Genomic DNA, 60,948 nt, shown 5'->3' with positions numbered 1-60,948 from the left:
TGAGATGATCAATTCTCCGTTTCTGCAAAGAAATGCTGCAAACAGCGTGGGTTATATGATTTCTTGCCTAATTTGATGCTGTTTGAGCAAAAGTTTGGGTAACTGTGTTGTTGTATTATTTATTTCTTGAAACTTCAACAACACAGTTACCCAAAGTTTTGCTCAAACAGCATCAAATTAGGCAAGAAATCATATAACCCACGCTGTTTGCAGCATTTCTTTGCAGAAACGGAGAATTGATCATCTCACCATACAAAAATCCAGCTCACTACTTTCAATCTAGTACTTCACTGATTGCTTCCTATTGTGATATTTCTGGGAATAGAACAGCTGAGGTAAAAAAGCATTAATTTCTTGTTCTTTATTTCATTAGCAATGTTCAAAACAATTAATTTGCAAAGCTAACTCCATATGGAATGACAACAGTTTTACGCTGATTATAAACAGTATCTAACAGTAAGTTTCTATCAAACGAATCAATCGATACATATTTTTCCCAAAAGTCCTCAACGATTTGCATCTTATGATTCTCATTGTAGTTTTCGATCTTGTACGGAGTGCTAATAACTTCATAGTGAACGTTTTTCTCGTTGCGAACGAATGCAAACCGATGATTTTTCACCTCGTCAGACAACACTCCCAGAGCTTTGATGGCCGCCTTGTTCTTCTCCGCCGAATTTGTGGAATGTTCCGCCGATGGGACGAATACCGTTTTCACCTTCTTCTCGTAGATCGCATATTCGGATCCATAGCAGTTGCCATCACGACGGAATGAATACGGGAACGCTGGGTTGAACCGAGCATACGTGTTGACCCAAACGGTCTGTGCTTCCACAGCATAAGCCGATTCCATAGCCAGGCATAGCTGTTCGGTCCATAGTGATACCGATCCACCGTTGCTCTTGTTCGCCAAACTGATCGCTTCCTTCGGTGTCCTGAACACGTTCAACACCACGACCGGGCTGGCTTGCACAGCATTGGGCTTGAGGAAAAAGTCCACACTCGAACCGTAGACTACAGCCGGCCCTGGCATGTTGCCTTCAGGGCGGATCACCCTCAGTCCCGTTGAGTTTGCTTTTTCGATGGCACTCACCATTGCATTTGCACATGGAACGTGGTCTGATAGGAATGGTTTAAGTTTGCTCTCCAGCAGGGTAATAAACTTCTCTTGCACCGTTTCTTGCACCAACACATTGCGGATCTCCCACGGGACCGAGCAGTTCACCCAAGCCTTCGCCAACACATCAGTCGCAGATTCTAGATCACCAGAATCGAACACAACCATCGTACAGAAAGCCACCTCGAAGCTACTTTGCGGAATATCCAACTTGTCAGCATCGAAGGAAAAGTTCTCGTATTCCAAAAGCTTTTCCACGAAGTAATTCTTCCTGTGATCACCCCGGAAGTACACACTAAATCCGACGCACGTAGATCGCATCGACGAGTGCAGATCCAGTAGAATTTCAAACAACGACTTGCGAGTGTCAATGATCACCCGATGGTTGCTCTGTGGGGTATCCGTCAAACCATCACTGTCCAGCTCCATGTAGTGCTTCATGAAGCTGATAGCCAGCTCAATCTGATACGTGGCATCGTCCACCGAAATGCTCTCGACGGAGGCCGCCAAAGCGCTCTTCTGCTGCAAAACGTACTCGTAGAACGTTCGGACACGCTGCTCCACCCGGTAGACGGCACTGCGGATGGGCTGGAAAGAGACGTTTAGAGGTGAGTTTGTTTGCCAAAAACAGTTACAACATTTAAGGACAAGGTATTTGGAGTACATAGCTCAAAATTTCTAGACCACCGTTTTTTAGAACCGTTCAACTTCTTCTTCTTCTTCTTGATTCTGGTGCTCTTAGCACAGAGCTAAAGAGCGGAAAAATGGCGCAGCGAACTAGCGCTATATTGCCAACGAGTTTTCGTTTATACTCCAATGGAGTTTACTTTCTGGTGAGTACACCACGAACACGACCGATCGTGTCGATCGCTGCAGTCGTACTGGAACCGTTCAACGGCTTTGGATGAAAATGCATCACGCTAATTGTTCAGTGGTTGTCAACAGCGTGATGCATTTTAATCCAAATCCGTTCAACGGTTCCAAAAAACGGTGCTCTAGAAATATTAAGCAATGTACTCCAAATACCTTGTCCCGCAACCAGATAAAACAAGCAGGTAAAACTAAATCATAAATAACATATATAAAATGTCAATGAACAATTCCCTTTACGAAGCTGTTTCTAAAAACTCGAAACTTTTTGAGCTGTCTACTCCAGATGGCGGAGGAAAAGTTAATCTGCTCCACCTACACACTCAAAACAGATTTGCGGGCTCGACAAAAACGCGCACAGCCGTCTGCTCAGTAAAACTATCAGCTGATATTCCAGCAAAAAGTGACATTTGTTAGCTGACTCTCAGCAAAACGATTGCCGAAGCTCAGCAATGAACTGTCAAAAATGCTGAGATCTCAGCAAAATTGTTGTTTGCTGATTACTCGGCTGTGCAAATCTCGGCAAAAGAATGGAAAAATGCTGATATCCCGGCAATCTGAATTAAGTGTGTACGTACTGAAGAGATCGTAGAGCTGTCTACATTTTTCATAGGTGTCCAAAACTAACCATCCTCCTTTCCTATCCCTCAGCAATCGCAAGGACGTGGCTAGTACAGTGCTCTATCATTGGAGGATTGCGTTAGTCTTGTCTAAGAGCCAGAGATTAGTCCCAAATCTCTGTGCTATGGTTCGGACGGGAAGGATGCAACCCTCATAACAGCGGTCTGGGACTGTACCACCTATGTACGAATTTGTGCGACTTGCCCAATACTAATGCTAATGCTAATATACAACTAATGTATATTCATATGTTCGTAGTAATCGCTAGAACCAGGAACGAATTGAAAAAGTCGATTCCCTTTCAACCAACTTCCACAGCACAGTGTATATAACGCCTGCAAGTTATGCAACCAAAGCGAACTGTGTCGCTTGACCTTCATATTCACCATGCAATCTATTACCTACACTGAAAGGCGGCTTGCAGTTGAAATTACTATTCTGAGGGTCAACTTAAATGCACAACGCCACTTGATTTGTGCAGACTGATTTTCGTTTCATCTCAACAGATTTATGTTTTCAATTCTACCATGGACCCGATTTACAATTAAAAAAAGTGTCTGTTGGCAGCCGGATTCGAACCAAGAACCTTGAGATCACCAGGCTCGCACGCTACCACTCGGCTATCGAACCGGTTGATAAGTAAGGAAACAAAACGCACACAAGAAGCGTTTGTTGGTCGATGATCACGTTTTGCCATGGTAAATTTGAAAACATTTGTGTTGTCGTCATTACCGCAAGCTGTCTATCAGTGTAACGAACACTATAAATAACCCCCTATCCATGGATCGCATCACCGACTCAACGGTCACTCTCAGATCTCCCATCCTTTCCGTCTAACAAATACCCCAATCCGTGCAGGTTGTGGGGACGCAGAGTGCCCTCGGTCTCTAGTAGCAACAACCATCAAACTCTAATATTCCTTTCCTTTTCCAACTGGCTGTAAGGACTTGGCCGGCGCTGGTATTGATCCAAAATGTAATGAGCTGCTTAAATTTCACTTTGAGAATAAGTGGAGTATCCCAGCCCTTATTCATTTGGATCCCAGTGCAATTGGTACCAGCTCAGATCAATCACGGAGAAGCAACCATTGACAGGTTTGGTCGTTAATCGTTGACAGTATTGCAGTCACTGTGTGATAATTAAGTAAGGTTAATCATAGTAGACTTGGCTTTTAGGACAGACAATATGAAAATTGTAAGTGACTGACACAAAATGAACAACCTTCAAACTGGAAAGAGTTGTTTCCTTCAATTTCAGAAATGGGATACCGCCAAAAGAAATTGTCGAGCAGACAGAGACATGCGGATGCAGAAGATTCGGAAAATTTCGGAACTGGTTTTTTCCTTTTGCGAATCAACAAAATACATCTGCAGCATATAAGTCTGGTGCTCAAATGACCGTGGAAGGTCGATCCTTGATTGGTGAAAACGTCTGTCGAATGTTGAAGGAGAAATGAATCAAGAAAGACACTCCACATTTTCTGGAGAAGGAGGGAATGAGAATTTTAAATTCAGAAGAATATCGTGATTTAAAACTTGTTTTGTTTGATACGATATTATCAGAATATGGCCCCTATTAATGACGTAGTATTATCAATGGATAACAAAAATAACTAAAACGGCCGCTAAGAAATGAATAAATAGCGCCACCGTAGCCTTGTTCGTTTGACGTAATTCGACTGCTGTCACTGTGTTACTGCCCATATACGGTGGCGCTTTTGTTTTGATGCGGTGAGTAGCTAAGTTGGCTCGAGTAGAAAAGTTGGCTTTAATGATCAATTCAGCAACAAATTTTGAAAACGACGTATAATCAACACTACACCATTGATTATACGTCGTTTTCAAAATTTGTTACTGAATTGTAATATTAAAATTTCATCAACAGTCATTTCTTACTTGGAGCCTACACGAAGAAAAATTGTATGAAAATCAGATATGATATCCTCATAGATATGAAGCATAACTATTAGCGTGGGACACAAAAATACATTTTACTCCTGTACACTTTTTGAGTTCCAATTTGGTCCCATATCAATTGTGCAAAATTTCAGCTCGATCGGAGAAACTATATTTTAGCGCCAGCCATTTTAAGTTTTCATACGATTTAGTATGGAAAAAATAACTATTTCAAAAACAAATCGCCCCTAACCCCTAAAAATAAATCGATGAATGATTTCTGTTGGAAATTTTACGGGGAATCAACCCTTCGAAGACTGCAAAGCGATCCAAGGCATGTGGAAAAAGTTATTGACTGAAAACCGAATGGCATGCAAACGCTGTTTAACATGTAAGGAATAACAATAAATAATAAAATCTCGTCATTTTATCGATCGGGTGAGGCTTAATAACTTTTTCCATGAACGTCACATCGGTTTGCGGTCTTCGGAGGTCTGATTCCTAGTGAAGTTTTCTACAGAAATCATTCATTAACTTATTTTTAGGGATCTAGGGGTGACTCCTAGCGATTTTTCTTTGCAGGAGTAAAATTTCCCCATAGTAAATCGAATGAAAAACTAAGAATGGCGGGCGCTAAAATATAGTTTTTTCCGATCGATCTGAAATTTTGCACAGTTGATTTGGGACCAAAGTGGAACTCAAAAAGTATACAGGAGCTTGAGTTTTTACACTTTTTGTATTTTCCCATATAAACCGTGTACCAGGCTAATAACTATACCATGATTCAACTAAAAGATTAATGATGGGCATTGAAGTGACAAAGAAAAGTAAATTTGGAGTCAAAGAGCAACTGCACGTAATATTTTTGTATGATTATTTATATGTTTGCTTTCCCTTCTGATTATATGGACTGCAGTAAAACAAATGTGGGAAATGTTCACGACATCCCAGAGCCACAGGCATCGGGACTCAAATTAAATTACATGGAGCAACGAATTAAGTAGTATTCGGCTACTCAGCTTTTTCCCTCGTTACCCGGGGAAAATGATGACATTGGAAAAATAAGGCATCCGATTGGAAAAATACTTTACTACATTAATTCTATCGGGTTTGGCAAGATGTCATTTGACATAGTCTTTTGGCTTAATGGTCAAATGGCATAATCTTGCATAATAGTCATTTGGCAAAATGGCCGTTTGGCATAAGAATAAGAATAAGAATAAGAATGGCATTCATCATTTTCATGTATGAATTACACCTATTATCGGTAGGTCACCATAAAAAGACTAATTAAAGTTAAAGCCAATTTAAATCAATTGCCTGACCATTATCCAGAATCAGCAAATCATAATTTTGTGAATATGTAAGTACAATACTCAGGTAGATTTAACAAATATGTTGTGAATATAAGGCTGACACAAATTTCGATTTTCTCTAATGTCACCCCCCCCCCCCTCCCCTCGGAAATTTTTTGTCAGAATTCGACATTTTGAGGGGGAATACAAATAAATTATTCAAGAAATTTAAAAATTTTAAAGTGAAATTCGAGTCGTCGAGAAAATTTCTTAACAAATCCGATGCGTTTGACGATTTTGCCTAATTGTTTGGGTAATTTTTCATCAAATAGGGTATTGGTTCCCTTATTAAGCATGTGGTTCCCATTTTCATCCTACGAAAAACAAAGGAATGAAGCACTGTTTGTTTTGTCTCTTATTTTTGTATTTTTTGTTAGAAGTGAGCACGCATGAAAACAAAAAGAACGGAATCAATCGGTGCCGTAATCGCTTGTTTTCGAATAGGATGAAATTGGGAGCGTGAGATTACTGATGGAACACAAACCCTACATTTATTTTTTATCATCCCCCCCCTTGACGAGTCAATGACCAAAGTGACAAAAGAAGAAAATGAGATTTGTTCCGGCCTAATCAATTTTAATAAAGCATATCAAACCTATTTCGTATTTTTGAAATCAAATCTTGTTATCATTGAGTTTTTGAAATAATAACAAAATTATATCTCAATTTGATATTAAATAAAAACAATTCGGGACGAAAACTTGTTTTGATTTCATTTTGTTATCAATAACAAATGAGTTGTCAATTTGTTATAGGTTTATTCTCATTCCCCAAGTAACACAACTTGTTACATTAATGTATATAATACAGGTTCCATACAAACGTACATGTTTTGTTCCAGAAGTGGGAAACGTATTTTTGTACACTTATATCACCGAAAAAAGCTCAAAAAATGGCGGCTTATAAAACATCTTTTAATGTTGTCAAAGATGTTTTTAATACATTCTTATAACATAAAATTAAGTATCGAATATGTTTTCACCCAACATCGAAAATACTTACTTTTCACTAGCAGATATCCGCAATTTATGAAACGCACACTGTGCAATTAAATGTGACAGCTGTTATATGCTCTTTTCTGGCCTAAAATAATTTTCAAACCATACATTCTATTTGTAATTTACCAACTCGATGTTTGGTTACTATGAAGAAATTGCATGTACCATCCGAATTTTATGGTGAAATTAATATATTTACTTGCCTATAATTCATTCGTTTTCCATCCGAATTAAAACAAGCAAAAAGGTAATTTTCATCTCTCTGGTTTGAGTGAAATTTTTGAACGAATTTTCAGATATGCATCATGGTGGTTTCTTGGCACAGTACCTTCAGGAGGTTTTGGGATGCTATTTTCAATTATCTTGAATAAATGTTGGGTTTTACGCTGTAGAATTTGTATTTGTTAGCACTAAATAAAATATATTATTCTAATACATTTTTAAACTGTTCTCAGATAAATAGTTATTGAAAAACATATGAAACATAAAAAACACAACGGTTGTGCATAAAATTCATAGTGTGAAATTTTTAGCGGTACTGTAGTTTATCTATCCTGACAGGAATTATTCATAACATGATAAATAAGTTTAAATTACATATGTTGTACTTCTCAATAACATGATGGTCGAATACTACTTCATTCTACTAAAATACGTTAAAAACCATCATTATAACATATTTCAACGTTTACGTACGCGTTTCAATTTCTGTTTTTCTATACGTGTTTCGAACATAAATAAAACAATAACAAAGTTGGAGTGAAGTTTCTGAAAATTTCATTGTTAAGTTTCGCGAGATACAAAATCATATCGAAACTGTGCTCCAAAAGTGATATTTAGTGTCCACGTAAGTACAAAAAGTGATCAATAACTGATATGAAGCCTGACATTAAAGTGAAGTGCATTGGCATTTTTCTTCCAAATCATTTGAGCACTCCCGCATTCGTCCGGCTTATTTAACAAAAAGCCTTTTCCCTGGAAATGCATAGCCTGAACGACTAAGAAATGTCGAGCCCTTCGCATTAACAAACGCAGAGCATCAAATATTGGAATTGGAAGTTATCATCATCAGCTTTGTATGTTTAAGTGCGAAAAACGTTACATAAAATAATGTTCAAGTATGAGAAGAAACAACGAACTCATAAACATGTTGTACATCAACGTACTTTATACATAGAAATAACGTATTTGTAACACACATGAGCCCCAAAGTTATATCTATGTACTGCTGATGTTTTATTTAACAACTTTAATTGAAGGGAAACGATGAAACACAAATACTGTTTTATCAACGTTATATTTACGTTCCTCATACTTGTAGTGCAGATGACAAGATTTTTCAGTAGTTTGTTATAGACAAACAATAATAAAACAAGATTTCAACACAAGTTGTGCAAATATACCATTATAATACTGTACTACAACATCTTTTTTAAATCCCATTTTAAAACTGGATGAAATTTTCTTCCTATTCAAGCTATTCGGGAGCCAGCGGGGATAATTTTGAACATTTCGAGAATGTTGCTAATCAAATGAAAAACCTTTTCAAGATCAACGACGAAGTGATGAAGTTGATGGTTATGAAACGTCTTACTGGCGTGGCGCAGATTTGGTCAGTGTCGCAGCAGCATTTGATGACGCTGAATCTTCAGGAACTTTTCAGAAGCATGAAGGAACTGCTTTCAGTCAAGACAAGTTCGTTGGAGCTCTATAAGTATTTGGAGAAAAGAAAATGGAACGTCCGTGAATAATTTAGTCAATACTGCGTTGAAAAGCAGATTCTTGCGTTGCCACTGCTTCTTGAAGAGTCCGAGCTGATTGATTATATTGTCGAAGGAATTCCAGACATACAATTAAGAAACCAAGCAAAGATTCGACAATTTTCAAAGAGTTGCAGATCTTAGAAGTGCCTTTGCCCTTATCAAGATACATCAAAATTCTTCCCGAACATCCGTCGTTTGCTACAACTGTCATCAGCCAGGACACATTGCTGCTAGATGTCATCAAGATACCAGCAGTATTCACGGAGAAATCAAACAAGTCCCAGAGGAAACCTGATTGGAACCGTTGACGATACGCAAGACCAATGGACTGAGCAGGACATAGGATCTGAAGGATTGGTAGATTTAAAAAATTAACAACAATGATCAATCTTTTAGAGTTTTGTTTGATACGGGCAGTCCTGTTTCTCTGATACACCTCAGGTTCACTATACCTGGACTAATTGAAAATCATGATGAACGAAAAATCTATAGGGGTATCGGAGGAAAACGATTGACAATTTTAGGTGTTTTTTGTACTACGTTTATGTTCAAAATGTTTTTCTCAAGGTTAACTTTTTGGTCATTCCTAATGAAACCATGTCCTCGTATGATGCTATTAGGCCGGAACAAATCTCAGTTTCTTCTTTTGTCACTTTGCTCTCTGACTCGTCGGGGGGGATGATAAATAATAAATGTATTTGATGAAAAATTACCCAAACAATTGGGCAAAATCGTCAAACTCATCGGATTTGTTAAGAAATTTTCTCGATGACTCTAATTTCACTTTAAAATTTTAAAATTTCTTTAATAATCTATTTGTGCTCCCTTCAAAATGTGGAATTCCAACAAAAAATTTCCGAGGGGGGGGGGGGGGATGACATATGAGAAAATCAAAATTTGTGTCAGCTTTGTCGGTAGGGATATAATAATGAAGCCTGGAGTTCAAACAACCATTGAAAGCAACCACATTAAGATTTCCAAAACTTCTTAGATTGGGGGCTGATGAAATGAAGCCCATTAACTTTGTTGATGAATCAAAAATGTTGCAGAAGGTCGGAAAAGTAAGTAACGATCAATTTGTAACATTTATGGATGTTTTTGAGAAGTATTATTTGTTTTCCGTCAAACCTTTGTATCCTGAAACTAAATTTGAGATGAAAATTAATTAAAAGTTCTGAAAAATCTAAAGTAGACGAAAAAATTAAAGGACTTTTACAAAATAACACCATATTGCCTCCACCGGCTTGGACCCCTACTCACGTTTTCAAAAGCACCAATCTTAAAAATTCGTAAACAAATGCGTTCGATTTGGAAAAGCTGCCTCTTTTTTCGAGTGAGCAAAGCCACGATTAACAAGTGCGGCTTAGTTCGATGCTTCGTTCGTTAGATTTGTGCTTCTAAAGTTTGTATGCAACAGTGCAATGGGATTTCTTGATGTTTCACCTTAAGCCTTCTTCGTGCGTTAGCTGACGCACATCATACTGGTGTACTGCACGCTTGGCGTGACTGTATGGGTCATGATGTCCTCAATGTACAGCTAGGGTTTACTATCCCAAAAAATTTCAAATGTCTGAACGCAATCTTAAACTTTTGGAGTATGTAAAATTCCTTCAGATCTTCAGATGGCTTCAAATTCTTATAATTATATACATGCATCTGGCCCTCGATCTAGCCCCTATGCAACCTTCGAGCACCTCCTGTGCCCCTTCAGAAGAAAAAAATCTCCAACAGAATAGTGTCTGTAATGTCGCTTCTTGTCGAGCTCAATAGCGTCAAAGTTAATATCCGAGGACATTAAAAATACGTATTTTCTCAGTTTGTAAGTGTAGCAGTTCCCAAAGAACACTGATCTGATAAGCAAAACTTTGTTCCAGTTAAAACCTTACGCTAAAAGAAAGATAAAACAAAGATGGTTTTCAATTTCTGGATGTCACAGAAACGACATATTTTTTGGAGACGATATTTTCTTTTTACTCGAACAAAATGGGAAATCTTCATATTTTCTTATTAATTTATTATTGATTATCTTTTAAAAGGTGTATAGATAAAATTTCGAAAATCTGTATTACTTACCGTAATTTCAATGGTGGAACTCATTTTTCTTCCTTCACAAAAGATGGACAGCTACACAACTAAAATATCCCTGAGACAGATTCTAAAAGCAAAAGAAAACGTTATAAAGCCACAAAACTCATCGCGTTCTTCCATCATCATCCAGCATAAGTCAAAGTTGCGATTAAAAATAATCGAAAATTGCCATTTACTTCGAGAATGCTGATAACCACCACGGAGCGGATGATCCCTACTTACATGTAATTGAACTTGGTCACAAATTTCGACACACAAGAACCGGCTTGAATGACGACGTAAACGAAAGTGATAGAAGCCCAGAGATATGGCAAACAGGCAGACCCCTCAGTCAAACAAAACACACGAACAGAATGCGCGTTTTTGCTTTCTAATCTGCTGTTGCTTGCATCTGCTGTTATACTCTATAGAAAACGTTGGTTGTACGCCTCGACTGGACTGCTACACTATCACCACGAAAGTTTGGTTTGGTAGCAATGCTGTGTATTAGATAGAAATTGGGCTTGTCGAGACTGGAGTTTTCAAATGTAGGAAAAGTACAGGTTTCATTTTGCTGTTCTTAAATCTGGATTCAATTCAATTCAATTCAATTCAATTCAGTTCAATTCAATTCAATTCCATTACATTAAATTAAATTAAATTAAATTAAATTAAATTAAATTAAATTCAATTCAATTCCATTCAATTTCATTCAATTGCATTCAATTGCATTCAATTGCATTCAATTGCATTCAATTGCATTCAATTGCATTCAATTGCATTCAATTGCATTCAATTGCATTCAATTGCATTCAATTGCATTCAATTGCATTCAATTGCATTCAATTGCATTCAATTGCATTCAATTGCATTCAATTGCATTCAATTGCATTCAATTGCATTCAATTGCATTCAATTGCATTCAATTGCATTCAATTGCATTCAATTGCATTCAATTGCATTCAATTGCATTCAATTCCATTCAATTCCATTCAATTGCATTCAATTGCATTCAATTGCATTCAATTGCATTCAATTGCATTCAATTGCATTCAATTGCATTCAATTGCATTCAATTGCATTCAATTGCATTCAATTGCATTCAATTGCATTCAATTCCATTCAATTCCATTCAATTCCATTCAATTCCATTAAATTCAATTAAATTCCATTAAATTCCATTCAATTCCATTCAATTCCATTCAATTCCATTCAATTCCATTCAATTCCATTCAATTCCATTCAATTCAATTCAATTCAATTCAATTCAAGGGCGTAGCCAGGAGGGGCTTGCCCCCCCCCCCCTCCCCTGACCGAGCAACTATGTTCTAACTTAACCGAAAAACTTGGATAATCAGAGCTGTTTTTGACTAGTAAAAAGAAAATTCTCCTGCATCCTCGTATTTTTTTAATGTATGCAGGAATTCCTTCGGAAATTCTTGGAGGAATATCTTCGAAAATTCCTGAGGGTATTCCTTCGGAAATACCTGGAGGCAGGGTTCCTGATTTCGACTTTTCATCTTCTTCCACATGCGAAGACAGTCAGCAGCGAACGGTTGTCGCTTTAATTTGCGTGCTTGTTTGTCAGCGACGACAGCAAACTCCGGCGAACGGTGGGAAGCCACACTTGGAAATTACTCATTCGTCCACATTCGCATCGCAAGCGATCGAGCGGTGATGCGATTCGTGAGTGATATTGTGCATACGAATTTTTGATGTTTCCAAAAAATGTTTATTATTTTCTTTGCTAGTCTAGCATTTCAACAACAATACAATAAAAATGCATTACATTACATGCAAAAATTCTCTTCTAGTTATGATAATAGCCGCTTCGATCGCTCACAAGCATTCTTCGCCATTCGCCATTCATTCATTCGCGTGCGATCCAAACTGCGACGAATGGCAACGAATATCCATGCCGACCAATTTGCGCATCGCTTCCCACTGGTGATGGGGTTGCATGTTTCATCATGACTATTGTTTTGCTGCATCTTTCTCGATTCGCTTCAGCAAAGAGGAGTGAATATGAATGGAGTGAGGCGAATATACCGATCCTTGCCTGGAGCAATTCTTTTGGAAATTCCTGAAGGAATTCCATCCAAAATTCCTGGAGGAATCCCTTCGCAAATTGCTGGAAGAATTCCATCGGAAATTTCTGAAAGAATTCTTTCGGAAATTCCGGGAGGAATTCCTTCGGAAATTCCATTAGGAATTCCTTCAAAAAATGCCATTAGGAATTCATTCAAAAAATTCCTGGAAGAATTCTTTCAGAAATTTCGGGAGGAATTCCTTCGGAAATTGCAGGACATATTCCTTTGGAGATTCCCGGAGGAACTCATTCGGAAATTCCAGGAGAAATTCCTTTAGGAATTCCTGGATAATTTCTTTCGGAAATTCCAGAAGGAATTCCATCGGAAATTGCTGGACGAATTCCATTTGAAATTCCTTCCAAAATTCTTGGAGGAATCCCTTCGCAAAATCCTGGAAGAATTCCTTCGGAAATTTCGGAAGAAATTCCATCGGAAATTCCTGAAGGACATCGTTCGGAAAATACTGGAGGAATTCCATCGAAAATTCCTTGGCGAGGTCCTTCGAAAAATCTTGGATGAATACTTTCGGAAATTTCAGGAGGAATTCCTTCGGAAATTGCAGGACGAGGAATTCTTTCGGAAATTCCGGGAGGAATTGCTTCGGAAATTCCTGAAGCAATTCCTTCAAAAAATCCTGGAGGAATTCCTTTAAAAAATCCAGAAGGAATTCCTTCCAAAATTCTTGGAGGAATCCCTTCGCAAATTCCTGGAAGAATTCCTTTGGGAATTCCTGAAGGAATTCCTTCGGAAATTCCTGAAAGAATTCATTCGGAAATTCCTGAAGGAATTCCTTCGGAAATTTCTGGAGGAGTTCCTTCGGAAATTCCTTGGGGAGTTCCATCGAAAAATCTTGGATGAATACCTCCGGAAATATCTGGAGGAATTCTTTCAGAAACTATAGAGGAATTCCTGAGAAAATCCTTGGAAGAATTCCTTAGGACATTCTTGGAAAAAAAATCATTCTAAACTTCTTAGAGGAATGCTTTTTTATGATTCCTGGAGGAATTCCTTCGGAAATTACTGGACGAATTCATTTGGAAATTCCAGGAGGAATGCCTGAATTTCCGATGTAATTCCACCAGGAATTTTGCCAAGGAATTACTTCAGGATTTTCCGAATGAATTCCTCCATGTATTTCCGAGAGAATTCCTCCAGGAATTTTCGAGGAAATTCTTCCAGGAATTTCCGAGGGAAATCCTCCAGGAACTTCCGGAGAAATTCCTCCAGGAAATTTCGGAAAAATTCCTCCACAAATTTCTGGAGGAATTACTCTGGGAATTTCCGGAGGAATTCCTCCAGAAATTTCCGAAGGAATTCTTTCAGAAATTTTCAAGGAAATTCCTCTTGAAATTTTCAAAGGATTTCCTCCTGGAATTTCCGAAGGAATTCCTTCATGAATGTCCGAAGAAATCCCTCCATGAATTTTCGAAGGATTTCTTCCATGAATTGCCGAACAAATTCCTCCAGGAATTTTGCCAAGGAATTCCTAAAAGATTTTCCGAAGGAATGCCTGCATGAATTTCCGAAGGAATTCCTCCAGAAATTTTCCGACGGAATTCCTCTACGAATTTCCGAAGAAATTCCTCGAGGAATTTGCGGAGGAATTCCTCCAAGAATTTCCGAAGAAATTCTCCTAGAAATTTTCAAAGGAATTCCTCTTGGAATTTTTAAAGGATGTCCTCCTGGAATTTCCGAAGGAATTCCTCCATGAATTTCCGAAGAAACTCCTCGAGGAATTTCCGGAGGAATTCCTCCAGGAAATACCGAAGGAATTCCTCCATGAATTTCCGAAGGAATTCCTCCAGGAATTTTGCGAAGGAAATCCTAAAGCATTTTCTGAAGGAGTTCCTCCATGAATTTCCGAAGGAATTGCTCCAGAAATTATCCGAAAGAATTCATTAATGAATTTCTGAAGAAATTCCTCCACGAATTTTCAAAGGAATTCCTCCAGGAATTTCCTGTGAAATTCCTCCATGAATTTCCGGAAATGCTCCAGGAATTTCCGAAGGAGATCCGCCAAGAATTTCCGAAGGAATTCCTTCATAAATTTCCGAAGGAATTCCTTCAGGAATTTCCGAAGGAAATCTTCCAGCAATTTCCGAAGGAATTCCTCCTGGAATTGCCGAGGCAATTCCAGCAGTAATTTCCGGTGGAATTCCTCCGGGGATTTTCAAAGGAATTTCACCTGGAATTTTCAAAGGATTTCTTGCCGGAAATTCCGAAGGAATTCTTTCATGAATGTCCGAAGGAATTCCTCCAGGAATTTTCGAAAGAATTTCTCCAGGAATTCCTTCACGAGTTTCCGAAGGAGTTCCTCCAGGACTTTTGCGAAGGAATCGCTCAAGGATTTTCTGAAGGAATTCCTCCATGAATTTCCGAAGGAATTCCTCCAGAAATTTCATGAAGGAATTTCTCCAGGTATTTCCGAAGGAATTACTCCAGGATTTTCCCGAAGAATTCCTCCAAGAATTTCCGAGGGAATTCCTCTAGGATTTTCTCGAAGAATTCCTCCATGAGTTTCCGGAGGAGTTTGTCCAGGAATTTCCGTAGGAATTCCTCCAAGAATTTTCAAAGGAATTTCTAAAGGATTTTCTCCTGAATTTCCAAAGAAACCCCTCCCAGAATTTCCAAAGAAATTTCTTATGGATTTGCCTTGAAATACCTCCAAAAATTTCCGAATGAATTCCTCCAAAAATTTTTGACGGTTGTCCTCAAAAAAATTCTTCAGGATTTTCTCACATAATCCCCAAACGTGTTTCTGAAGGAATGTTTGAAGTCTCAAGTTTTCGTAGGAGTTCCGCAATACATTTTTGAAGGAATTTTTTGAGGAATTTCCGAAGAAACTTCTCAAGGATTTTTCGCTGGAATTCCTTGGGGAATTTCGTAAAGATTTATATAAAAAAAACGAAAAAAATCCTCAACGAACTTATCAAACAATTTCTCACGAAGGTATTCCATAGACATTTCAGACAAATGTCAAAAAAATTTCCAAACGAACTCCTTTAACAATTTCCGAATTTTCCTTATCAAGGCATTTTTAAAGGAATTCTTCAAAGAATTTCCGAATGAATTCCTCTAGGAAATAAAAAATCACAAAAAGCATTTCTTCAGGAATTTCCGAAATAGTTTTTCAAGGAAGTTTTGAAAGATTTTTAAAGAAATTCCTTAAGGAAATCCAGAAGGGAAATATCATGAGACTTTTAGTGAAATTATTTCAATATTTTCGAAAGAATTGCTTCAGGAATTTGAGAAGGAATTCTCACAGAAATTTCCGGATGAATTCCTCCAAGAATTTTTGAAGGTATTATCCTCAAGGAATTTTCGGAAGAATTCCTCACGAAAACTCCGAAGGAGTTCCTCAAGTAGTATTCTAAATTTATTTCGAAGAAATTTCTCAAGGAATTCCGGAAGAATCTTCTAGAGGAAATCGTAGAAGAACTCTCGAAGGAATGTCTTATGGGATTTCTCAAGGAGCCTTAGAAATGAAGGAATTCCTCAAGAAATTTCTGAAGAATTTGGCAAGGAATTTCTGGTGGAATTCCTCAAGGATTTTCGAAATAAATTCCTGAAATTATTTTTTAATTGATTCCTTTAAAATTTTCCGAATGCATTCCTCTAGTAACTTCCAAAGATATTCCTCCAGGAATTTTCGAAGGAATTCCTTTAGAAATTTTCAAAGATTTTTTTTCGGTCATTCCGAAGGAGTTCATTAAAGAATTTTTCGAAGAAATTTCTCTAAAAATTTCTTAGGGTATTCCTCAAGGAAAGGAATCTTAGTCTGATTGGAATTTTTGAAAGAATTCCCGGAGAAATTCTTTAAGTATTTTCTGGAGCTTCTCAAACGGATTTCTGGTGGAATTAAGAATGATATTTGTAAAGAATTACTGGGGAAATTCTCAAAAGAATGCATGGTGAAATTCGTAATTAAACTTCCGGAGGAATTATTGAAGAAATTTCTGAAGGTATTCCCAACGGAATTACTGCAAGTTTTCCGAAGGTAATTTTCTGCGGTTATTTCTGCTGGAATATTTATCTACTTTAAAATAACCTGGAAAAATATTAAAGATATTTCTGGAGAATCTGCTGGATAAATTCAAATTCATGATGGCATTTGTTAAGAAATTCCTGAAGCAATATCTTGAGGAATTCCTCAGGATTATAATCATATATGATTCTTCCATTGAACCATTCCTGTTAATCACCCATATTTCATACTTCACTTTTATTTAATTTTTAATGATGAAGTATTTGAAGTCCTTGTTACTGCAAAGTGATTTTCAGTGTAAGGGTGCTCGCCCCCCTGGCCGAAAAGCTGGCTACGCCCTTGATTCAATTCAATAGACCACCTCACGGCGAAATTCTATCTCTTTTGCTCCTTCAGAGAATTTGAAAACAACAGGACCAGTACCTGTCAAATTTGACAGGTGTTGGTCCTGTTGTTTTCTAATTTCCCGTAGGAGAGAAAGAGAGCGATTTCTTGATGACGTCACCGTGCAATGGGCAATTCAATTCAATTCATTTCTCGTGTGCATTATGCAGTGGCGTACACTGTTAAACGTCAAGTAGTCCTTTTGAAGAGTGTTATATCGTGTTATTAATAAAAATTTATTCAAAATAACGATAGTGATAAAATCGAAACCTCACTGTACTTTTATGTTCTGTTCTGAACAAAATGGCGTGGTGGGCGGATGCTAGGATGGATGCGATGCGCTGCCGGCTTGCAACGCACGGGTGGGTGGTTCAATGGGTGGTCAAAGTCCGAACCGTAGCATAAACCACCACATAAAACTACAGTGCGAGAAATAAGTATAAAGACAGAGCCGTTTTCCATACAAAATAATCATGTTTAGGGATCAAAATCTCTTTTTCTAGCAATTCGATTGTTATGGAATTTTGTCTGCAACCTTAAAATAACTAGAACTTTGGCTAGAAATATAAATCATCATCCATAAAAACGTTTATATCGACTTTTCAGAATCAAATAAATATAAAGACACATTTTTATATGGAAATCAGTGTCTTTATATTTATTTGAATCTAAAAAGTTAATATAAACGTTTTTATGGATGATGATTGATATTTCTAGCCAAAATTCTAGATATTTTAAGGTTGCAGACAAAATTCCATAACAATCGAATCGCTAGAAAAAGAGATTTTGATCCCTAAACATGACTATTTTGTATGGAAAACGGCTCTGTCTTTATACTTATTTCTCGCACTGTACAGGGGAAGATGGTTCAAGTGGCATGACGTATGCACAAAACAATCGTTCTCTGCCATGCAAAGGCTTTTAGGGCTGGATTGAAAATTAATGGTGTAATGACTCACTAACTGTTGCAAAAAGTAAAACATAAGCAATCCCTAATAGAAAAATATGATACAACGTGCTTCCTTTCGGGCTATCATCTTGATCATACATGGAATGGTACAATCATTCACCTAATCAGCAGTGTATTTTCATTAGATGTTTTGTGATTTTTTTTTCGATTACGAATTTTAATGAAGTTTACCCAACCGTGGTAGCAGGTGGTAGCGACCCCGTAGCGCCTCGAACAACTTTCCCCTAGACATAAACAAAAGCACCCGAACGCGAGCGGTTGAGAAACGTCAAAACAAAACTTATTTCGCAATCAATCGGCTTTTCTTCAGTGCGAAAGTTCCACTCCCCGTTTTTATTGCTGTGCGATTTCTGATCTCACTCCTAATCGGGGATTTTCTGTAAATTAAGAAGTATCCCTAACTTGTGTGAATAGTGCTGATTCAAGAGTACCTACAGAACCATGTTGAATTACCTGCGGTTAGCGACTCCCTTCGTCCGTAGCGCCGTGAACCCTTCGAGTTTGGTATGGAAAAATCTAACCCCGTGTCGTACGTTCCTGACCGGTAGTAATCCGGTCGGTCGAAGTTCCTCCCTCCTGCAGAATGTTAAAAAGGTAACTCTGGCCTAGTGGGGTTGCAATCTTTTTCAGAATCTTTACCGAAAAATCTCTGATCAAATTCCAGGCAAACATCAGCACACCTGGTCGCATTCTGCAGACGTCGCTGACCCGGTACTGCACAAAGCCGGAAGTGACCGAGAAGGGTCGAAAAGCGGTGGGATACTGGCTGCTCGGCTGCAGTGGAATGGTCTTCGTGGCGGTTGTGTTAGGTGGGATCGTCTGCTATGGATTTGTGCTCTATTGTGTTTGCATTGTGGTGGCAGAGATAGTTTATCGAACGGCCAAATAAACCTGCGGATGCTTTAGCTCTTGAAATTGAGACATTTTTCATTGACTATTCCAATGCCAGGTGGTGTGACACGCCTCACTGAGTCCGGGCTTTCGATGGTCACGTGGAAGTTGTTGGGTGAGAAGATGCCACGAAGCCAGCAGGAGTGGCAGGAGGAATTCGAGCGCTATCAACAGTTTCCGGAGTTTAAGCTGTGAGTATCGAAGGCACTAGATTAGGGCTACCAACTTACACACATTTACTAATTTCACCGCATTATCCTATGTTTAATTTTAGCAAAAATAAAGACATCACTCTGAGTGAATTCAAAATGATTTGGTTCATGGAGTACGGTCACCGTCAATGGGGCCGCCTTATCGGAGCATTTTACGCCATTCCAGCGGTCTACTTCTGGTCCCGGGGCTACCTGAACCGGGGCATGAAAATCCGCACCATTGCATTTGGAGCCCTGATAGCCGCCCAAGGTTTGATGGGATGGTACATGGTCAAGTCCGGTCTCGAGGATCGGTTCCATCAGGAAAGTGACGTACCACGTGTTTCCCAGTACCGTCTGGCTTCCCACCTGGGATTTGCATTTGTTCTGTACTCTTTGTTCCTGTGGTCCGCCTTGGACAAGTTGTTACCGGCGCAGAAACTGTTGGGCAAGATTCCAGCAGCAACGTTCAAGTTCAAGGGACTGGCACATGCCACCAAAGCAGCAGTATTCATTACGGCCATGTCCGGCGCCTTGGTAGCTGGCCTGGATGCCGGTCTAGTCTATAACTCGTTCCCCAAGATGGCGGACCGGTGGATTCCCAGCGATATCCTGGCCATGTCGCCCACTTTGAGGAACTTTACCGAAAATCCAACCACCGTTCAGTTTGACCATCGAGTGCTCGGAACGGCAACCCTAACGCTAATCACTGGAATGTTCATGCTCTCACGGAGGCGAGTGCTGCCACCGAGGGCGTACACTGCTGCCTCTGCCGTAGCTGCCATGGGATGGTTGCAGGTGCTGCTGGGTATCACCACATTGCTCACCTACGTGCCAGTTCCGCTCGCTGCTAGTCATCAGTCTGGGTCCCTGCTTCTGTTGTCGTTTGCGATTTGGCTGACGCACGAAATGAAACTGGTCAAGCGGTTGCCCAAGTAAATGTTATGTAATGTAAGTATAAAACTTTACGTTTTAAAAATGAAATTGTTAACAGTGGATCTGTTAAATGAATAACGTCCGTTTCTTCCAATGGAAAGAAAGTCCTTGCTGATCCGTTCTGACGTCGTGGATTAGAAAAAAAAATATTCAAAAACAATTCAATGGTTTTGATGGAACAAATTAGAAGTGTTTGAGTTTGGCTGCAAAACGGTGAGTCGATAAAGATAACTTCCAACATAGCTCTGGTCGTCACAAGAAGCACGAGGTAGGTTCTACGGGTCAATCGACGACAATGACCGCCAGTTAAGAGTTGTGTTTTTACCTGGTAGTGCAGCCTGGACACTGTTGTCCTTCTGACTTTAACTAGAAAATACGTACCGAGTGGTATTGGCCAAATCTAGCTGGCTGGAAGAGACGAACCAGCCAAGGGCTGAAAGTCTCTTTAATAAAGACAAATCAATCAATCAAAGAAAAACCCTGAGATTCCCCAGAGCTCTGATCTGAGAAGGATTCCCATAGCGACATTGACTAGAAAAGAAAGCAAGACTCTTCCGGTATCTTGGTAGGAATTCTCTCTGAATTCATTGAGGGTTTTCCTAAAATCATGAGAGAGATTACTCCATATCTATGAGACGAATTGTCTCAGAGTCTCGAGAGGAATTCTCCAAGAATCCTGTGATAGCTTGTCTCAGATTCCTAAGAGAAGCTTTCCCTTGGGGTTGGGACTCTCTCTAATTGTTCCAGAATCCTAAGAGGGATTATTCCAGAATCCTGAATAGAATTCTCCTAGAATCCTGAGAGGAATTCCAGCGATTATTTTACATTCTTGCGATAAATTCATCTAGAATACTGAGAGAGATTCTCAAAAAAAAAAAAAAAAAGATTTTCGGGATTCTAAGGTGAATTCCCCAAGAAACTTAAAAGAAATGATCCAAAATCCTGAAAAGGGTAGCTTAGAATTTGAGATATACTCTCGCAGAATTCTGGGAGATAAGATTCTCCCCGAATTTTGAGAAGAATTCCTCCAGAATCTTTCAGAATGCTGAGAATAATTGTGCTAGAATCCCGAAAGGTATTTCCCAAAATTCTACAAGTGATTCTCCCAGAATCCTGAGAGGGATTATTAGAAGGATTCTTCCAGATTCTTCCCCAGCATCCCGAGAAGGATTCTCTGGAATTCTGAGAGGTATTCCCATATAAAATCGAGCATAAAACTGAAAAAATACCGCAGATTCCTGAAAGACATTCCCCCAGAATCTTTGAAAGCAGGACTCCCTAAACTCCTGAAAGAGATTGTCCCAGATCACAGAGAGTGATTCCTCTAGAATACTTTAAATTATTACACCAGAATCTCAAGAGAATCTTCCCATAATCTTGTCAGGGATTTTTGCTGATTACTAAGACTCTCCCAGACTCTCCTGAAAGGGATTTCTTGGAGCAACTGCTCCAGAGTGAAGAAAATAGAATTCTACTGGGATTCTCGTAGAATGCTTAGAAAGACTCCTTCCGAACCCTAAGAGGACTCACAAAATCTATGCGAGGTATTCTCCAAAATGCAAATTTCTTTAGATAATACTGCCTAGAATTTCGTGAGAGATTCTTCAATAAATAATAATTCTGAAAGAAAATGTCCTAGAATCTTTAAAAATATAGCCCCAGAATCCCAAGGATTTCTCCCAAATCATGAGACAAATTTCAAGAATCTTGAGAGAAATTTTCCTTCAATTCTGCCGATTACCCCAGAAAGCCGAATTTTCAGAGAACCTTGGAAAGAGTACCCGCAGAATTCTTAGTGATATTCCTCCACAATCTTACAAGGATCTAACGCAGAATCCTGAGAAAGATTCCATTAGAATCCTGTGAGGGATTTACCCAGAATCCTAAGAAATATTTCCCCCAGGGTACGAAAAACGGATCACGCTGAAAAACAAACACTTTGTCCTAAGCGGTGCATGTTGGTAACAAAGACGCTCCGCAACAAGCGCATGTCAGGCGATGAGAGCAATAAAACAAACATCGCTTACCGTGCGTGTGCCGATATTCCGGTTTTTCTGCTGAAATGTTCGACTCACATCATCGAATTTATAAGCATTTGGACGAATTGAGACTCTTGCAAACCTCAAAGTCGAATTTCGGTAGTAAAACAATGCGAAAATCATGATGTGAATAGAACGAGACAAATATTCCTACCGTTTTTGTTGCGAACAAACTCGGGAGCGATCTTTGTCATTATCTGCTAACGAAAAAAACAGAACGTTGTTGCCGTGCATTCTTTGTTGCCTATTTTTCGTTTGCGGTGCCATATTTTGCGTACGATTCCCCCAGAATTCTGAGAGGAATTTTGCCTCAATTCTGGCTGAGTATGATTCTCCAAAAAATCTGAGAATGCTGAGAAAGATTTCCTCAAAATTCTGAGTGGGATCCTAAGTGAGGGTCTTCCAGAATCCTTAGACGAATCAACCCAGATCATCCAGAAATTTCTTAGAATCCTGAAAGGGATTTCACCTTGGTAGGGAAACCTAATAGAAAATACCCCAAAATCCAGAAATGAATTCCCAGAGAATCCAGAGATTCCCTAGAATTCCCTTCATAATTTTAGAGGGACTTTTCCATAACTCTGAGGATTCCTCTAACATTCTGTGAGAGATTCCTTCAAAATGCTGGAAATTATCACACCAGCATCCTGGGAGACCTTATTCCAGAAAAGAAAGAATGGCTCATAGGAATTCTCCCTGAATTTTATTAAGGATTTCCCTAGAAACCTGGGAGAGATTACCTACTCCAGTTTTCTGAGATAGATTATCTCAGAATTTTTAGAGGAATTCTTTCAGAATCCTGAGGTATTTCCTCAGATTTCCGAGATGGATTCTCCTTGAATCCTGTGACGGGTCGACTCAGAATCCTGAGAGAAGTTTTTCCTTGGTATTCTCCCAGAATGCTTAGACGAATATCTCCAGAACTCCCTGGCAGATTCTTCCAAAATCCTGAGAGGGATTCTCCTAGAATCCTGAGAGAAATTCTCCCGCAGTATTGAAAGACAACCCATTAGAATCCTGAAAGAGATTGCCCCAGAACCCCCTCCACATTATTAAGGGAAATTAATTTAGAATCCTGAGAGAGATTCTCAAAAATGTTCGGAATCCAGAGATGGACTGATCAAGAATCCTGAGAAGAATGCGCTAGAACCCTGAAAGGGATTCTTTAGACCATAAGAAGGATTCCTCCAGAATCTTAAGAAAGATTCACTTAGATTCCTGTGAGGAATTGCCCAAGAAAACTGAGATACTTGTCAAGCATTAATATATTGTTGATAAACGTTCAAAATTTCATTCATTTTGGTTCACTGGTTTCCGAGATATGACAGTTCAAAAATTAGTTGTCTAAAACATATTGTTTTACGAGAACGGTTATAGTTTCGTGAAAGATTAACCAATCGTGCTCAAATTTGTACCAATGATGTACATATAATAGGTTGACAAACAGTTTATTGGGTATTTTTGATGCACTTTATGAAAAGTATTTGAGAATTTTTGATGCACTTTATGAAAAGTTACAGCATGTTGAACTTTGTTGAGAGAGGAAAAAAAGTTACCTATCCCAAACATTTTGGCCACCCTCTGTATGTAGTAGAATTTATGAATTTTTTTTTTTGTGGAAACACAAATAAAGAGAATTGAGTGTAATCAGTTTTGTTCCTTTTAATTCCTCCCTATTTTGCTTATCCTTTGACAGATCTTCCACAGTGTCAGTTATCCAGTAGTATGGGACAAACATCAAATTCTCGCTCCAGTCGACTTTTTCGATTCCATTTAGGTCCCATATGAACTGTGCAAAATTTCAGCGCAATCGGTGAAACTATAATTTAGCGCAAGCGGTTCAAAGTTTTCATAGGATTTACTATGGGAAAAGTTACACTTTCAGATAAAAAATCCCAGAGGTCGCCCTTTGTCCCCTTAATTCAAATCGATCAATGCTCCTTGTAGAAAAATCATTTTTGAAACTTTCCTTCGAAGACCGCAAAACGATTGGATGCTTGTGGAAAAAGTTATTGATTTATTACCGATTAGTGATCCAACGAACGGCTTTTTGTTTTGTTTTATCAGCAGCACTGTAGCTGCTGCCTTGGCTGCTGCTGTTTCTGGGGGTGGTGATGCCTCCCGCCACCCCATGCAACAACGGCAGCAGCAGTGCTGCTGATAAAACAAAACAAAAAGCCATTCGTTGGATCACTAATTGGTAATAAATCAATAACTTTTTCCACAAGCATCCAATCGTTTTGCGGTCTTCGAAGAAAAGTTTCATAAATGTTATTTCTACAGGAAACGTTGATCGATTTGAATTAAGGAGACAAGGGACGAACTCTGGGATTTTTTATCTGAAAGTGTAACTTTTCCCATAGTAAATCCTATGCAAACTTTGAACCGCTTGCGCTAAATTATAGTTTCACCGATTGCGCTGAAATTTTGTACAGTTCATATGGGACCTAAATGGGATCTAAAAAGTCGACTGGAGCGAGGATTTATTTTTTCCATACAAGCGTGTCCCATACTATTATCCAGTTAGTGGATAACTGACACTGAGGAAGATTACAAGCGGCAGTTGAAATGCGCGTACAGTAGACGTTCGCTCGGTGCAAACGGTTTAACTGCAATGCTTTTTAACTGCAAGTCCGCTAAGTGCAACAATTTTGCAGTTATCGCACCGCTATTTGTCAAAAACAAAACGTCAACAGAATTGCAATGTTTTTCAGATGCACTACAGCTGCATTGCGATGTTTCTGAGTGCATTATGGCTGCGTCCAACAGCAATTGACAACTGTTTGACGGCTGTCAGTCGTTGCAGTTAGCGAATTTCATTCGGTAACTGAAACGTAAACATGTTGCACTTATCGAACGTCTACTGTATCTGTCAATGGATAAGCAAAATAGGGCGGAATTAAAAGGTACAAAACTCATCACACTAGATTCGAAGAGGGTATTCTGCTTAGAGGGTTCGAAAAGTTGGTACAAGAACAAATAAAGAGGATAATCGTGTAGGGTTGGAACTTTGCAATATTCATTTTAAAAAAAACTAATAGGAGAATTTCTTAGTAAGAATCTAACAGTCTCTTCCAAAAGATTATAGGTAAATTCGTTGGCAAAACTATGGGCCAGAGGCCGAATATCTGGATACATTACTTGTGAAATTTTAGGGGTTTTCGGCCTTTTCAGTCGATAAAATCAGCGAAAACTATTTTACCTCTACATCCGACGGTTTCGGATGTAGAGGTAAAATTAACAACGGAACAGACCTCTATTCCTTGAAAAAGGTTGAGTAAAGCAACCGAAACCGTCGGATGTAGAGGTAAAATAGTTTTCGCTGATTTTACCGACTGAAAAGGCCGAAAACCCCTAAAATTGCTGAGAGCTACAGTCGTAAAGATCTTTCTTACTTGTGAAAGAATTTTAGGGAAACAATTTCTAGGGAAATCTCTGATAACTTCTGGCAAAATTCGAGAAGATTTTTTCATGGTGATTCTTGGAGATTAATCAGAACTTTTCATGAAAAGCAGAAGAAATTTACATGATAATTACATATTATAAATTACACTAGTTTACAAAATAAAACGAAAGTCGTGAACTTCTGTCAACAACCAAAATTTTTGAAGCATAATTTAGCGCTGATTTCGAAACCGTGCTTCAGAAAATTTAAAGTAGAACAGTTTTTGAGTTTTAGCTAAATATCGAGTTTTACAACTTTTTTAAATATGGAATTTAAAAAAAATCTAATATCTTGCGTTTTGTTCAACCAATTTTAAATCTTTTTCCATAAATTAAAAGCTGAATATAATACCATTCGATCATCTGAATACAGGTTTGGCATCAGATTGATGAAATTCAAGATATTGGCGAGTTTTGGGGACGATCTAGTGGAAAATGTTTTTCGTTTTTGCAGAAACCATTTTTGAACAAAATTTCACAAAAAAATGGTTTCTGCAAAAATGGAAAACATTTTCCACCTAAAAAAAATTCAGAAAATACCTCGATCTATACTCTACATGTGTACGAAAACCGATTTTGAAAATATTGTTTCGTTATTTAATAAAAAATCAAAAACCGAAAAAATGAGAAAATGCTTCCAGTTTCGCCTTAATATACTGTTGCTTGTTGAAAAATCACCCATTTTAATGCATGCAATCAAAAGTTATGCACTGTTTTCCGTGGTGCAATTTGGTTCGGGATTGGGACACCCTTTGGGAGTTTCTCCCAAAGTTCCTCTAGAAGTCCTTGAGTCCTGAGAACTCTTTTAGGAGTTCATCCGGCAATTCCCCTAGGAGTACTTTCGAGAATTTCTCTGCGAGTTGTTGTACGAGTTCCTACGAGAATTTCCTTACAAATTTCTTTGAGAATTCCTCTAGGAAGTTCACTGATTATTCCACTAGCAATTCGTCCGATACCTTTTAGGAGTCCATCCTGAAATTCTTACAGGAGTGCCTCCGGGAATACCTCTACAAGTTTCTTCTGGAATTCCTCAAAAATACTATGTGAACTTTTGTAGGATTTTCTCCAGGAATTCCTGTAGGAGTTCTTCTGAGAATTTTTCTACGAGTTCCTCCGGGGATTCCTTAACGATTTTTATTGGGTTATCCTCTTGGAGTTTCATCGGAAATACCTCTAAAAGTTCTCTCTGGAATTCTTCTATGAGTTTATCCGGGAATTCCTCTAGAACTCTTCAAGAATCATCCGGGAATTCCTTTATGAATATCTTCGGGAACCTCTCTAAGAGTTTCACCGGGATCTCCTCAAGAAGCTCCTCAAGCAATTCCCCTACGAGTTGCTCTTGAAGCTTTTCTAGAAGTCACACTGGATATGCCAGGAGTTTCCTCCGAGAATTCCTCTAAGAGTTCCTCCAGCAATTCCACCAGATTTGCGATACCCTCCAGGAGTTCCACCTGGAATTTCTCCAGAAGCGTCACTTATGATTACGTCAGGAGGAATTCCTCCAGGAGTTTCACCAGGATTTTTTTTTTTAAATTCGATCTGAGATTTCTCCAGGAATTCCACAAAGAATTCCTGCGCAAGTCCCTAAGAAGGCCAGCCATAGAACAACCGGTATTTTTTTAAAGAACTCCGGTAGAAAGAATACCTAGAGGATCTTTGAAAGGAATTTCTAGAGTAGCGGCAGATGATGCTTCGGAAGTATACCCAAAGCATCTTTGGAAGGAATTCCCTGACTAATTTGAGAAAAGGCTCTCAGAGGAACTATGAAGGGAATTAATTTAAGACCTACGGACGGAGCCCCGGAAAGAAAATCTTAAGGTTTTTTTTGAAGGAATTTCGGAAGGAAATCAGCAAGGATTTCGGGATAAATTACGGAAATAATTTACAGAAAATAATTCTTAACTTTCCTTTTGAAATGCAATGCATTTTCTTCTCGGAATACCTTCAGGATATCTCCAAAAATTTCTCCAGCAAATCCTCCAGGGATTCCTTCAGGAATTCCTCCCGAGTTTTCTAAAAGTATTTCTTCATAGGTTCTTCCAGGAATTTCTACATGGAATCCTCAAGAACCTTCTCCGAGGATTTGTCCAGAAATTCCGCTAATGATTCTTCAAGGGATTCCTCTAGAGATTCTTACAGGAACTCCTCCTCAGATTTCTCCAGGAATGTCTTCAGGAATTCGGGACATTCTTCGCACATTCTTCCAGAAAATCCTCTTGGGATTTTTTCCAAGAGTCCTACAGAAATTTCTCTAAAGATTTCTTCAAGAATTCCTCAATAGATACCTTCAGGAATTCCTCCAGTGGTTCCTTCAAGAACGGACAATTTCCAGGAAGAATTTCTGAAGGAATCCCCATGGATTTCCTGGAGAAATTAATACATACATACATTTAACAAGTTACAACGCATTTGAAAGGACTTCTCTAGTAATATCAAACCAATGCAGTGGTAATTATTGTTTAACTTTATTATTCTTCTTAGTTTAAACATGACGTGACTAAAGTTGTATATCAAATTACACATTTCGAGAGGGCGGGGCTTACTTTTGCTGTTGGCTCGTTAGCATGTAGACGATGGTCATAATGAAGAGATCTAATTCAACACACCTTCCATTTCTCCCAACGAAGCTTCTCAATCAACAGAAGCTAGCTTTCACTCGAACAGAAATCTCCGGTAAAACAACTTTACTTCATTGAAACATGGTTAGATTTTCTAAACACTAAAAGTTTTGTTTCTTTTTTACGCTATGCTACAATTGGAAAGAATAAAAATTATAAAAAATAGTATGAATACCAGTCTAATAGAAGAAAATGTCGCTGCCGCCAGAATGAATTCTGCATGGCATTTTAGATTTTTTTGAAAATTTCAGAAGCTTGCTTATGGTAATCCACATTGTACCGTCATTGACTATTGAAATATTTATGATGCAGAATAGTTCTTATGGTTACCTACGCTCTTCTTCGAGTGGTTTCCACTTACATTGTACAGCATAGGGAAAATCATCAACATGTGCTTTTTTATCCGTGCTATATATTACAACTACTTCCATATGAATAGTTTGTTTAGTCCATCGTTTGTTCAATTCTGGTTCCTAACTGCATCGTTCGTTCTTTTGTTCTTCTGAGGGTCAACGCCCTCATAAAGAGACATATCTTTGGGGAGAACGAATACTGTACAGCCTCTTTCTCCTTACTTCCGACTAAGCCACATGAATGTTTTCAACAGCAGGTAAGCCAACCCGACACAATACATAATCTTTTCCCGTTGCTGCCGCTGATTGTTGTCCAGCTCGATGGACAGCAGTCTCCGGTTCATTTTGGCCACCTGGCGACGCAGATTGGTCATCTCTTCGGCCGGTGTTAGATTTTCGACACTTCCTCCAAACGTTGGTGTCTCCTCTCGGAAGCTGTATAGGGAAATAGATGATATGAGATAAGTCTTCAAAGGAACTGAGCTACAGTATCAGGTATCAGAAGGTCATCTCCAGACGTTGTCCTCCATTTGGAACAGTTGCGACCGAGACTTCCAGTATCTATAGCGAAAAACGTTCACCCGTCACGGAAGTTGAACGTGAACTGAATAGAAGTCTTCGAAGAAGCTAAGCCATAGCGCTAGTGTCGACCGATTCCCCGACTGGAGAAAGCTTTGAAACTAGCAGGCCATCGTCCTTGTGAATAAGCTACAACATTATTTCTACTCACCTCCTTCCGACGACTAGCTCGGAACTGTGCTTGGAAAATGTTGCCCTCTTCTGTAACTCGCCTCCAATGGCTCCTCCTCGACTTCCCTGGCCAAACCGTTGCCGGTTTCCTACTTGCATGCTGCCGTTCAGATCCTCAACCGAATCCAGCGACCGTGGCTCGTAGTCGTCGTCATAGTTATGCTCGTTATGTTCCTTGCCTTCAGCGCCTTCCCGCGGAAGATCCGTCGCCGAGGGGAAGTGATGTTCCGCTAGCGAAATCACCCTCGGAGGTGTCGAAACACGCACAAAACCCGGATCTTTCGGCAGAATCGAGTTCTCCAGCATAATCTCGCGGGGTGCCGATTTGGTGCCTGACGTAAGAACTGGCTCGATTAGGACAGAAGCAGTCACAGATTTTGTTTTGCATGAATCGATGGAGGATTAGAGGTAGACAAAGGGGGAGTTTTGTTAGCAACCAACCAAGCATGCGACGAGGTCATTGTTAGCAACGTCAATACAATCAATGGTGCGCAGTGATATAATACCAAAAACCCCGAAACCACACTCACCCAAATGCTGATCCTGCCCGAGGACTACAATCCTGTCCGGGACGTTCATTTCGATCTTGTCGTGATAGTTCCAGGAATTTATCTCGCCATTCCCATTCGACAGCAGCTCGTGATCGTCAAAGTAGTCTCCGGTGGCACGGATCCGCTTCGGGACGCGCATCTGCTCGCTAATATCGTGCGTGAAAACTGCATTCTGGAACAGCGAATCGTCCTCGTAGTTGGAGAATCCTCCCGGACTAGCAGAGCGAGCCATTTTCGTTTTTGTTTCCACCTTTGCCTGCGCCTCGAATAAATACGCACCACCGAAATAGATCTCCCCGGAAAAACTATTTATAAAGAATCGGGAATACTCAACTTCTTGCGGGACGAATAGTATTTTCGCGAATGCAACTCGTGAGGGGTCACTGTTTTTAGATAATCAGATAGGCGACGAAATGGATTAAATAATTTTTGCCTATCTTTTTTCGATCCGCGAATTCCACACAAAAAGTGGAGTTCTTTTTGGCTTTTTTTCTGATGAAATTTTTTGACACAAAGAATGACAGTTTAGCCAAGCTTCACACCTTTTATCGTTTTCGAAGCAGTGCAAGCGGGAAAACTGGCCGAAAGGAGAAGACGGGGTGCTGCAAGCATCTCGGCAAGCATCTCTTCCAATCTGGATGCTGCGAATAGAAACGGTTTTATTTTTCAAGCTAGCCAAAACACCTACACACACCACCGACGAAGATACAGACGGAGCAGTAATCGTTTTTTTCGGTACCACTTTCTTTTTCACCCTTTTGCAAGCCCCTCTTGTTTTCTGTAATTGCTTGCGTTGGCAAACCCCTTGAACGGGCGAAATGAGTGAACTGTCAATCGACTTGTCAACAACATGTTTGCTTTGTTTGCTTGCTTTTTGTTACCTCCCCAGCAGCAGCAACACCTGATGGCCCCGAAACGATACGAAGAGGATACAGATTTTTCCGACTTAATTCGCTATTCCGTCGAGGACTTGGCCAGCCGATAGATCCAGAGACTAAAGGATTTATCGACAACCTTCGAGGATCGACGACTAGTTCCGGAAACGCTGTGGCGTCAGTGAAAGTTCGACCACAAAACGCGTCTCTCGTCGACGGATGGTTTTGCGAAATGTGCGCCGTTGAAATGTGAATCTTCGGAACGACCGGCACGGCGCTACGTGGCAAGCAACCGTTTAATAATTTGTTTTTGTATCCAAACGATTGATTATTCATGCCGGCGGATAGAACGGCCTATCAGGGCGAAAGTGTTTTTGAGCAAAGGCAACGGTGTGTTCTACGATCGGGATAAATCCGGATGGACGCAAATTAAAAACTTCTAGGTGGTGCTATCTTCGCTGGCGATACATGAATAAATTGTTGAGGAAACTTCCGCCAAGGTAAGCCATCGTAGTGGACAAGTTTAAATATCTTTGTTTCTCCCACTATCTGTAAACGAATTTCATATTTTTCCGTACAATTTCTGTTTCCGCATCCAGGATGAAATCGTCCACGCATTACAATGCTGGGTGGTCTGTAAGTTTGCCGCCAACCTCTCGACAAACAAAACATCCTCTGCAGGAAGTCCACCACAGCCATGAATCGACCGCTGGTGCATCAAAATGAATTCGCTGTACGGCTGGTTCCGGTCCGGTGCAAGATTTTATTTCCGATGGATCTAAATGGCTTCTTCATCAATGTCTCTCGACCCACTAGCTGAGCAATCGCGCCAAAGTGCTCGGAAGCAATTTGGAGCGTTTCGACAAGGTTGCAACTAAGCGGTTTTACATTTCCCAAGGGTCGTTCCTCGTGCAGAGAGTGCGGTTCGAAGGGAGCCGAGAAGCAACTTGAAGCTGGTTTTTGGGAAGGCCTTCGGCAGCCGGATCCTGTGGGCCTGAAGCAAAACCAGCAAGATCTACTCGTCGGCGCAGCAGTTCAAAGCTCCCAAAGAACCGAACCTGGTCTACCGGCAGTAGAGTAAGAAATCATAATTTGCAACATTTCGAAATTCATTAAATAAAATTACATACTTTTTGAGCCAATTTGTCCCGACAAAGGTGGTAAATAGCTTTTCATAGTATGACATGGTAACATTGACTTTACAATCATTAAATAAAGCGTTTTTCGTCGATAATTAGCAATTTAAAAATCACTGATTTCACCCATTTCCCCCAAAAGGAAGCACATATATGGTGCACTCGTATAGCTCCCGCATTGTATGCTATGGGCCTTATTACGTGTGTCACTTCATGGTGAAAACAGAAAAATTCGTAATTCGTACTTGGAGAATGTTATCTGTTGAACCATTTTTAATCTTGATTTGAACTTTGTTGGCCTGCAGACTGCGCTAGTGGCTGCTTTGTTTACTCTTGGGGGATGAACAATTCCAACACCCTCATTCTTGTTTTCAAACTTAAATCGTTTGCATTCCAGTTTACGCCAGCAAAACCAGTGTTGCGAATACTCACTTGCTGCTATCTCAGTTTAGAAGCATGCTATCAAAAAACAATGTTTAAAGGACTTTTACATTGTAGTTTTATCTAAAAGTTCACCGAATAAAGGAGAGGTCGCACACGCATGCCAAAGTCACAGAGAGCTGTGAGTACGAGGTGAGTATGAATTATACTCATTTTACTCACCTCGTGCTCACAGTTCTTTCACGACTTTGGTATGCGTGTGAGACTCTTACTTTATTCAAGAAAATGTAACTACAATGTAAATGTCCTCCATACACCGTTTTTTGATAGCATGCTACTGAACTTAGATAGAAGCAAGTCAGTATAGCTTATGCAAGTGAGTATTCGCAACACTGAGCAAAACCAAATGGGATACGGATTCGAACGAATTAAAACATTCGATAATTGGTTCAACTTATGATTACCTTACCTACCATTTGTATATTATGATCTTGTTGTTCGATCAGTGTTCTCGATGGTTGTGCTACTTTTCCCCGAATGACCCATTTCCCCGTATCACACCATTCTTTAGGCGGTTCTTTCAAGTTTTATTCCTCCTCAGACCTGCTGAATGAAGAATGGTAATATGACTCCTTCTTTCCATTGCTGCTCTTTCTTTCTAGAACCAAATTTATACCAACGACCTGTCTAACTATGGTAGAATATCTTTTTGAATAACATAGGTCCTAGGAAACGAACATTTTGTGACACGTGATCATTTTGAACAAGAATGTAATAATCTTTTCGGGGAAACGGGCCATTCGGGGAACCGGCGTTCGGGGAACCGGCATTCGGGGAAAAGTGGCACAATCGTTCTCGAAAATGTTGACTTGAAATAGGCTACTTGTGCTCATTCTATGATTGGAATGACGTGACGCAGCTCGACTCGAACATCAAGGTGATGAATCTCGACTCAAATGAGGTGAGTCTCCATTCGATTTACATACCATTATCACCCTTAAAAATCAGAAATTCGAATAAAATTGACGCAGTTTCGAAGAGCTCTGCCTCCCCCCAACTAGGGCACATGTTGGCTCCTATGAGCACAGTTCAGAAGAATGATTAAATCATTCATCAGAAATTTTCTTGCATTACCATGCAGATAGAACCAATCTTCTTGGACCTTTGGAACAGCTCCAGATGTAAACTGTTTCAAAAGTAGGTTTCTTGCATCACCATGCAATTCGAGAGGACCTGGTGAACCTAGATCAGGGGTTCCCAACCTTTTTGAGGTGGCGACCCCCTTTAAGAATTGTCAAAACATCCGCGGCCCAATGAAAATTTTTAGAAAAAAATATGAATTAAATGAATGAACCGAGTTTTTTTGGGTACAGTGACGTAGCCAGAAATTTACTGTGGGAGGGATTTTCGACGATCAATGACACTCACATTTCGTAAAAATGATGTTATGAACATTCAATTTGAATCATAGCTGAAAAATAGCGGCGCAGCCGAAAATTTTTTCTTCTGGAGGCGTTTTATACTGAAAATTTGTTCCTCAAATTGTGGCTTTTGGAGGTGGCGGTATATAAAATTAAAAATTGATATAATTTGCACAAAATAGAATAAAAATTGAGCATTTTTTTTGGTAACATCGTGGCCCCCCTAGACAGGCTTCACGGCCCCCCAGGGGGCCGCGGACCACCGGTTGGGAACCCGTGTAGGACCTAGATAGAATCAATCTTCTGGAACAGCTTCAGGGTATAACTTTTTCAAAACTAAATTTCATGCATCACCATGCTAGTCGGGTGACCTGGTGAACCTTATTAAATTAAACCTTGTGGGACCTCTGGAACAGCTCCAGAAGTGAACTGTTTCAAAAGTAAGTTTTCTGCATCACCATGCAATTCGGGTGGACCTGGTGAACCAAGATAGAATCAATCTTCTGGGACCTCTGGAACAGCTCCAGAAGTGAACTGTTTCAAAAGTAAGTTTCTTGCATCACCATGCAATTAGGGTGGACCTGGTGAACCTAGATAGAATCAATCTTCTGGGACTTCTGGAACAGCTTCAGAATATAACTGTTTTGAAAGTAAGTTTCTTGCATCACCATGCAAATCGGGTGGACCTGGTGAACCTAGATTAAATGAATCTTCTTGGACCTGTGGAACAGCAACAGAAGCGAACTGTTTCAAAAGTAGGTTTCTTGCATCACCATGCAATTCGGGTGGACCTGGTGAACCTAGATAGAATCAATCCTCTGGAACAGCTCCAGAAGTGAACTGTTTCAAAAGCAAGTTTCTTGCATCACCATGCAATTCGGGTGGACCTGGTGAACCTTGTTAAATCAAATCTTGTGGGACCTCTGGAACAGCTCCAGAAGTGAACTGTTTCAAAAGTAGGTTTCTTGCATCACCATGCAATTAGGGTGGACCTGGTGAACCTTATTAAATTAAACCTTGTGGGACCTCTGGAACAGCTCCAGAAGTGAACTGTTTCAAAAGTAAGTTTTCTGCATCACCATGCAATTCGTGTGGACCTGGTGAACCAAGATAGAATCAATCTTCTGGGACCTCTGGAACAGCTCCAGAAGTGAACTGTTTCAAAAGTAAGTTTCTTGCATCACCATGCGAATCGGGTGGACCTGGTGAACCTAGATTAAATGAATCTTCTTGGACCTGTGGAACAGCTCCAGAAGTGAACTGTTTCAAAAGTAAGTTTCTTGCATCACCATGCTAATCGGGTGGACCTAGTGAACCTAGATTAAATGAATCTTCTTGGACCTGTGGAACAGCACCAGAAGCGAACTGTTTCAAAAGTAGGTTTCTTGCATCACCATGCAATTCGGGTGGACCTGGTGAACCTAGATAGAATCAATCTTCTGGGACCTCTGGAACAGCTCCAGAAGTGAACTGTTTCAAAAGTAAGTTTCTTGCATCACCATGCGAATCGGGTGGACCTGGTGAACCTAGATTAAATGAATCTTCTTGGACCTGTGGAACAGCTCCAGAAGTGAACTGTTTCAAAAGTAAGTTTCTTGCATCACCATGCTAATCGGGTGGACCTGGTGAACCTAGATTAAATGAATCTTCTTGGACCTGTGGAACAGCTCCAGAAGTGAACTGTTTCAAAAGTAAGTTTCTTGCATCACCATGCAATTCGGGTGGACCTGGTGAACCTAGATAGAATCAATCCTCTGGGACAGCTCCAGAAGTGAACTGTTTCAAAAGTAGGTTTCTTGCATTACCATGCAATTCGGGTGGACCTGGTGAACCTAGATAGAATCAATCCTCTGGGACCTCTGGAACAGCTCCAGAAGTGAACTGTTTCAGAAGTAAGTTTCTTGCATCACCATGCAAATCGGGTGGACCTAGATTAAATGAATCTTCTTGGACCTGTGGAACAGCAACAGAAGCGAACTGTTTCAAAAGTAGGTTTCTTGCATCACCATGCAATTCGGGTGGACCTGGTGAACCTAGATAGAATCAATCTTCTGGGACCTCAGGAACAGCTCCAGAAGTGAACTGTTTCAAAAGTAAGTTTCTTGCATCACCATGCTAATCGGGTGGACCTAGATTAAATGAATCTTCTTGGACCTGTGGAACAGCAACAGAAGCGAACTGTTTCAAAAGTAGGTTTCTTGCATCACCATGCAATTTGGGTGGACCTGGTGAACCTAGATAGAATCAATCCTCTGGGACCTCTGGAACAGCTCCAGAAGTGAACTGTTTCAGAAGTAAGTTTCTTGCATCACCATGCAAATCGGGTGGACCTAGATTAAATGAATCTTCCTGGACCTGTGGAACAGCAACAGAAGTGAACTGTTTCAAAAGTAAGTTTCTTGCATCACCATGCTAATCGGGTGGACCTGGTGAACCCAAAGGGTATTACACTGAAAGTCAAGAAGTGAACTGTTTCAAAATTATGTTTCTTGCATTTCCATGCAATTTGTGAGGACGTGGTGGGTGAGCCTAATAAGATCAAATAGTCTTGGACCTATGGAACAACTTCTTAAAGAAGTCACGTCCAAATTTTTCGAGGCAAATTCATGGTTTTAGAGTCGGATAGACTAGTTTGCTGTTGACCGTGCCATGCTGATGTACCATACTTACGGTGCATTAAGACGTTTTATTATTTTTTTGGGGGTTTTCGGATATTTTAAAGTTACTGGTGAAACTACCCCTTCCTAGACCCCTTCCCATCGCAATTTTATGTATCAAATAATGTTCAACAATATACATATTTTGATGAAATTCAACCCCGTTTGAGACGTGACGATTGTGAGATTAATTGACAGCGCAATAGTCCCTGCTTGCCAAGTAGTCGATTTGGTCTTGAAGCGTGATGAATACCAGCCATGGTTGTCAGGAATGACTGAAATGAATGAAAAAAACATTATTAATGGAACGTTGATTAACACGTAGGCTTACTCAAAAATTTCAAGCCGCTGGCAAAGGCGCAAAAATTAATACTTTTCAATGAAATTTTGTGGTTTACTTCATTAGTAGTTGTAATTTTAGTTGTGCTGGGAACCCAAACAGTTGGAATCAAGTTGACAGTTTAATTCCGGTGGACGTCTGGGTCAGGAGGGGTAAACATAGCATATTCTTCCTTTTCGCAAGGCCCTATTAATTGGAATTGAAATGATTTCCATGTATTATTGTATTATACATTGGGCCAGGAGGTTAAGGTGAAACATCAGAGAATACAAATATGGCTACCCCAATGGCCCACTTGAACCCCTACTCACGTTTTCAAGAGTACTAATCTTAAAAATCCGTAAACAAATGCGCGTGATTTGGAAAAGCTGCCTCTTTTTGCAGGTGAGCAAAGTCAGGATAAACAAATGCAGCGGTTCGATTCTTCGTTCGTCAGATTTGTGCCTCTAAGGTTTGTATACTAAATTGTTACAGGATTTCTTGATGTTCCACCTTAAGAAGTGTATAACTAGTGTAGTAGAACTTTTTAAAGGCGTCCAAAACATTTTCATGTTTGCGTCTAGTTTATGTGCGCTTGTAAAAGGTTATGAGGCACGCTAGGTGTAGATTTGTTTGTCCTAAGCAAGGTCCTAAGCATATTGAATTCAACATTAAGTCAATCAATTGCCAGCATTTGCCAGCGGTTTGAAATTTTTGAGTAAGCCCCGTAGCCTACGGGTTAATGAATTACGTCAAACAAGACACTGCTTTTAACAGGAAGTACACTCCCGATCAAACATTTATTGATTTTTAAATTTCGTACAAAAGAGCATTTTTTCTGAGCCCCTATGATTTTTATTAGATTTTTAGAACTTCATTTGGATACCTAAAATCAATTTCAAAGATATTTTATGATATCATTTTTTGACAGCTGGGCAACTGTTTGTCAAATCGCTCCCATACAAACTTTTAAATTGATTTTTAAATAGGTTCTCGTGCTCCAAAAACGACGAAAATTGTATTTCGGTCCGGTTTGGCGTGCAGATTCAGAATATGGAATTATCTCAACATCGCTAAAGATAGCAATTGTTAAAGCATCAGATGTTATTTAAATATGATTGATCTCTGGAACACAAAAAAGGTTGATTTAGGTTAAGTTCTGTCCATATACCACGTGGACAACTTGCAGGGGGGAAGGGTTCGGGAAAATTCCACGCTTGTCCATGAAGAGGGGGGTGGGGGTTTATCAAATGTCTACGTGGACAGCATTGATTTAAGAATAAAAAAAATCTTTAACGAAACGAATCGCTTCGTATCATTTATGTGACACTCTTTCATAATAGTTCTCTAATAGATTTTTATAGGGGTAGGCGGGGCATAATGAGCTCTTTGTATTTTCACTGTAAATCTTTAAATTAACAAAACAAATTGCTTGATTGTAGCCTAATTATCTAAAATCCAATGAGTTGTTGACAAAAAATTAGTCAAAAAATCCGTTTACCTTGAAAAATTAATCAAAATGCGTAAAGTAGTCATGTACTGGGAAAATATTATAACAATCAGGTGACATAAAACAAGATTTTGGGAATCGAAATCACAACTTAGTGGGCATCTATCGATTTTCTTGATATTCCCTAGGCCAATGAAATGTATTTGTAACGCTTTTCAACATTGGGTATTGTCGGCAGGTTTGTTCTCTTCGTCATGGGGGGTTTTTGTCAGCTAAATTTCCCGAAACTTGGCCATATAATTCAGCTTGGTTGGGAAGGATTTAAGGCCAACTTTAAGTTCAGTAGGTTTCAAAAAACCCCCTAAGACGAAGAGAACAAAACGGCCGAGAATAGGTAATTTCCCCTATTTGTTTAATTATTTTGTTAAAAATAATATGCTTCAAAAATATGCTTCAAAAAGTTGATAGCTGGGTGGGACAAAATGAGCAACTGGTGAAAAAATAATGCAAATGGTGAACATGCTGAAGCAAAACAAATTACTTAAGATGAAACTAAACCGGGCCCCGTGGTATCGAACTGAAGATCTTCACGTCGAGGCGAACATGGAAACAGTCGACCAATTCATCAACCGCATTTGGGAGAAATTTCGTGCCAGTTGCCAGTTGTCGATTAATCCACTAATCGAAGGCATTCTGAACGACTAAAGCATCTGTGATATAATTTTTTTTTTTATTCTGTTTTCTTGGTTTTTTTTACTTGCTAGTTGTATTTTTCCAAGATGTAAATATCAATGTTTGTTATATCAATTATTTATGTTTCCTGTAATGAGTATTGCTAAATGGTGTAGTTGTAAATGAAAAATCTGTATCCCTACGTAAGCCAATGACTAAAATATTTGTTTAAATAAATAAATAAAATAAATGGTGAACATCTTCAACAAACGAATTTTAATTTTGGTTTTCTCTGTTTTGATGCATATAGTAAGGTTTTGTCTGTAATTTACAATTTATTAGCTTGAAAATTTCAGTATCTGTATATTATCACCCTTTAAAAATTCCTCAAAAGAAGGCCCCTTGGAACCCCACAGTTCCTTACAAATTAAACCCCGTAATCCAAATTCAAATTCTCATTGATTGTTTTCAGTATGCTATATCATTGACAAAAATAGTCAATTAGCATTTGATTGTGTACAAAACTGGTATTGATCATCCTGCCCCACCGGTGCTCATTATGCCCCACCTCCAAAACGCAACTCGCGATTTTATACGTTTTTTTAAACATAAAATTTTACAACGTTTATTTATAACTTTATTCGAATTTTCAACGATTAGCTTTTGTAAGTTAAGGATCAAATGAGGATTGAACGTTAAAATGTCACATTGGTTGCACTTAATTTACTGGATTCTGTGGCAAAATGCTTAAGCTGCTCATTATGCCCCGCCTACCCCTACCGTGCTTTTATATGGTGCTACCGTCTTACCCCTCTGGTTCGACACGTTTTAATACGACACTTTTTAATTCGTACCCCGCTTATACGACACATGTCGAATTAAAAAGTGTTCAAATGTCACAGCGATGTACACTGTAAATGCAAACCAGTTTGATATTGCGCTTATACTCGCATCCGCAGAAACTCCTCTTGCAGCCGCAAATTTCGGAAGTTCTGAGTTGGTGCTATTCAACACCCAAACCCCCTGGAGACCAACCGGAATGAACTGAGGATGGCAACAATCGTAGAAAGAACGAGCTTTTCATTCGCGACACCGCAATATTTGATGAAATTATCTTTCATAAAAAATCCGGAAATCAAAACAAAAACAAAAATAGAGTTGCCAAATTTCAATGAGCATGGTGGTGTAGGGTGACCAGTTTGGCGAATTAAAAGCTTACCCCGGTTATACGACAACAGTCGGTGTCGTATTAGCGGGGTAATACGGTATATTATTGACAGCTCCATATTCTGAACAGTTGGCAAATCTAAAATAGACTTTCCTCTTATAAAGGTATGCGGTGCGCAGCAAAACTGGCTACACTGCCCTGCAGCATCGACACACGACCCGCTTCCGAGCTACGCTCAGTTTGTATCGCATTGTCAACGCGCTCAGATTAAAGAATAAAGTACTCCGTTTTATAGTTGTTCTAATCGCGGCGTTTTATTACCAAGCACCTCATTGGTGACCCCGACGTTCGCCGGCTCAAATATAGGAACGTGCAAAAAAGTAAGGAAACACACAAATCAATACACTTGGGCGCAACTGGCTGTGTGTCGATTTTTTGCTTTCGTTTGCAGACCGCCATTGTAGCTGCCTACACGTTGGAATTTCGCCAAGGCGCCCACCAGCAGCACCCAAAATAAGATGGCGGACGAACAACGTTTGAAAGACGAAATCGCTCATCTACAGGACCAGCTGCGAGTAGCCCGAGCAGCCGCTGCAAACAACCCGCCCGTCGTGAACAGCGGTACCGATGTCAACAACACTGCCGGCGGTACTGTAAACAAAGTTGCAATAAAAATCGGGCCATTCTGGAAGCGTGACCCAACTCTTTGGTTTGCTCAGCTAGAGGCACAATTCACGCTGAATCAAGTAACTCGCGAGGACACGCGCTACTTCCACGTCCTCGCTGCCATCGATTCGGAGATATTGGCATGCTGCTCGGACATCATCCGAGATCCACCGGCGAATGGAAAGTACTCAGCGTTAAAGGACAGAATTATCAGCGAGTACAGCACCAGCGAGCAGAATCGTATGCAGCAGCTACTACGTGGGTGCGAACTCGGCGATCGCAAACCTTCGCAACTACTACGCGAAATGAGGGATCTCGCCAGGGATGTCATCACCGACGAGAAAATCATTAAGTCGTTGTGGATGCAGCAGCTCCCTGAAACGACACAAGCTGTTCTAAAGGTCTCGGAAGCCACTCTCCAATTGGCGCAGCTAGCTGAACAAGCGGATAAACTTGCGGACATCACCAGAACGCGATCAATATCCTCCGCTGGAACGACGTGGGAGGACAACAAGGACATCGGATTCGAGGAACTACGCAAACAAATTTCTGTCCTTTCCGACGAAATTGCCGCTTTTCGTCAAGAGCGTGGCAGACCCCGCAGCAGGAGTTTCAGCAGATTTCTTGGTGGTACCCGAAGTGGCTCACGAGGAAATCATCCGTATTGTTTCTACCACAGAAAATTTGGCGCCAACGCGAGAAGCTGCCGATCACCCTGCCAATTTAAGCAAAAAAACTAGAGCAGCTGCATTCGACGACGGGCGAGGGCAGTAAGTTTCAACAATCCCGTCTTATCATCCAGGACCCAGCAACCAACTATAAATTTCTCGTCGATACCGGTGCTGACCTTTCAGTACTGCCGTGTGCTCCAAGCAATAAGTCAAGGCCGACTCCAGGGATGAACCTATATGCCGCCAACGGCACCCGAATTGCTACCTACGGCACCGAGATATACAAACCAACTTTCGGTCTACGCAGATGTTTTCCGTGGCGTTTCATAATAGCGGATGTGACTTCCCCGATCCTGGGTGCAGATTTCCTGAAACATTACGGTTTGCTGGTTGATCTGCAAGGAAAGTGCTTGATCGATAAAATGACCAATATCAAAGCACATGGCCAAATCAGCGTGGTCGCAGAAGGATTATTCGGTTTGAAAACATATTCTCGCAACAGTGATTACGGCGGCCTGCTGAGCGAATTCTCGGATGTTACTAGACCACGTTTTCCTCGACAGGAAGTAAAGCATGGCGTGAAGCACACTATCAAGGTCGATGGGCCTCCGTGCCATTCTAAATTTCGCAGACTTCCACCACACAAACTCGAAGCACTTCGGAAGGAATTGAAGCTGTTTCTAGAGCTTGGATACATCCGATCCTCGAAAAGCCCGTATTCAAGCCCGGTGCACCTAGCTACAAAAACACTGCAGAACGGTGATGTCAAATTCAGGCTCGTAGGTGATTACAAACGGCTCAACGATTCTACCATCGCGGATCGGTATCCTTTGCCGCACATTTACGACATTTGTCAAACAATGCAAGGTAAGACTGTCTTTTCTGTAATAGATTTAGAACGGGCCTACTATCAAATCCCCATGCATGAGGCAGATATCGAGAAGACTGCAATAATCACGCCACTCGGTTTGTACGAGTTTCTCGTGATGCCGCCAGGTTTAAAAAATTCTGGTCAGACTTTTCAAAGATTTATCAATAACATATTCTTTGACATGCCATTCGTCGTCGGTTATCTAGACGACTTGCTCATCGCTTCGTCTTCCGAAGAGGAGCATAAAGTTCACCTACGCATGGTTTTCGAGAGGTTGAGAGCAAACGGACTTCAAATCAACGCCGACAAGTGCCAGCTGGGAAAACAGGAAGTACGGTTCGTGGGACAATTGATAACTACCGGAGGTTGCAAACCGATTCCGGAGAAGGTGCAAGCAGTCGCAAATTTCCCGAAACCAGACACGGTACAGAAACTGAGACGTTTCCTTGCCCTAGTCAATTACTATCGCCGCTTTCTCTCACATGCTGCTGAGGCCGAAATTCCATTGCGCAAACTGATACCCTCAAACAGGAAGAACGATAACACACCAATCGTGTGGACAGCTGAAGCTGAAGCAGCCTTCCAAAAGTGCAAGAGGTGTTTAGTTGAAGCTACAGAACTGGATTACTACGATCCAGAAGCCCAATTGTCCCTGATGGTCGACGCGTCCGATTTGGCTGCCGGAGCCGTGTTGCAGCAGCGATCCAGAGGTGCATGGAAGCCATTGGGATATTTTTCCGTGAAGTTCAACGACCGCGAAAGACGTTACTCTACTTACGATAGAGAGCTGCTTGCTGTGTATCTTGGCGTCAAACATTTCAAGGATGTGATCGAGGGTCGTAATCCGGTGATATTTACCGATCACAAACCACTCACATTTGCATTCAAGCAGGATGCGAACAAACCAACTCCACGACAGCAGCGAATGTTGAGTTTCATAAGCGAGTATACAACAGATCTCGTTCACATCGCCGGTGTGGACAATATCCCAGCGGACGTGCTTTCACGAGTAGAGGCTATTTGGTTGCCATCGACGATTAACCAAAACGATTTCGCCAGGAAACAGGAATGCGACGAACAACTGCAAAATTGGCACAAGGCCAATCCCGATGTAAAAACACTGAAATTCGCTCAGCTCAGTGTTAAGCTACTTTGTCAGCAACAAGGCGATAAAGTGCGAATTTGTGTTCCTCGTTTCTACCAAAAAATCATATTCGACCAGTTCCATCGCATGGCACACTCAGGAGTAAAAGCCACACAAGCACAGATTTTGCAGCACTACGTTTGGCCTGGAGTCAAAAAGGACGTTTCAAATTGGACCCGAGCTTGTCAAGAGTGTCAGAAAAACAAAGTATCCCGATATACCAAGTCGCTTTCTAACCAGATAGTTGTTCCGGACGAACGATTCGAGCACGTTCACATCGACATTGTCGGTCCCTTGCCGATATCCAATGGAAGGCGGTATATTCTGACCATGATTGATCGGTTCAGCAGATGGCCTGAGGCAGTGGCTATCCCGGACATGACTGCGGAAACGGTTGCCAAAACTTTCGTTGAAGTGTGGGTCGCTCGATTTGGAACTCCGTCAAAGCTAACATCGGATCAAGGTCGTCAATTTGAGTCGCAGCTGATGAAGGAACTTGCTGTACTGTTAGGCTTGGAACGGATTCATACTACACCCTACCATCCACAGGCAAATGGGATGATCGAGTGCTGGCATAGACCACTCAAAACGGCCTTGGAATCGTATAAATCAAGTTGGACTGATGCGTTGCCGTTGGTTCTGCTCGGTTTACGAACGGCAATTCGTGGAGAAACATCAGCGTCAGACATGCTGTACGGCACGACCATTCGCATACCTGGAGCAATGATGGAGAAACAACCTCTTCGCGGCTCGACGGAATCCTTCGTCACAAATCTACGAGAGAAAATGAATTCAGTGGTGCCTCGTCCTGCATCCAATAATGATACAAAACGACATGTATTCGTTCCGAAAGACCTAGGAACTTGTACGCACGTGTTCTTAAGAACCGACAAAGTTCGAGCCGCTTTAGAACCACCGTTTACAGGACCATACGAAGTTCTCACAAGGACCAGCAAAACGTTGACTATCAAAATTAAAAACAAAGAGGTAACCGTGTCAATTGACAGACTAAAACCAGCCTACTTCGCCAAAGAACCTGATCCATCATCCGACCGTATAACCAAGAGTGGCCACCATGTTCGATTCAGGATTCAGTGATTTTCTAGGAAGGGGGAGTACTGCGGTGCGCAGCAAAACTGGCTACACTGCCCTGCAGCATCGACACACGACCCGCTTCCGAGCTACGCTCAGTTTGTATCGCATTGTCAACGCGCTCAGATTAAAGAATAAAGTACTCCGTTTTATAGTTGTTCTAATCGCTGCTATTCTGCTATTCTGCTATTATCAACGCATCCCCTGGCTTTCGCCCATCTGCGTTGTCTTTTCACTAGGCAATACGTCTACCAATTGATGTTTATGGGCTTGCCGGACCAAGTCATGTAGCTAAGCCAAACACCCCACCTACAACTGTTGGGTAGGCACCATTGTCCCGCCCACTGGTCTTTTACAGCTAGTTGTAGGTGCATGTGTGCGTGTAAGTATTGGAGTGTGTGTGTCAGTGTTGGTGTATTGTAGGCGCCAACTCGTTCTAATCCACTCTGATAGCTAACACCCTATTGAACCATTACCCTTAAATTTGGCAATCTATGAAATAGAATGAGTTAAACGCCTGTAGAAAACAGTCAGTTAAATCAAACAAGGAATATTAGTATTAAAGCGAAGATACAACGAAGCAACGCCCCGAACCTCGAGAGCACAAACCCCAAGAACCAAATGACAGGCAGCGCCGATAAGTCGATCGACTGGCCACCATCAGTGAATAACCAATCGAGTAAACCCCCCAGCACAAACTGCCACCAGCTCTCCCGACCTGCGCCCAACAAATCCGAGCCACAGCCCAGCCTTAGCTTCACCTTAAAACCAAAATCTAGATTACAGAGCACAATACTTCCCAAGTAACCACACAGCTCGAGCCGCAAATCACGCACAACACGGCACAAATAAGACAAACACTACCACGCCCGTACAACCGAACCCGACCTAGAGTAGAGAAGGGTCTCTTTCCACTCCAACCCGGACTCAACTGCACCCACAGGGCAGCGCACCTCACCCACACCGCACTCATTCATGCATCACTGTCCGAGCCGCACGGTCACCTGGGTTGAGTCTATCTGCATGACCTCGCCCAACCCGTAACGCAGAGTTTAAGTCCCTCTCTTGCATTACAAAGTACTCCCTCTTCCCAAAAATCTGTGCGTGGTATAAATGAGATCTTAAGGCTGAAGAAATCGTCACCAATACAACCGCCAACACTGAGCACTCAATGATGTCGGCCTTATCAACGACGACCCCCTCAGTCCCAAACCCAGTTATCCCACACTACCCAAGTAACCACCCTGCTGAAGCCGTAAGCACCACACGCACAAAGCACACACACACCGACACGCACCACCCCACACAAACCACCAAGGCCGAACAAAAGCGGAAAGCGGTGCCACCACTGCTGAATCACGAGTTTTTCAGTATAATTCAGCAATCGTAGATCCATTCTTCGACCCTACTCAGCCCTAACGGTCCATAGCAATGCCTGTCAATATATGCGCCTCACACATGCAACCCCTACACCCTATCAGTATGGTCACTTGGGTATCCCTGGGTTTTGACATGATGGTCAGGGATCACAGCCATCAAAACGTTCCACACTTTATCAGGGCTTACGACCTGTAGACATGATGATTTCTCAATAGTTTCAAGCTCTTTCGGACCTTCCGCTATTGGAGACCATCATGGCTAGCGGTGTTAGTACTCCGTTTTATAGTTGTTCTAATCGCGGCGTTTTATTACCAAGCACCTCAGGTACCTACATATTGAATTGAAAGTTTAGGCGTTGATTTGATTGAGTCCCTCTATAAACCAATCCACAGTGGGCCAGGGCCCTGCCGTCAGAGATAAAATGAGAAAGTCGTTATTTTTCCTTACTTTGTTTTGAAATTATCTGCTTGGTGCAAGCTTAGTGTTTAGCTGAGACGTGTTTAGTTGTGTTTAGGTAAACATGAATGGATACATACCTGCATGCTTGATACATATCTACGTGGTAAAGACTGCTGTCATGACCGTCAAAACTGACTTCTACTTGTAATGATATCTGCACCAGCGAGCATTAAATTTTACAGTCGTAGAACAAAGTAGAACTGCTGGATGTGGAAACGACGGTTCTTGAAGGTTTTTCTTCGTAATTGACGTTAGTTGGAATGATTTTACCTCTTCATCCTGGGATCACAGTACGTGCTGTGTGTACTAGAGTGAGTATCGTAGCATAGCCGGATGCTATTTTTTCCAGGCTAAAATGGCCGAGGCGTATTCATTCACCGTAGAGGCCGTTTTGTACTCAAGATGCTTTCTTGCTTCTTTCGTTGATCTGTGAAAAAAAAAATGAAAATGATGATTGGATTGATAAATGAATGTGTAGGGATCATAAAGGAATAGAAACTCGAGGGAAAATTTCGATTTGATTAGGTCGTATGATGGCTTGGAATCCGATGCAAATTTGGCCCATTCAAATCGAAGGCAAACATTTTTATCAATTTCAATTCGAAACAAACGATGCTGGCAATAAAGATCGAACATAATTAGTGTTGTTTTTCCAATTGATGTGAAAGTGATCTCATAATATGGTGTGGGATGAAATCGTTTAGCTGATGGATAGAGCCGATAGCCAGTTCTATGGATGGATGAAATATTATTGCCCAACCGTAACGCACCATCTACCCACGATATTGGGCATGTACCTACTAGGGTCTACACCGGTTACTGATAAAAATTAGAAAGAAACTGGGTGTAGATTTGGGTTAAAATAAAATCATAGCTACTTACTTATGCCGTTTTTCTTTTTGAACCTGGGTTGGAACTGGATTGGCGGAAAATGTGTAAACAAACAAACTCAAACAAACTTTAGTACAAGTGAAACCGAAATCTGGTTGGGGTTGAAACTGTGATCTCATCCAGTTCCAACCCAGGTTGGAACTGGATCAAAAAGAAAAACGGCATTATTGAGTAGTGACAAATAGATGTCATTTTAATCAGCTTTCTTATTCAGTTTCAGTTGCATCCAGTCCGGATCTGGTGCCCTGATGGTTTTCCCTTCACTATTACTTTCGGACAATAGCAATGCATTTTCATTATTGGGAATGACACACCTTATTCCGCCGAAAGTCAGTCCATTATTATACAACTTCGCCAAATTTCTGCTTATCAGAACGTTCACCGGTTACTTGCTCCAGAATATCAGCCAATCCCGACTCAGATGACAGCGGCCTAAACATCTGATCGCCGACCCTCAATAGCGTATCCTACGTGTTCTCCTCCGATGAACGTGACTGCTGGCACAGCGGATTCCCCGAATTCTCCTGAACAATAATCTTCCTGTTTCCTAGCACAATGTCCATATTAGCACAGGTATTCATACTTTATCTGCACACAAACGCTGCGGCCCCGCGTAAATTCCAAATCGGAATCAGCGGCAACACTCGTCGCTCGGGTGCGACTTGACGAAGAACGTCGACACTGAGATCCGGTAGTTTGGTCTAGCAGCCGCCGGTGCCATTTTTGCTGCTGCGCTACTCGGTGAATTGCCCCGCCAATAAACAACAGTTCTGCTCGCGATGATGCTCGCCCGGCGTAATTCGCATCGCCGCACCACACTGACTACTCGCTGTGCGATTTACTTAATAATTTATCGATGGAATTTAGTTTTTTTTAACGGAGTACCTAATGAAAAAAGCGTTTCTTTCTCGCGGGATGATGTTTATACGAGACCACGCATCGTAAAAAAAAACATAAACAAAACAAGTTTTGGCGCGGCGAAATTGGGCGAAATATGAGTAGAAACTGTCAAAATTTTACGAGATGGGTAAACCGATGCCAAAAAATCTCCCCTAAATTTGTAATCACTGGTCCCCTCGTGAACTTTTGAATAAGAAAGAAGAAGAAAACATGGTACCGAAAATTTTAGGTGGTTTGTACCGCACTCTTACGTCTGTATAAATTCGTCTGTGCACACACCCGGCACACAGCTTGTAGACACGCACGAGCGTTCAATTTTCTTGCAACCACCTCTCTCAGCGCGGTTGTCAAACACGCCGTCACGAGTCGACTCACGACGCTGTTCGAAAATGGTAAACATCCCGAATACAGTTGTACACGTTCGATAGCTGCAACATGTTTTACGTTTCAGTTTGCGAACAAAATTCGACAACTGCAACGTCAGATAGGCGTCAACAACCCATCAATTGACCTACTCTAATGTCGATGTGAACGTGCTCGAATCGTTCGTCCGGAACAACTATCTGGTTAGAAAGCGACTTGGTATATCGGGATACTTTGTTTTTCTGACACTCTTGACAAGCTCGGGTCCAATTTGAAACGTCCTTTTTGACTCCAGGCCAAACGTAGTGCTGCAAAATCTGTGCTTGTGTGGCTTTTACTCCTGAGTGTGCCATGCGATGGAACTGGTCGAATATGATTTTTTGGTAGAAACGAGGAACACAAATTCGCACTTTATCGCCTTGTTGCTGACAAAGTAGCTTAACACTGAGCTGAGCGAATTTCAGTGTTTTTACATCGGGATTGGCCTTGTGCCAATTTTGCAGTTGTTCGTCGCATTCCTGTTTCCTGGCGAAATCGTTTTGGTTAATCGTCGATGGCAACCAAATAGCCTCTACTCGTGAAAGCACGTCCGCTGGGATATTGTCCACACCGGCGATGTGAACCCATGGGCAATCCACTTTCTCCATTTTTAAGTGAAATTTTTATGGCAAATTTGGAAAAACGCTTAGAAAACAACAAACAGCTTCCTGAAGTCTGGTGGAGATACGTTGACGACGTGTTTAGCATTGTTAAGAAACATCTTTTACCTGAAATCTTGAACAATATCAATAATGCACACAAAAACATCGAATTCACTTGTGAAATTGAACAGAACAACCAACTACCATTTTTGGACATACTCATCGTAAAACAAGAATCAACACTTTCCTTCGAAATTTACAGAAAACCGACACACACTCAACGCACTATTCCAAATTCATCAAATCACTCACATCAACACAAAATTGCATCCTTCAATCACATGATACACCGAATGCAGACACTTCCACTTAGTGAAACAGGAAAAACGAAAGAACTTAATTACATTTTCGAAACAGCACAGTTGAACGGTTACACAAAACAAACAATACAACAGATCATCAACAAAAAGACACAACAACAATACAGACGTTCTTTGACTACACTGACACGGACAGAACCTACACTTAAACGGATAACTGTGAACTACAACAATGACACCAAAAAACTCCGACCAATTCTCAGAAAGTTTGGTTTTGAATTAGTTTTCACAAGCAAAGCTAACCAACTTCAAACTCTCTTAGGATCTACGAAAGACCCGTTGGACAACTTAACAAAATCTGGTGTTTACAAAGTAACATGTAATCACTGTGACAAAATATACATAGGACAAACAAAACGCACACTCAACACACGATTCAAAGAACACATAACGGAAGTATCAAAAGCACACAAAGACACAGACAAGGGACTCATTCATCATTTTAAATCTAAAGTTGCTGAACATATTTTCAATGAAGGACATTTTATGAATACTTCAAATATTAAACTCTTACGGCACATTACAAACCCATGGAAACTTGATGTTGCAGAAAGTTTAGAAATTTACAAACAAAACAATAAAAAACTACTTAACAAGGATCAGGGCAATGGGTACACGTGGCTGTTTAAATTTTTACCTAACACACACAAAACATTACACAATACACAAAACACAAATTGACTACCTACCAAATCGGCAGGAAAAAATAACACAACAAACACCAATTGACTACCTACCAAATCGGTAGGAATTTTCCTAGCTTTAGGTATCTTATTGACACCCTGTTTTCTAACAGGCAGATACACCCCCCTTTTTTACAAATATGTACCTACAATTTTGTACCTACATTTTTATACCTACACTTTTACCCACACACGTACCTACACATACACTCCTAGTATAAATACCATAACGAATGCGAGGTTTTCTTCAGTCGAGCACTTGACACTGAAGAAGTCTGTAAGTCACAGACGAAATAGGCCTATCTGTCCGAAGATAAGCACAGTAGTAGAATTAAAAGGAATTTGCTCGTCCTTTCTAGTTTTTCTTTAAAAGAGTTATTCATTTTTTATTTTCTTTTGCAAAAGTAAAGTATTAGTGAAGTGTTTTTAAATTAAACTAGAGTCTGAAGTAACAAGTTCTACTAAAAGCTCTAAAGTAATAGTAAAGTGAAGATGGCAACCAAGCCAAAGTCAGAGCCGAATAAGTTCATCGAGTTGAAGAAGACCATCGCAGGATTACACAAGGATATCGCGTTTCTCAAGAAGTGTATAGAGTACAGGCTTACTCCCGTAAGTCACAAGGTTAAAGTTAAAACAGCCACAAACCCCAACATAGTAAAGACACTTGAACAAACACTCATCAAAGAAAGCATCAAAAGACTACACAGCAAGATCAACATGAAAACTTTGGAATGTTATTCTCTCCATTTAAAGTTAGCGAAAGATTATCCTGAATCTTTCCCTAATTTTCTAACAAAAGTAAAAGTTGCAGAATTTTGTGAATCAGAAAGAAAAAGGAAATTACTAGATAAAAAACTTAAAGCATTAAAGATGCAAAATCCGAAGTTTACATGTTCTTCTGCACAACCACAAAACACAACACAAGAACTAACTGGGTTAGTGGTCAATCGCTCTTCTGAACAGTTTACGGAAGAACAGTTGACCCTTCTCAACAAAGGTCTTAACTACGCAGTACACTCTAAACCAGATTCAACACAAACCATAATCGACATTGAAACAGCTATCAACACGAACAATTTACAGACACCACAGATTCAAGAAATCAGAACACAAACAGCTAACACTATTCAAAACACACAACAAAACAAATTGAACAAAGAACACCTGAAAGAACAACGAATAATCAAAGAACTTAACCAGAAACCAGTTTTCTATCTGAAAGCTGACAAAGGAAACAAAACAGTAATCATGAACAAAGAGGACTATGATGAAATAATGAATAACAAGATTCAAAATGGACCTTACCGAAAACAACGTACTGATCCTCTTCCAGGATTAGTAAGACGTGTTGACAAAACTCTCAAAGAGTCTACACCAGTTTTAGGAAGCGTCATTAAAAGCCTGAAAGAATCTAACCCTTCATTGCCAAGAATAAAAGGACTTCCCAAAGTTCATAAACCTGGAAATGAAATGCGTGAGATTGTTTCAGCCATTGGTTCACCTACACACAAAATTGCCAAATATTTAGTACAAGAATTCCAAAACATGCCTAAAAAATTCCACAGTAGATCTGTCAAGAATTCCGAACAATTCACAGAACTAGTACAGAATTTATCCGTTAACGACGATGAAATTTTAGTTTCATTCGACGTTAAATCACTATTTCCAAGCATTCCAGTTAAAGAGGCCATTAACCTACTAGAAGATTGGCTTCTGAACCAATATGAAGATTCAAATTCAGATTGGATTAAGAAAGTTCGTACATACATCAAATTAACCAAACTTTGTATGGAAGAAAATTATTTTTCGTTCAGAAATGAAACCTACAAACAACTTAATGGTGCCCCCATGGGCAATCCACTTTCTCCATTTTTAAGTGAAATTTTTATGGCAAATTTGGAAAAACGCTTAGAAAACAACAAACAGCTTCCTGAAGTCTGGTGGAGATACGTTGACGACGTGTTTAGCATTGTTAAGAAACATCTTTTACCTGAAATCTTGAACAATATCAATAATGCACACAAAAACATCGAATTCACTTGTGAAATTGAACAGAACAACCAACTACCATTTTTGGACATACTCATCGTAAAACAAGAATCAACACTTTCCTTCGAAATTTACAGAAAACCGACACACACTCAACGCACTATTCCAAATTCATCAAATCACTCACATCAACACAAAATTGCATCCTTCAATCACATGATACACCGAATGCAGACACTTCCACTTAGTGAAACAGGAAAAACGAAAGAACTTAATTACATTTTCGAAACAGCACAGTTGAACGGTTACACAAAACAAACAATACAACAGATCATCAACAAAAAGACACAACAACAATACAGACGTTCTTTGACTACACTGACACGGACAGAACCTACACTTAAACGGATAACTGTGAACTACAACAATGACACCAAAAAACTCCGACCAATTCTCAGAAAGTTTGGTTTTGAATTAGTTTTCACAAGCAAAGCTAACCAACTTCAAACTCTCTTAGGATCTACGAAAGACCCGTTGGACAACTTAACAAAATCTGGTGTTTACAAAGTAACATGTAATCACTGTGACAAAATATACATAGGACAAACAAAACGCACACTCAACACACGATTCAAAGAACACATAACGGAAGTATCAAAAGCACACAAAGACACAGACAAGGGACTCATTCATCATTTTAAATCTAAAGTTGCTGAACATATTTTCAATGAAGGACATTTTATGAATACTTCAAATATTAAACTCTTACGGCACATTACAAACCCATGGAAACTTGATGTTGCAGAAAGTTTAGAAATTTACAAACAAAACAATAAAAAACTACTTAACAAGGATCAGGGCAATGGGTACACGTGGCTGTTTAAATTTTTACCTAACACACACAAAACATTACACAATACACAAAACACAAATTGACTACCTACCAAATCGGCAGGAAAAAATAACACAACAAACACCAATTGACTACCTACCAAATCGGTAGGAATTTTCCTAGCTTTAGGTATCTTATTGACACCCTGTTTTCTAACAGGCAGATACACCCCCCTTTTTTACAAATATGTACCTACAATTTTGTACCTACATTTTTATACCTACACTTTTACCCACACACGTACCTACACATACACTCCTAGTATAAATACCATAACGAATGCGAGGTTTTCTTCAGTCGAGCACTTGACACTGAAGAAGTCTGTAAGTCACAGACGAAATAGGCCTATCTGTCCGAAGATAAGCACAGTAGTAGAATTAAAAGGAATTTGCTCGTCCTTTCTAGTTTTTCTTTAAAAGAGTTATTCATTTTTTATTTTCTTTTGCAAAAGTAAAGTATTAGTGAAGTGTTTTTAAATTAAACTAGAGTCTGAAGTAACAAGTTCTACTAAAAGCTCTAAAGTAATAGTAAAGATGTGAACGAGATCTGTTGTATACTCGCTTATGAAACTCAACATTCGCTGCTGTCGTGGAGTTGGTTTGTTCGCATCCTGCTTGAATGCAAATGTGAGTGGTTTGTGATCGGTAAATATCACCGGATTACGACCCTCGATCACATCCTTGAAATGTTTGACGCCAAGATACACAGCAAGCAGCTCTCTATCGTAAGTAGAGTAACGTCTTTCGCGGTCGTTGAACTTCACGGAAAAATATCCCAATGGCTTCCATGCACCTCTGGATCGCTGCTGCAACACGGCTCCGGCAGCCAAATCGGACGCGTCGACCATCAGGGACAATTGGGCTTCTGGATCGTAGTAATCCAGTTCTGTAGCTTCAACTAAACACCTCTTGCACTTTTGGAAGGCTGCTTCAGCTTCAGCTGTCCACACGATTGGTGTGTTATCGTTCTTCCTGTTTGAGGGTATCAGTTTGCGCAATGGAATTTCGGCCTCAGCAGCATGTGAGAGAAAGCGGCGATAGTAATTGACTAGGGCAAGGAAACGTCTCAGTTTCTGTACCGTGTCTGGTTTCGGGAAATTTGCGACTGCTTGCACCTTCTCCGGAATCGGTTTGCAACCTCCGGTAGTTATCAATTGTCCCACGAACCGTACTTCCTGTTTTCCCAGCTGGCACTTGTCGGCGTTGATTTGAAGTCCGTTTGCTCTCAACCTCTCGAAAACCATGCGTAGGTGAACTTTATGCTCCTCTTCGGAAGACGAAGCGATGAGCAAGTCGTCTAGATAACCGACGACGAATGGCATGTCAAAGAATATGTTATTGATAAATCTTTGAAAAGTCTGACCAGAATTTTTTAAACCTGGCGGCATCACGAGAAACTCGTACAAACCGAGTGGCGTGATTATTGCAGTCTTCTCGATATCTGCCTCATGCATGGGGATTTGATAGTAGGCCCGTTCTAAATCTATTACAGAAAAGACAGTCTTACCTTGCATTGTTTGACAAATGTCGTAAATGTGCGGCAAAGGATACCGATCCGCGATGGTAGAATCGTTGAGCCGTTTGTAATCACCTACGAGCCTGAATTTGACATCACCGTTCTGCAGTGTTTTTGTAGCTAGGTGCACCGGGCTTGAATACGGGCTTTTCGAGGATCGGATGTATCCAAGCTCTAGAAACAGCTTCAATTCCTTCCGAAGTGCTTCGAGTTTGTGTGGTGGAAGTCTGCGAAATTTAGAATGGCACGGAGGCCCATCGACCTTGATAGTGTGCTTCACGCCATGCTTTACTTCCTGTCGAGGAAAACGTGGTCTAGTAACATCCGAGAATTCGCTCAGCAGGCCGCCGTAATCACTGTTGCGAGAATATGTTTTCAAACCGAATAATCCTTCTGCGACCACGCTGATTTGGCCATGTGCTTTGATATTGGTCATTTTATCGATCAAGCACTTTCCTTGCAGATCAACCAGCAAACCGTAATGTTTCAGGAAATCTGCACCCAGGATCGGGGAAGTCACATCCGCTATTATGAAACGCCACGGAAAACATCTGCGTAGACCGAAAGTTGGTTTGTATATCTCGGTGCCGTAGGTAGCAATTCGGGTGCCGTTGGCGGCATATAGGTTCATCCCTGGAGTCGGCCTTGACTTATTGCTTGGAGCACACGGCAGTACTGAAAGGTCAGCACCGGTATCGACGAGAAATTTATAGTTGGTTGCTGGGTCCTGGATGATAAGACGGGATTGTTGAAACTTACTGCCCTCGCCCGTCGTCGAATGCAGCTGCTCTAGTTTTTTTGCTTAAATTGGCAGGGTGATCGGCAGCTTCTCGCGTTGGCGCCAAATTTTCTGTGGTAGAAACAATACGGATGATTTCCTCGTGAGCCACTTCGGGTACCACCAAGAAATCTGCTGAAACTCCTGCTGCGGGGTCTGCCACGCTCTTGACGAAAAGCGGCAATTTCGTCGGAAAGGACAGAAATTTGTTTGCGTAGTTCCTCGAATCCGATGTCCTTGTTGTCCTCCCACGTCGTTCCAGCGGAGGATATTGATCGCGTTCTGGTGATGTCCGCAAGTTTATCCGCTTGTTCAGCTAGCTGCGCCAATTGGAGAGTGGCTTCCGAGACCTTTAGAACAGCTTGTGTCGTTTCAGGGAGCTGCTGCATCCACAACGACTTAATGATTTTCTCGTCGGTGATGACATCCCTGGCGAGATCCCTCATTTCGCGTAGTAGTTGCGAAGGTTTGCGATCGCCGAGTTCGCACCCACGTAGTAGCTGCTGCATACGATTCTGCTCGCTGGTGCTGTACTCGCTGATAATTCTGTCCTTTAACGCTGAGTACTTTCCATTCGCCGGTGGATCTCGGATGATGTCCGAGCAGCATGCCAATATCTCCGAATCGATGGCAGCGAGGACGTGGAAGTAGCGCGTGTCCTCGCGAGTTACTTGATTCAGCGTGAATTGTGCCTCTAGCTGAGCAAACCAAAGAGTTGGGTCACGCTTCCAGAATGGCCCGATTTTTATTGCAACTTTGTTTACAGTACCGCCGGCAGTGTTGTTGACATCGGTACCGCTGTTCACGACGGGCGGGTTGTTTGCAGCGGCTGCTCGGGCTACTCGCAGCTGGTCCTGTAGATGAGCGATTTCGTCTTTCAAACGTTGTTCGTCCGCCATCTTATTTTGGGTGCTGCTGGTGGGCGCCTTGGCGAAATTCCAACGTGTAGGCAGCTACAATGGCGGTCTGCAAACGAAAGCAAAAAATCGACACACAGCCAGTTGCGCCCAAGTGTATTGATTTGTGTGTTTCCTTACTTTTTTGCACGTTCCTATATTTGAGCCGGCGAACGTCGGGGTCACCAATGAGGTGCTTGGTAATAAAACGCCGCGATTAGAACAACTATAAAACGGAGTACTTTATTCTTTAATCTGAGCGCGTTGACAATGCGATACAAACTGAGCGTAGCTCGGAAGCGGGTCGTGTGTCGATGCTGCAGGGCAGTGTAGCCAGTTTTGCTGCGCACCGCATACCTTTATAAGAGGAAAGTCTATTTTAGATTTGCCAACTGTTCAGAATATGGAGCTGTCAATAATATACCGTATTACCCCGCTAATACGACACCGACTGTTGTCGTATAACCGGGGTAAGCTTTTAATTCGCCAAACTGGTCACCCTACACCACCATGCTCATTGAAATTTGGCAACTCTATTTTTGTTTTTGTTTTGATTTCCGGATTTTTTATGAAAGATAATTTCATCAAATATTGCGGTGTCGCGAATGAAAAGCTCGTTCTTTCTACGATTGTTGCCATCCTCAGTTCATTCCGGTTGGTCTCCAGGGGGTTTGGGTGTTGAATAGCACCAACTCAGAACTTCCGAAATTTGCGGCTGCAAGAGGAGTTTCTGCGGATGCGAGTATAAGCGCAATATCAAACTGGTTTGCATTTACAGTGTACATCGCTGTGACATTTGAACACTTTTTAATTCGACATGTGTCGTATAAGCGGGGTACGAATTAAAAAGTGTCGTATTAAAACGTGTCGAACCAGAGGGGTAAGACGGTAGCACCATATAAAAGCACGGTAGGGGTAGGCGGGGCATAATGAGCAGCTTAAGCATTTTGCCACAGAATCCAGTAAATTAAGTGCAACCAATGTGACATTTTAACGTTCAATCCTCATTTGATCCTTAACTTACAAAAGCTAATCGTTGAAAATTCGAATAAAGTTATAAATAAACGTTGTAAAATTTTATGTTTAAAAAAACGTATAAAATCGCGAGTTGCGTTTTGGAGGTGGGGCATAATGAGCACCGGTGGGGCAGGATGATCAATACCAGTTTTGTACACAATCAAATGCTAATTGACTATTTTTGTCAATGATATAGCATACTGAAAACAATCAATGAGAATTTGAATTTGGATTACGGGGTTTAATTTGTAAGGAACTGTGGGGTTCCAAGGGGCCTTCTTTTGAGGAATTTTTAAAGGGTGATAATATACAGATACTGAAATTTTCAAGCTAATAAATTGTAAATTACAGACAAAACCTTACTATATGCATCAAAACAGAGAAAACCAAAATTAAAATTCGTTTGTTGAAGATGTTCACCATTTATTTTATTTATTTATTTAAACAAATATTTTAGTCATTGGCTTACGTAGGGATACAGATTTTTCATTTACAACTACACCATTTAGCAATACTCATTACAGGAAACATAAATAATTGATATAACAAACATTGATATTTACATCTTGGAAAAATACAACTAGCAAGTAAAAAAAACCAAGAAAACAGAATAAAAAAAAAAATTATATCACAGATGCTTTAGTCGTTCAGAATGCCTTCGATTAGTGGATTAATCGACAACTGGCAACTGGCACGAAATTTCTCCCAAATGCGGTTGATGAATTGGTCGACTGTTTCCATGTTCGCCTCGACGTGAAGATCTTCAGTTCGATACCACGGGGCCCGGTTTAGTTTCATCTTAAGTAATTTGTTTTGCTTCAGCATGTTCACCATTTGCATTATTTTTTCACCAGTTGCTCATTTTGTCCCACCCAGCTATCAACTTTTTGAAGCATATTTTTGAAGCATATTATTTTTAACAAAATAATTAAACAAATAGGGGAAATTACCTATTCTCGGCCGTTTTGTTCTCTTCGTCTTAGGGGGTTTTTTGAAACCTACTGAACTTAAAGTTGGCCTTAAATCCTTCCCAACCAAGCTGAATTATATGGCCAAGTTTCGGGAAATTTAGCTGACAAAAACCCCCCATGACGAAGAGAACAAACCTGCCGACAATACCCAATGTTGAAAAGCGTTACAAATACATTTCATTGGCCTAGGGAATATCAAGAAAATCGATAGATGCCCACTAAGTTGTGATTTCGATTCCCAAAATCTTGTTTTATGTCACCTGATTGTTATAATATTTTCCCAGTACATGACTACTTTACGCATTTTGATTAATTTTTCAAGGTAAACGGATTTTTTGACTAATTTTTTGTCAACAACTCATTGGATTTTAGATAATTAGGCTACAATCAAGCAATTTGTTTTGTTAATTTAAAGATTTACAGTGAAAATACAAAGAGCTCATTATGCCCCGCCTACCCCTATAAAAATCTATTAGAGAACTATTATGAAAGAGTGTCACATAAATGATACGAAGCGATTCGTTTCGTTAAAGATTTTTTTTATTCTTAAATCAATGCTGTCCACGTAGACATTTGATAAACCCCCACCCCCCTCTTCATGGACAAGCGTGGAATTTTCCCGAACCCTTCCCCCCTGCAAGTTGTCCACGTGGTATATGGACAGAACTTAACCTAAATCAACCTTTTTTGTGTTCCAGAGATCAATCATATTTAAATAACATCTGATGCTTTAACAATTGCTATCTTTAGCGATGTTGAGATAATTCCATATTCTGAATCTGCACGCCAAACCGGACCGAAATACAATTTTCGTCGTTTTTGGAGCACGAGAACCTATTTAAAAATCAATTTAAAAGTTTGTATGGGAGCGATTTGACAAACAGTTGCCCAGCTGTCAAAAAATGATATCATAAAATATCTTTGAAATTGATTTTAGGTATCCAAATGAAGTTCTAAAAATCTAATAAAAATCATAGGGGCTCAGAAAAAATGCTCTTTTGTACGAAATTTAAAAATCAATAAATGTTTGATCGGGAGTGTACTTCCTGTTAAAAGCAGTGTCTTGTTTGACGTAATTCATTAACCCGTAGGCTACGGGGCTTACTCAAAAATTTCAAACCGCTGGCAAATGCTGGCAATTGATTGACTTAATGTTGAATTCAATATGCTTAGGACCTTGCTTAGGACAAACAAATCTACACCTAGCGTGCCTCATAACCTTTTACAAGCGCACATAAACTAGACGCAAACATGAAAATGTTTTGGACGCCTTTAAAAAGTTCTACTACACTAGTTATACACTTCTTAAGGTGGAACATCAAGAAATCCTGTAACAATTTAGTATACAAACCTTAGAGGCACAAATCTGACGAACGAAGAATCGAACCGCTGCATTTGTTTATCCTGACTTTGCTCACCTGCAAAAAGAGGCAGCTTTTCCAAATCACGCGCATTTGTTTACGGATTTTTAAGATTAGTACTCTTGAAAACGTGAGTAGGGGTTCAAGTGGGCCATTGGGGTAGCCATATTTGTATTCTCTGATGTTTCACCTTAACCTCCTGGCCCAATGTATAATACAATAATACATGGAAATCATTTCAATTCCAATTAATAGGGCCTTGCGAAAAGGAAGAATATGCTATGTTTACCCCTCCTGACCCAGACGTCCACCGGAATTAAACTGTCAACTTGATTCCAACTGTTTGGGTTCCCAGCACAACTAAAATTACAACTACTAATGAAGTAAACCACAAAATTTCATTGAAAAGTATTAATTTTTGCGCCTTTGCCAGCGGCTTGAAATTTTTGAGTAAGCCTACGTGTTAATCAACGTTCCATTAATAATGTTTTTTTCATTCATTTCAGTCATTCCTGACAACCATGGCTGGTATTCATCACGCTTCAAGACCAAATCGACTACTTGGCAAGCAGGGACTATTGCGCTGTCAATTAATCTCACAATCGTCACGTCTCAAACGGGGTTGAATTTCATCAAAATATGTATATTGTTGAACATTATTTGATACATAAAATTGCGATGGGAAGGGGTCTAGGAAGGGGTAGTTTCACCAGTAACTTTAAAATATCCGAAAACCCCCAAAAAAATAATAAAACGTCTTAATGCACCGTAAGTATGGTACATCAGCATGGCACGGTCAACAGCAAACTAGTCTATCCGACTCTAAAACCATGAATTTGCCTCGAAAAATTTGGACGTGACTTCTTTAAGAAGTTGTTCCATAGGTCCAAGACTATTTGATCTTATTAGGCTCACCCACCACGTCCTCACAAATTGCATGGAAATGCAAGAAACATAATTTTGAAACAGTTCACTTCTTGACTTTCAGTGTAATACCCTTTGGGTTCACCAGGTCCACCCGATTAGCATGGTGATGCAAGAAACTTACTTTTGAAACAGTTCACTTCTGTTGCTGTTCCACAGGTCCAGGAAGATTCATTTAATCTAGGTCCACCCGATTTGCATGGTGATGCAAGAAACTTACTTCTGAAACAGTTCACTTCTGGAGCTGTTCCAGAGGTCCCAGAGGATTGATTCTATCTAGGTTCACCAGGTCCACCCAAATTGCATGGTGATGCAAGAAACCTACTTTTGAAACAGTTCGCTTCTGTTGCTGTTCCACAGGTCCAAGAAGATTCATTTAATCTAGGTCCACCCGATTAGCATGGTGATGCAAGAAACTTACTTTTGAAACAGTTCACTTCTGGAGCTGTTCCTGAGGTCCCAGAAGATTGATTCTATCTAGGTTCACCAGGTCCACC

At 40.5% G+C, this 60,948-nt stretch overlaps 5 protein-coding genes across 6 annotated transcripts; 2 read left to right on the top strand and 3 right to left on the bottom strand.

Annotated features, from left to right (window-relative positions):
* Positions 1–336: 336 nt before the first annotated feature.
* On the bottom strand, positions 337–11,212 carry LOC109622362 (uncharacterized). Its single transcript, XM_020076619.3, has 3 exons — positions 10,930–11,212; positions 10,693–10,774; positions 337–1,705 (listed from the first exon to the last, which is right to left on the bottom strand). Exons 2-3 carry the CDS (start codon positions 10,714–10,716, stop codon positions 389–391), a joined length of 1,341 nt encoding a protein of 446 aa, XP_019932178.2. The 5' UTR covers positions 10,717–10,774; positions 10,930–11,212; the 3' UTR covers positions 337–388.
* A 7,186-nt stretch (positions 11,213–18,398) lies between these two features.
* On the top strand, positions 18,399–20,211 carry LOC109405990 (cytochrome c oxidase assembly protein COX15 homolog). The gene is made up of 4 exons (XM_019679050.4): positions 18,399–18,709; positions 18,780–18,924; positions 19,065–19,197; positions 19,281–20,211. The coding sequence occupies exons 1-4, from the start codon at positions 18,557–18,559 to the stop codon at positions 20,134–20,136; spliced, it is 1,287 nt and encodes a 428-aa protein (XP_019534595.2). The 5' UTR covers positions 18,399–18,556; the 3' UTR covers positions 20,137–20,211.
* A 7,851-nt stretch (positions 20,212–28,062) lies between these two features.
* On the bottom strand, positions 28,063–30,343 carry LOC109405985 (transport and Golgi organization protein 11). 2 transcript variants are annotated; one of them, XM_019679043.4, is made up of 3 exons: positions 29,868–30,343; positions 29,318–29,681; positions 28,063–29,022 (listed from the first exon to the last, which is right to left on the bottom strand). In XM_019679043.4, the coding sequence occupies exons 1-3, from the start codon at positions 30,118–30,120 to the stop codon at positions 28,806–28,808; spliced, it is 834 nt and encodes a 277-aa protein (XP_019534588.2). In that variant the 5' UTR covers positions 30,121–30,343; the 3' UTR covers positions 28,063–28,805. The 2 variants fall into 2 exon arrangements, with proteins under 2 accessions (XP_019534588.2, XP_019534589.2); XM_019679044.3 differs by having other exon boundaries at positions 29,318–29,669.
* A 9,786-nt stretch (positions 30,344–40,129) lies between these two features.
* On the top strand, positions 40,130–41,373 carry LOC115259067 (uncharacterized). Its single transcript, XM_029859579.2, has one exon. The coding sequence runs from the start codon at positions 40,486–40,488 to the stop codon at positions 41,371–41,373; it is 888 nt and encodes a 295-aa protein (XP_029715439.2). The 5' UTR covers positions 40,130–40,485.
* Positions 41,374–55,293: 13,920 nt separating this feature from the next.
* Positions 55,294–56,532, bottom strand: LOC115269770 (uncharacterized). Its single transcript, XM_062856911.1, has one exon. The coding sequence runs from the start codon at positions 56,179–56,181 to the stop codon at positions 55,294–55,296; it is 888 nt and encodes a 295-aa protein (XP_062712895.1). The 5' UTR covers positions 56,182–56,532.
* Positions 56,533–60,948: the final 4,416 nt, after the last annotated feature.

Source organism: Aedes albopictus, chromosome 3 (genome assembly GCF_035046485.1).
Source record: "Aedes albopictus strain Foshan chromosome 3, AalbF5, whole genome shotgun sequence".
NCBI classification, from domain to species: domain Eukaryota; kingdom Metazoa; phylum Arthropoda; class Insecta; order Diptera; family Culicidae; genus Aedes; species Aedes albopictus.
The sequence above is the reverse complement of the archived record's forward strand: the minus strand, read 5'-3'. Positions and strand labels throughout refer to the sequence as shown.

Excerpts from the sequence above, each read along its gene's own strand:
- LOC109622362 (XM_020076619.3), bottom strand. The coding sequence starts at position 10,716 with ATGAGTTCCACCATTGAAATTACG. Across the intron at positions 1,706-10,692 it reads GTTCCACCATTGAAATTACG|CCCATCCGCAGTGCCGTCTA; the intron begins GTAAGTAATACA and ends GTCTCTTTCCAG.
- LOC109405990 (XM_019679050.4), top strand. The coding sequence starts at position 18,557 with ATGTTGAATTACCTGCGGTTAGCGACTCCCTTCGTCCGTAGCGCCGTG. Across the intron at positions 18,710-18,779 it reads TCCTGCAGAATGTTAAAAAG|GCAAACATCAGCACACCTGG; the intron begins GTAACTCTGGCC and ends ATCAAATTCCAG. Across the intron at positions 19,198-19,280 it reads CAGTTTCCGGAGTTTAAGCT|CAAAAATAAAGACATCACTC; the intron begins GTGAGTATCGAA and ends GTTTAATTTTAG.
- LOC109405985 (XM_019679043.4), bottom strand. The coding sequence starts at position 30,120 with ATGGCTCGCTCTGCTAGTCCGGGAGGATTCTCCAACTACGAGGACGAT. Across the intron at positions 29,682-29,867 it reads CGGGCAGGATCAGCATTTGG|TTCTTACGTCAGGCACCAAA; the intron begins GTGAGTGTGGTT and ends TAATCGAGCCAG. Across the intron at positions 29,023-29,317 it reads GAGCTAGTCGTCGGAAGGAG|CTTCCGAGAGGAGACACCAA; the intron begins GTGAGTAGAAAT and ends TTCCCTATACAG.
- LOC115259067 (XM_029859579.2), top strand. The coding sequence starts at position 40,486 with ATGGCGGACGAACAACGTTTGAAAGACGAAATCGCTCATCTACAGGAC.
- LOC115269770 (XM_062856911.1), bottom strand. The coding sequence starts at position 56,181 with ATGGCGGACGAACAACGTTTGAAAGACGAAATCGCTCATCTACAGGAC.